The 72089-nt window shown below is 42.3% G+C and overlaps 2 protein-coding genes across 2 annotated transcripts; one reads left to right on the top strand and one right to left on the bottom strand.

Moving 5' to 3' along the window:
- Positions 1-3104: 3104 nt before the first annotated feature.
- Positions 3105-20530, top strand: PRSS54 (serine protease 54). Its single transcript, XM_060185447.1, is given in 7 exon segments — positions 3105-3143; positions 3145-3193; positions 5063-5234; positions 14525-14783; positions 15380-15511; positions 19538-20026; positions 20028-20530. Coding segments are annotated over 7 exon segments (1185 nt in total). The 5' UTR covers positions 3105-3107; the 3' UTR covers positions 20076-20530.
- CCDC113 (coiled-coil domain containing 113) lies at positions 20490-45145 on the bottom strand. Its single transcript, XM_007520125.3, has 9 exons — positions 44938-45145; positions 40940-41066; positions 38606-38758; positions 33814-33969; positions 33093-33173; positions 29911-30066; positions 26135-26242; positions 22135-22290; positions 20490-20600 (listed from the first exon to the last, which is right to left on the bottom strand). The coding sequence occupies exons 1-9, from the start codon at positions 45051-45053 to the stop codon at positions 20490-20492; spliced, it is 1164 nt and encodes a 387-aa protein (XP_007520187.1). The 5' UTR covers positions 45054-45145.
- Positions 45146-72089: the final 26944 nt, after the last annotated feature.

A 72089-nucleotide genomic window follows, 5' to 3' on the forward strand; every position in this document is an offset into this window, starting at 1 on the left:
CACACAGGAAGGCAAATTACTGTGGAGGAGGGAACAGGTTAGGGAAAAAAAAAAGTTATATTTAGAGTTCCACTACTGCTCAAATAGCAAAACAAATTTTGGAACTGTTGAATTCCAAATATAGAACAGATAAATACTAAATGAGAGTCCAGGGAGTGGAGTGTCTGGTAGTGCATATATGTTACCATGCACAAAGGTCCCCAGGTTCAAAACCTCAGCCCCTGACTGCAAGGGGGGAAGCTTCACAAGCCAGGAAGAAGTGCTGCAGGTGACTCTCTTCCTTTCTTCCTCTCTATCTCCCCCACCCCTCTAAGTTTCTTGCAGTTCTTGCTAACTAAAAGAAATTTTAAAAAATGGCTGCCAGAAACAATTGATTTGGCAGGCAGTCACTAAGCCCCAGCAATAACCTGGGAGCAATAAAACATAATAAAAAAATAATTAACTGAAGAAATAAAGGATGCAAGGATAAAGATGAGGACCAACAAGACACAGAAATAGTGGGGCTGGGTGGTGGTGCACCTGATTGATTACACATGTTAGAATGTGCAAGGACCCAGGTTCAAACTCCCCGGTCCCCATCTCCAGGAGGAAAGCTTTGCAAGTGGTGAAACAGTTCTGCAGGTGTCCCTCTGTCTCTCCCCCAATCATTCTCTTCCCTCTTGACTTCTAGCTGTCTCTATCCAGTAAATAAATATACTAAAAATGTAAAAAAGAATAAATTTTCTACAAATAAAAATATTTCCTTATTGCATACAAAAAAAAAAAAAACTTAGGAGGATAACTAAACAGCAAGTTAGAGACGAAGAAGAGATTAGCAAGCTGGATAGTGTATATATTATATATATATCACATATATATTTCAACAGATTACTATACACAGTCATCACCAAGAAAGCAGCATAAAGTGATAAAAATATAGAAGGCATAATAAGATATATGAAAGAATGAGAAATCTTCATGTCTCTTTGGAATCCCCAAAATTTGATAAGTTAATGGCTGACATCATTGCCAAATCTATAAGAAAGTGAAAATACACAAAGCCAGGAAGGAAGCATAAGTTATCATGACTTTTCTGGTCTGAGTCACCATGTTCTCACCTGTAAAGCTCAGATAATCCCTTCATTTCGGCAAAGTGACTATAAATGGTGAATGAGAAAAAATGTGAAAGTCAGCCTAACATTCTTAACACAATGTTGCCAGTGCTTTTCTTGAGTCCTGAGGTGTGCAAAAACCAAAGCCCGTTTTCGGTAGCTCTATGGCTTGGCAGAGTGTTCTGGTAGCTTCTGTTGGACCAGCAAGCAGAGAGGTTACAGAAAACTGGGCTGAGCCTCCAGGAAACCATAATGGGAATACAAGACTGCTGATGAGGGTTAGAAAAATCAAACCACTCTACTTGTGGGTTTCCTCAAACCAGCCTAACACACAGTGGGTTCCAGGAAGGCAGACAGACCATGACCACGCTGACAGGACTTCACAATCTAGTGAAATCTCTCAAGCAGCCCAAGGGGAGTCCAGACTGCTACAGCAGCCCTGCCAAGCTTAGGAAACAGGCGGCCTTTTCATCCTGACTCCTCCTAAGTCCCAAATCTAGACGTTTGCCTGGTGACACCATAGTAACCATGATGCCACAATGGAACATTCTTCCAAGGTGGCATAGGAATTCCTCTGTTGAGCTCTGCTGTGTAAGGTCAGAGCGAGTTCCTTTCTCCTTTGGCAGGAACAGTTCATGGAAGAACTCTGAGAACCATCCTGATGACAAGAAACACTCACTGTCATGAGTGGAACATGGTGACTGAGAATGGCACACAGGGGTTCCTTGGGCTACTGTGTGTGTGTCTGAGGCAAGAGTAGGCCTGGCTGTGTGGCTGATGGACTATGCATGGGCTGTGGGTCAGACACGTCTGGGCTGGGGTTCCAGCTTGTTCACTCGGCAGCTGTGTGACCTCAGCTGGCTTCTGGTTCTCTCTGAGTGTCAGTTTCTGAATCTGTACAAGGGAGATAATGAGAGTCTCTATCATGGGCTAGTGATCAGTTTAATTGAGTTAACTACCAGGGTTGTTAACTGTGTAACAGCACAAGTGGAAATAAACCCAAGCATTTTTTTTTCTTTTTCCTCCAGGGTTATTGCTGGGCTCAGTGCCTGCACCATGAATCCACTGCTCCTGAAGGCCATTTTTCCCCCTTTTTGTTGCCCTTATTGGTGTAGCCTCATTGTGGTTATTATTATTGCCATTGTTGATGCTGTTCGTTGTTGGATAGGACAGAGAGAAATGGAAAGAGGAGGGGAAGACAGAGGGGGGAAAGAAAGATAGACACCTGCAGACCTGCTTCACCGCCTGTAAAGCGACTCCCCTGCAGGTGGGGAGCCGGGGGCTCGAACAGGGATCCTTATGCTGGTCCCTGCGCTTTGTGCCACATGCGCTTAACCCACTGCGCCACTGCCCAACCCCCACATTTTTTTGTTTAAGGCAGCTGGGTAATATAGGAAAAGGGGCCAAACTGGAGGGAGAGGATTTATACCTAAAGCCCCACTTTTACTTTTTAATTAATTTATTACTGGTTAGAGATAGAACAATTGAGAGGGGAGAGAGAGAGAGACACCTGCAGCCCTGCTTCACCACTCACGAAGCTTTCTCTCTGCAGGTGGGGACCAGGGGCTTGAACTTGGGTCCTTGTGCATTGTAATGTGCACTCAACCAGGTGTGCCACCACCTAACCCCTAAGCCCCACTTTCTCTTCCAGCAGAATCTTATGGCTGCAGACTTAGGGCAAGGGTTGAATTTCACAAGCCCCACCACTCTAGGAAGCCTGAGACCCTGGCTGGATTGAGGAAAACTGACAAGCGGAGCAACCTCCTCTCCCTGGGCCGTCTCACCTCTCCCTACCTGAATACCGGTGCCGGGCAGCTGGTCCTTGCCTCTTTCCTGCACAGAACCAAGCAACAGGGATGTGACAGGTCTGTCCCCTATGTCTTGGAGCTTTTGTCAGTGGAAAGGGAGGTGGCTGCATCTCTGACACGAGAGAAGACGGGTGGAATTAATGATCAGTCTGACACTGCAGAAAAATATTAGCCCATGTGTTTGGATGCTCTGTTTCCACAGTTGCCCATGGTGTCTGCTGAGGCTCTCTTTGGGGATGGCAGAGATGAGAGGAATGCTCTTAATTCTGCTCTACGTCTCCCACTCTTCTGCCAGTGAGTGTTGCTTCTTTCTTCCGTACTGATCTTAGCTGGTTATCTGCTCCTGTAACATAGCAGGGGATTCATCCCCGAAAAGTCAGTGGTGCTGAATGTCCAAGGAAAGGCTCAGGGAAGAAGTTGCACAGTTGTGTGCTCTGGGCAGCATTGGCTGCTTGTGGCAAGAGGCAAAGTGCTGGGGTGGAGGTGTGGTGGCAGGAGACCTTGGCTTCAGCAGTCTGGTGTCAAGGCTCACCCTCTGGTGAGTGTAGTTAGGAAACAGACTCTTGTTTTCTCATGTGCAACAGAATGGCAAAGTCTGTCTCCAGGTTTTTAGATTTTATTTTATCATATTTATTTTAAACCAAGTATAAGGGATTGAATTTGGGATTTGGAGCCTCAGGCATAAAAATCTTTTTGCATAACTAGGCTATTCCCACCCACCCCCATATACACACACCCCACCTCTGGTTCTGTTGGAAATCTTGTACGAAGTGATTTAATGTCAGCAGCCTTCAAACTTTCTGGTTTCCAGGCCATGACTCCTTTACATTCTTAAAAAGTACTAAAGATACCAAATGAATGATTTGCTTATGGAGCTATACCTCCCCATACTTACTATGTTAGAAATTAAAACTAGGGGCCAGCACACTTGGCTGAACACACACTTTCCCATGCACAATGACTCAGGTTCAAGCCCCACCCCCCCAAGTCCTCACCTACAGAGGAGAAGCTTCATGAACAGTGAAGTAGTGCTGCCGATATCTCTCTGTCTTCCTATGTTCCCCTCCCATCAATTTCCCTGTGTCCTATAAAATTAAGTAGGGGAAAAAAAGAAATTAAAACTGGAAAACAGGGAATCGGGTGGTAGCGCAGTGGGTTAAGCGCACGTGGCACAAAGCGCAAGAACTGGTGTAAGGATCCCAGTTCAAACCCCCGGCTCCCCACTTGCAGGGGAGTCACTTCACAAGCGGTGAAGCAGGTCTGAAGGTGTCTGTCTTTCTCTCCCCCTCTCTGTCTCTTTCCCTCTCTACCTCCCCCTCCCCTCTCAATTTTTCTGTCTCTACCCAATAAAATGTGGTTCTCAAAAACAGTCTTGGAACTCTCAGGGCTCCAAAGTTAACTCTCAGGTTCACAAGGTTAAAACCTTTTAAAAATATATATTTATTTACTATTAGATAGAGACAGAAATTGAGAGGGGAGGGGAAGATAGAAAGACACCTGCAGCTCTACTTCAGCACTTGTGAAGCTTTCCCCTTGCAGGTGGGGACCAGAGAGAGACTTGAACCCCAGTGCTTGCACACTGTAGTGTGTGCACTTAACCAGGTGCACCACCGCCTGGCCCCTAAGGATAAAACTCTCTTCACAAAAAATGCTGAGATAGTGTTGCTGAGGCTAACTGACCTCGTCACTCTGGTGGCATGTGCTTTGTGCTTTTCCTGTGAACCTGAATATTCTTGAGTTTATGTTTCCCAGGTTTTTAAAAATTATTCATTTATTTTCCCTTTTGTTGCCATTGTTGTTTTTCATTGTCATTGTAGTTATTATTGTTGTTACTGATACCGTCATTGTTAGGACAGAGAGAAATGGAGAGGAGTGAGAGTGATTAGCTATGTGTTATGTATTAGCTATGTATTATGCTATGTTTCAGATTCAACGTTGCCATCAATGATCTCTCATAGAGAAAACACACACACACACGAATAATAAAGTGAAAGGGTGTGAAGAGGGTAAGGGAGAGTTAGTGACAACCAAAGATGGGGGAGACAAAAGGAGTGGGGGAATCGGCAGGAAAGGGGGTCCTGAAGTCATGAGTGTGGGTGGTGGTGATGGCCACAGACCACCAAATCTTTGCGTGGGCAGTGAGACTAAGCACCTCATCTGCAGGATGTGGCATCCAGAACACGGCCATTATGGAAACTTCCGAAGAGGGCCTGGTCAGAAGCAAGGAGTTCCCGTGGGTGGTGTCACTGCAGGATTCCCAGTACACCCACCTGGCTTTCGGCAGCATCCTCAGTGAGTTCTGGATCCTCAGCATCGCATCTGCCTTTCAGAACAGGCCAGTACCCCTGCCTCTGGGGCCCACACAGCACTTGGGATGAAGCGAGGGGTTGGGGGGTGGGAGGTTGCTTCCTATTCACCTTGGAAGTGGCTTAGGAGTGACAGGGTGACTTTTCATCTGCTCAGTGGGGCCTGTTCCAGTTTGTCTTAAGATCCTAAAATCACTAGTTGCTAAGGCTGGTGCCTTTCCTGTCTGGTGTCTTTGCTGGGAGGACTGCCAGCTGCACAGCTGCAAGGAGGGCGGATTGCTTCTCCAGTCTCTACAGCAGGGGTGGGGAATGTCTGGCCCACGGGCTGTGTATATATAGCTCACAAAATCATTTGGTCTGGCCCTATCAAGGCAACTATAGGCAGGATTTGAAATTCATTAAATCTAGGAGTTAGTTTTTTTTTTTCCATAGCAATATTAAATACTGTCTTTTATTTTTAACTATATTGCTCAGCTCTGGTTTATGGTAGTGCCTGGGATTGAATCTGGGACTTCAGAGTTTCAAGCATGAATGAATGTCTTTTGTCTTTTGCACAAGCAGTATGCTATTTCCCCTACTCTAAATGCTTTTTTTTTTTTTTTTGTCACCAGGGTCATCTCTGGGGCTTGGTGGCTGAACAACAAATCCATTGCTCCTGGAGGCCATTTTTTTCTTTTTTCTCCTATTTTTACTTTTTATTTAATTTTTTAAAATATTTATTTATTCCCTTTTGTTGCCCTTGCTGTTGTAGTTATTATTGTTGTTGTTGGATAGGACAGAGAGAAATGGAGAGAGGAGAGGAAGACAGAGAGGGGGAGAGAAAAAGAGACACCTGCAGACCTGCTTCACTGCTTGTGAAGCGACTCGGGGGCTCGAACCAGGATCCTTATGCCAGTCCTTGCACTCTGTGCCACCTGCGCTTAACCCACTGCGCTACTGCCGGCTCCCTATTTATTTAGTTTTTTATTAGATAGAACAGGGAGAAATCGAGAGCTGAGAAAAAGATAGAGAAAGAGAAACAGAAACATCTGCAGACATGCTTTACCACTTGTGAAGCTTCAGCTCTGCAGGGGGCTGAGGAGTGAGGGCTTGAACTCAGATCCTTGCTTATGGATGCACCATTACCTGTGGCCTCCCCAAATAATATTTTTCAAATTGATAAATTTGTTCAGTCTTTTGGTGGCTGAACACCATTTGTCTCTCTAAGATAAACTGATAATTTTGTATGGTCCAGGAATGATGTTATAAATATCCAAATGACCTTCGGTTATGAGAAAGATATCCACTTCCATTTTTACTACAATCACACTAACTTTTAATACTGTACATCCCATTCTTCATATTGTTAATAAAACTGACAGGAGCCCTTACCTTATAACACTTACCTTGGGGCTGGAAGATAGATGACCTGGTTGAGCACACACTTTATTGTGTGTGAGGCCCTGGGTTTGAGTTCCAACACTATATATAAGCACCATGGATGACATCACCATGGATGACATCAGAGTTCCATGGATGGTGAAGAGTTGCTGTGGTGTCTCTGCTCACTCTCTGTCTGAGAAACAAAGAATGAAAAGGTTCAGCAGAAGAGGCCACTCAGGGGTAGGGTGCATGCTCAAGGTTTGTTCTCTGCATAGCTTAAAGCTGACAAGGGGCCCAGTGGTGGCGTACCTAGTTGAGCACACACATTACCACGCTAAAGCACCTGAGTGCAAAACCCCAGTCTTGCAGGTGTCTTTATCCCTCTCTATTTTATCCTTCCCTCTCCATTTTTTAAAAACTTTTAGTTATTTTGTCTTTAGGGTTATTTTATTTATTTATTTATTCCTTTTTGTTGCCTTTGTTGTTTTATTGTTGTAGTCATTATTATTATTGATGTCATCATCATTGTTGGATAGGACAGAGAGAAATGGAGAGAGGAGGGGAAGACAGAGAGGGGGAGCGAAAGACAGACACCTGCAGACATGCTTCACTGCTTGTGAAGTGACTCCCCTGCAGGTGGGGAGCTGGGGGCTCGAACCGGGATCCTTACAGGGATCCTTGCACTTTGTACCACGTGTGCTTAACCCGCTGCCCTACCGCTGGACTCCAGTCTTTAGGGTTATTGCTGGGACTCGGTGCTTGCACTACAAATCCACTGCTCCTGGAGGCCATTTTTCCACCTTTTGTTGCCCTTGTTGTTTATCGTTGTTGCTGTTATTGTTATCATCGTTGTTGGATAGGACAGAGAGAAATGGAGAGAGGATGGGAAGACAGAGAGGGGGAGAGACAGACAGACACCTGCAGACCTGCTCCACCGCCTATAAAGTGACCCCCCACTGCAGGTGGGGAACCGGGGGCTCAAAACGGAATCCTTATGCAGGTCCTTGTGTTTCTCGCCACATGTGCTTAACCAAGTGCGCTACCACCCGCTCCCCCTTCTCCATCTCTCTCTAGTCAATAAATGTAAATATCAAAAAAGAGTAACAGATCATCTTAAGTTTTGCTTTTAACATTTTATTTTAATGAGAGATACAGAGAGACGGACACACAGAGAAAGACCAGAACACTGTTCAGCTTTGGTTTATGGTGATGCTAGGGATTGAACCTGGGACCTCAGAGCTTAGGGCATGAAAGTCTTTTCCATAACCATTATGCTGTCTCCCCAGTCCACCACTTTAAGTCTTTTTTAATATATATATTGTATTCATTTATTTTCCCTTTTGTTGCCCTTGTTTTTTTAATTTTGTTGTAGTTATTATTGTTGTTATTGATGTTGTCATTGTTAGATAGGACAGAGAGAAATGGAGAGAGGCGGAGAGACAGAGAGGAAGAGTGGAAGACAGACACCTGCAGACTTGCTTCACCGCTTGTGAAGCGACTCCCTTGCGGGTGGGGAGTCGGGGGCTCAAACCAGGATCCTTAGGCCAGTCCCTGCGCTTTGTTCCACGTGCACTTAACTCACTGTCCTACCTCCCGACTCCCCACTTTAAGTCTTAATCTGACTGCCACAAACATATATACATAAAGAAAAGTTTTGAAGGACTATTTAAATACATCAATAGTGTTTGTCTTTGGAAGCTCAGAACACAAATTTTCTGCCTCCTTTGAACTTCTCTGTAGTCTCCAAATTCTACATAGCAAATACATGCTTTATTTTAAACTAGAAAGGAAACATAAATATTGCTGTATGAATATATATGCATATATATGTACATACATATATTTTTAAACCTATTCTCTTGGGCCAATGATTACACTTTTGAAAATCAACATTAAGGAAATAGTTTCAACTACTAAAAAAATGTTATGCACAAAGTTGTCTCCATAGGTTGGTTATCTACATACAATACACTGGAAACATAATATCTGATCATCACACATAAGTCATAGTCACTCAGATAGTATGTAGTACATATTATATGTACTACTATATAGATAGTATGCATAACAGTAGTATCACTGTGTCATATTTAAGAATATGTATATTTACATACTATTTATGCTATATATATCTTCTAGTTATGGGGACCAGTTCATTATTACTATAATTGGCAACATAAATTATAGCGTGAACCTTGATGGAACATTGTATAGCTATAGTATTTTATTTTTAGTTATTCTCATAAAGATGATTTATTGGTGACTTTGGGATGTTATGGCATCTCTGTCAAAAGCATTGTTTAAAGGCGTCAATATAGGATGTAACTTTTAACTGAGCAGCTATCAAATTTTAAAGATTATTTATATTTTAATTGAACGTGCATGCATTTAAACAAAAATACATAGACATAAAATAATGTTTATGAGGAACCAAAGGATTAATAATGAAAAGCATCTCTTGTTGTTCAGTGTCTAGTATCCTTTTAAAAAATATTTTATGGGAGTCGTGCAGTAGTGCAGCGAGTTAAGCGCAAGGAACCAGCTCAAGGATCCCGCTTCGAGCTCCCACTCCCCACCTGCAGGGGAGTCGCTTCACAGGCAGTGAAGCAGGTCTGTAGGTGTCTATCTTTATCTCTCCCTCTCTGTCTTCCCCTTCTTGCTCCATTTCTTTCTGTCCTATCTAACATCAACAACATCAGTAACAATAACAATAACTACAACAACAATGAAAAACAAGGGCAGCAAAAGGGAAAATAAATAAATAAATATTTTAAAAATATGTTTTATTAATTAATGACAGGGATAGGAGGAGAGAGAGAAAGAACCAGACATCACTCTGGTACATGTGCTGCTAAGGATTGAATTTAGGACCTCACAGTTGAGAGTCCAATACTTTATTGAGCCACTCCCAGACCAGTCTAGTATCCTCCTCTTGAGTCATGTTCTGTCATCAGTTTTTTGCAGATTCTTACACACTCAGTATATTTATGAATAGCTAGATGATTATGAGCCAGTTTACATGGGTTCTGCTAATTTTTGACAAAATCTCCTTCCTTCCACTGTGTATTAATCTGTTAGGGATGCCATAACAAAATAGAATAGACAAAGTGACTTAGATAACAGAAATTTATTTCTTACCATTCTGGATGTTAGAAGTTCAAGATCAAGGTGTTGGTAGCACTGGTTTCTTCTGGGAACCATTACCTTCTCACTGTGTCCTCACCTGACCGTGTGTGTGTGTGTGTGTGTGTGTGTGTGTAAACACATACGAACTCATAATGCCTTTTCCCTTCTTATAAGGACTCCAGTCTGACTGAATTGGGGCCTCCCCATTATGTTCTCACTGAACCTTAATTACCTCTTTAAAGGTCCTATTTCTAATTCTAAAATACAGGCACAGTGGAGATTAGGTCTTTACCTACGGATTTTTGGAAACACACACACACACACAACCTAGTAAGCATACCATACCCAATATTCCACTAATTTTTCACTCCACTGTAAATGTTGTGAGGTCTTGTCTGTTATAGATACATATAGTTACTATATTCCTCTTACCAACTGCACAGTTATTCATGTTGGAAGTACTATGATTATGCAGTCCTCTAAAGATGGAAAAATGGATTCTTGTGGGGGAAGATAGCATATTGGTTATGCAAAAAGATTCTCGTGCCTGAGGCCCCATAGTCCTACGTTCAAATCCCCCACACTACCATAAACCACAGCTCAGCAGTAGTCTGAAAAGAGAGAGAGGGGAAGAACCAGCCAAACAAAAAACTTCTGTACTGTATACTTTTAAGAACCTTATTTCATGCATATATTTTTACTGCAGCATTAGTAGTCTATGGAGAGAATCTTGGTTAAATTTCATATTTTTGGGAGTCAGGCGGTAGCACAGCGGGTTGAGCGCATGTGGCGCAAAGCACAAGGACCGGCATAAGGATCCCAGTTCGAGCCCCCGGCTCCCCACCTGCAGGGGAGTCGCTTCGCAGTCGCTTCTCTCCCCCTCTCTGTCTTCCCTTCCTCTTTCCATTTCTCTCTGTTCTATCCAACAACGACGACAATAATAACAACAACAATAAAACAAGGGCAACAAGAGCAAAAAAATAAATATTAAAAAAATAATATTTTTCTTATAAAGATAAAGACACAGAGGCAAAGAGGCTGAGAAAGAGTGAGAGAGTGAAAGGAACCATAGCGTCAAAACTTCCTTCAATGTGGTGCGCCTCACACATAGCAAAGCAGCATATTATTCAAGTGAAACACTTTGCCATTCCCAGGTGAAATCCTGACAGGTTCTATGTTGTCTGTAGTTTGTACTATTGGTATTTCCTACCTACTCTGCAGTTTTGGTTTTGGTTTTGGTTTTTTGACTCAGAATTTTATTAAAGATAGAGGGGTTTTATTTCCTTTTTTTTTTTTTTTTTTTTTACCAGAACACTGCTTAGCTCTGGTTTATGATGGTGCAGGGAATTGAACCTGGGATTATGGATTCTCAGGCATGAGAGTCTGTCTGCATAACCATTATGCTACGTTCCTCTGCCCAAAGATAGAGTTTTTAAATATCTAGGCAGCAAGGTGTTTTTGTGTGTGTTCTTTTTCTCTATTAAGTTTTGAGTGATACTGTTAAGGTGGAATGTGCTGAAGTTGTCCATATGTGATCTATATGAATATCCACAGGTGTTGTTAAAATTTCGGAGGCTCTTGCTGGGCTGGCTAGCTTCACGGGCGGGTAACAGAGACGCGGAGACAACGGCTGGGCAGGGAAGCTGTATTTCTTTATTCAGGAACAATGATTCATAAACTAAGACAAACTAATCACCAAACAGAACTCTGCTGTCTCTTTGCGGTGGCACAAACACTCTCCCTTACTCTGGAACTCTGGAACCCAGGAACTCTGTCACTCTGGAACTCTGGCGGGTTTCCTAGGGGCGGGGCCAAGCGGGCCCGCGAAATTAACAGGACTGATCTAATTCTCTTGGCGGGGGAGAACTAGAACCCAATGTAAAGCATACAACACACAGGTAAATTTAAACGTTCATTCTTTAACCTTGGTGTACAATCCAATATATAAAGTGGGAAGAGGGAACCTATTTGATCTTCCTAGACTGACAGAGGCAGTAAAAAAAGGGGGGGGAGCAGTCGGGTGGTAGTGCAGCGGGTTAAGCACAGGTGGTGCAAAGCACAAGGATCCCGGTTCGAGCCCCAGCTCCGTACCTGCAGGGGAGTCCCTTCACAGGCAGTGAAGGAGATCTGCAGGTGTCTATCTTTCTCTCCCCCTCTCTGTCTTCCCCTCCTCTCTCCATTTCTCTCTGTCCTATCCAACAACAATGACATCAATAACAACAGCAATAATAACTACAACAATAAAAAAACAACAAGGGCAACATAAATTAAGTATAAAGAGAGAGAAAAAGAGAGAGAGAGAGAGAGAGAGAGATCAGAGCGCTACTCCAGCATATATAGTGCCAAGGATTCAGCCAGTGCTTTTCACATACAATTCTGCACTCTGCCCACTGAACCACTACTCCTACTGCTGACTGCCATTTTGACTTTAGTTTTACCACTGGATTATTGTCAGGCCTTACATTTTTATTCCAACCAATAACTTTAAAATGTTTTTCTTTTGTTTGTAGTAGTCTAGTAGTATAGTCTAATATTAGCCCATTTGCTAGGATTTTTCCATTCAATAGTAGAACTGACCAAAAGAACTCTATGGCCTTGATTTTGCATATTCAAAAATGTTTTTTTTATTTATAAAAAGGAAACATTGACAAAACCATAGGATAAGAGAGGTACAACTCCATACAAGTCCTACCATCAGAATTCCCTATCCCATCCCCTCCCCTGATAGCTTTTATATTTTTTGTCCCTCTGGGAGTATGGACCCAAAATGTTTTTTTTCTTTTTTAATTATCTTTATTCTTCTTCTTCTTCTAGCGTTTGCCCTTCTTCTGTAGCCAGTTAACAGCGTCAGGTTGAGCCTGATATAAAGTTTCGAGACCTCCTTTGAATTTATTTGGATAGACACAGCAAGAAGTTGAGAGGGAAGGGGGTGATAGAAAGGGAGAGAGACAGAGAGACACTTACAGCCCTGCTTCACCATTTGTGAAGCTTTCCCCTGCAGGTAGGGGCTGGGGGCTCAAACCTGGGTCCTTGTGCTCTGTAACATGTGCGCTCAACCAGTTGCGCCACCACCCGGCTCCCATATTCAGAAATGTTTAGTACACTAAAACATGAGTGATCATTTAAGTATAAAATTTTTGGATCACATACTTTTTCTTTTGAGCACTTACTAGACACTCCTCCCCACCCTCTGGCTTCTAGAATTAAATCTTGCTGTGGTGAAGGCAGAATCTAATTTGACAGGTGGACAACACATCCTAATTGGCCTGAATAAGAGGCCTGCTTTACACCCAGTATCCTTGTATCCTGCTTTTAATATCCCCCTTTTAAAAAATATTTATTTCCTTTCGTTGCCCTTGTTTTATTGTTGTAGTTATTGTTATTGTTGTTATTGATGTCGTTGTTGTAGGATAGGACAAGAGAGAAATGGAGAGAGGAGGGGAAGACAGAGAGGGCGAGAGAAAGACAGACACCTGCACACCTGCTTCACTACCCGTGAAGCGACTCCCCTGCAGGTGGGGGAGGGGGCTCGAACCGGGATCCTTATGCTGGTCCTTGCGCTTCATGTCACGTGCACTTAACCCATTGTGCTACTGCCAGACTCTCTAATATTCCCTTTTTAAGTCATAAGCCCCCTGGATCAGACAATAAATAGCCAAACTGAACAGAAAATTTTGTCTGGGTACCCAAAGATTCCTTCTTTGTCACTAAAGTCCAACATCATTACTAGGTGTGCTGGATGGTAGCCAATCCCTCCTCTAGACTCTACTTTGCTCTATCCTGCTAGGTGCCAAGAAGCTGATCTGTGTGGCTTATAATGATAAACTCTCTTAAGGAACCTTCTGGGTTCCAGCTGGCTTTGGACAAGAGAAACAATAGCAAGAGGCCAGAGTGAGATCAGGGTACCTATCCCCCTGAGGGTTACTGCAGTCTGGATGCCTCCTCCAGCCCAAAGACCACTCCCCACAGCTCTATCTGACCCTCCCACCCCTCACCTCAGTAGGAAGCTACAGACACCCATCAAACAGGATCACCTACATCCTTTGTAAAGAGCCCCTTTATTAAATTTCCCTCAGTTTATTTTGTATATGCCATCTGTTTCCTTCTGGGAGCTGACAAGAATAAATCTTAGTCTTGATCATTCTTTTTTTTTTTTTTTTTTTGCCTCCAGTTTGTCTCCCAGGGCCCTCTTAGTTTTAAGGTATTTGCACTTATTTGTTTTTCATTCATGTAGTGTCATGGATGATTCAAGGGAAAACATCCAACTGAACTCTATCATTAATGAAATCAGAATTTCTCTGTGGTGTATTTGCATACAATGTAGAAATATACTTGAAAATCATGGTTATATTCATTTTTTGCTATTGTTACAACTATGTGAAAAAAATATTCAGCAAGAATATGTCTTCAGATTAACAGAGTGGTAGGACAAATGACGTTAACATAGACTAGTCCCCCAAATTCTGTGTTCACAAAGGAAGACAGAAAAGATTTCAGGGTTCAGAAAAGGGTTCAAAGGGTTCAGAAAAGATTTCCTGGGGCTCAAAGGTGTAAGTATAAATTAGTCCAGGCAAGATGAGTTGGATGAATGTTGCAGGTTGAAAAAAGAGTAGATGTGGCATCAGTGAAATAGCTCACTTGGATAGTGTGCTCTTTTGTTACGTGCACAACTCAGGTTTGAGCCCAGCCCCCATCACATTGAAGGAAGCTTTGATGCTGGGGTCTCTTTCACGCACTCTGCCTCTCTGCCTCTCCTGTCAAAATCAAAGAAGAGCACATGTGAAAACAGGAAGTGTGATACTTGGTTTCTCGATTCCCTTGCTGTCTCCAGGAAAGACGCCATCGCTATAGTTGGGATAGCCAAGATGGATGCCAAAGTGGTTTCTCACGAAGAGTACCCCATCAACATTATCCTTCTCCATGAGGAATTTGAAAACCACACAATGAGCAATAATATAGCTCTCTTGAAGACTGACACTGCGATGCAGTTTGATGACCTGGTCCAGCCTATTTGTTTCCTCAACAAAAAGCTGCTTATGCAACAAGTCCTGCGAAATTGCTGGGTGGCAGGATGGAATCCCACATCTGCAGTTAATGATTTCCTACTCCTAGAGGAGGCTGTGTGTGTGCTAGCCGTGGGGATGGCTTGGGTGAACCCTTCTAGGGCTTACAGTAATACTTCAGCTTGCCTGAGGCTCTATAGGTGGACTGGAATTCTCACTTCATCAGTCAAGATTTCCAGTCCATATCTTTCCTGAGGCCATTCTTATAGTTGGCCATTTTTCTTCTAGTCCTTCTGCCAAAATTAGAAGTACACAGGTAGCAGACAGCCTGAGATTGGTGCAAGGTTAGGGTGGGACCAGGGAATACTGTTTCTTCAAGAAGTTGTTTGTCTCCTTTTCTAAGCCACGTTTCCTTTTATCCTTGGGACATAGAGAAACAAGGAAATGTATTCACCATGGGTATAGAGTAAGGGTACTTAGGTTCTCTGCTTATTTTCAGTTTTAAGTTCAAAGAAAGGCAGATCTTTCTGGAAAAAAAAATAGGCATAGGTTCTGATTTCTATGAGGAGAAAGGGTTTATCAGAACATTTCCTATTTACTTCCCTGCGGATATAAGCTGCAGTTGAGCTCACTTAGAATGTCTTCTTGTTAATAATTCTTGGCCTTTCTGTTGCATGGTCCAGACAGGAAATCACATGACGATGAGTATCCTAAGGAAAATCTCCGTGAAAGACGTAGACCTGTGTCCCTTACACAGAATCCAGAAATCAGGATGTGGCAATCACATACAGCAAGAAACTGATGCTGTCTGTTTGGTAAGAACACTATGCGGTAGAAGCTAATTGCTTAGTGCAAATAGTTACTTCAGGGGGAGCCTCGAGACTCCTCCCTTTGAGGGATGATGAACTCTAAGGGCAGGGACTGTCACTTAGGATTCATGGCAGTCTCTAGGGTGAATAGCATTTCACAGAAATGGGCTAAGTGGAAATAACCAGTCATCATTTTTTCAGTGTAATGATCAAGCACAGCTAGGTCAGTTTTCACTAGCTACAAATTTCCAAGCGTGAGTACAGGCACACATGCAACAAACTTTGAGCATATCTTCAGAGTGAAGTCACAGAATTCAAATCTTAGACTCTAATGCTATCGATTAAGGTTTTTTTTTTTTTAATTCCTGTAAGAAAAAAATCCTACATCTAGATAAAAGCAGTACCAGTGTGGATGTATAGAATGTGTAGAATTTATAAGCACCCAGTCATGTGCTGTTGTTAAAACTCTGATATCAAGTGGTGCAAAGATATGCCCCATTTCAAAGATTTTTTTTTAAGTGAACAATTATGGAAGACAACTTTTATTTTATTTTAATTTCTTTTGCCTCCAGGGTTATTGCTGGGGCTTGGTGCCTGCACTACAAATCCAATGATCCTGGAGGCCATTTTTCCTATTTTTGTTGCCTTTGTTGTTATTGTTATAGCTGTTGTTGGATAGAACAGAGAAGTTGAAAGAGGAGGGGAAAATGGAGGGGAGAAAGATAGACACCTGAAGACCTGCTTCACTGCTTGTGAAGTGACCCCTCTGCAGGTGGGGAGCCTGGGGCTTGAACTGAGATCCTTACACCAGTCCATGAGCTTTGTACCATGTGCACTTACACTTCTGCACTACCACTCGCCCCCCCCCCAAAGATTTTTTATAAGTGCATCTAACATGCAGTGGGTATAGTTAAGCTGCTTATTTATTTATTTATTTATTTAGTCACCAGAGTTATCACTGGTGCTTGGTGCCTGCATGACCAACCTACGCTCATGGTAGTTTTCTATTTTATTTTTTTTATTTTATAAGTGACTTAATATTGATTTACAAAATTATAAGCCAACAGGGATATAACTCTGTACCATCCCCACCACCAGAGTTCTCTATCCCCATTCCTTTAATTGGAAGCTATAGTAGTTATCCCAAGGTCATAGATATCGATTAACTATTATTTCTATCACTATCTGTCTATATTTATATTTATTTCTGGTGGCTTTTTTTTTACTCCCCCCCCACTTTCATTAGATAGGACAGAAATAAATTGGGGGTGGGGAGACAGAGGGAAGACATCTGCCACTCTACTTTACCACTCGTGAAGCTTCCTCCCTGCAGGTGGGGAGCAAGGGCTTGAACCCAGATCCTTGTGCATGGTGATATGTGTGCTTAACCGGGTGTATCACTGCCCAGCCCTGGTAAGCTATTTACACCTAAATGATTATACCCTTAAGTGCACACGTAAAAATTCAGATTGATTTTTAACCTGCATGCAATTCTTTTGTTAGATAACCAAACTGTGTTTGCAATCTATCTTTAAACAAAGACGTTGTGACTTTTGCCTCTTAAAAGTGTGTTTCCAGTGTCCAGAAGTCCTCAAAGTCACACTTTGCACATAAAGAATAAACTACCCAAGTTCATTACCTGCCTAAAAGGTCTTCAGAAATCCAACAAAAGCAAAGTCACTCTGAACTCATCCTGTTACTCCCTTATTTCCATCACAACTGTTAAGAATTTTTGTTGACTGTCAAAGTTGAGGCTCACATAATGAAACAGCTGCTCTATAATGATGCCATGGGGTATGTCCCCTCTCTCCAACCCCAACACCTGGTACATTTTGTCTATAGCTGTTGTTGTTTCAGTTCTTTCCACCCCAGGTCAGGGGAAGAAAAAAAAAATAGCATCTCTGAACCCAGGTGAATGACTTATAAAGCCATGTTGACTGGTTGGTGAGGACATCTACACTGATGACGGCATCTACCTAGATGGTAACGTCCACATTCATCAGACTGTCCTCGCATGTACTATTTTTCTTCCTCAAGCTATCAAATCAGTTAAGCTGGTAATGGGAGCTGTAGAGGTAGGGGAAACCATGCCACTCTTGGCCATAGAGCCTCTCTCTCCAGGTAGAGAAGAACAGTGTAGCTGAGAGTCTGTTCATCTGTCCTAGGATAACCAGTCAGAAGTCTAAAGTGAAATCTTTTCCCTCTACTGTGTGGCAGCATGAGACTGTCAAAAACTGAAAATAAAATTAAATTAAATTAAAATTTAAAATAAAAGCAGAGTTCTACACAACAACAGTCCCTCCAGCCATGTAATGAGAAGCAGAGTGAGGCCCTGAATGGCATCCTCAGGGATGTGGTCGTGGAAAGACCAGGGATCAGAGAAGCCCTATAGTGTACACCTCTCCACTGCCACACTGTCAGTCACTCCTGTCTTCTCCCCTTGGCCTGCATTTCTGCCATGGTATCTCTGGGAAAGGGGAAGTTTAGTGAAAAGATACATAATTCATGCAGAAATCCAAGAATGAGCAAACACCCAGGCTTGAGAGTGGGCAGGGTCTTGGGTAGTCACTCTTTTGCCTCTCTGCTTCTTGTTTGGATTGTTTCCTGTTGCAAATTGTAAACCACCACCACTCCTTTGTGCCTCAGCCAAAAAAAATGTGAACAATACGCAACTGTCTAGCTCTTCTAGTCAGAGATACCGAAGGTGACTGGCCAGTCTTTGGCTGACCACTCCCTCTTGGAACCAGGATGGCCGACCTTCCATGGATAGGGAAGAGTGGAGAGTGGAAGTGAATACTCCTCGAGGAGGAGGCAAGAGTGAGACATGGGTACGGTGAATTATACCTGGTGTAGCTATCTTGTCGCATTTACCACATTTCTTACCTTTCATCATAAAAGGGCCTTTTCTAGACACCAGGATAATAACAGTTAATTTTTTTAGAGGTGCCAGACACTGGGTTATGAACTCCACTTGTGTTACAGGCATTAACTGTATTCTCAATTTTGCTCAGTGAGAATTAGGTAATGAGGCTATCAGGCCAAGTGTGTTGAACTTCTGCCCACTCACCTGAAGTGCAATAAAGTCTGTGTGGCAGAATTCACAAGTCCCAGAGGACTGCTGGCACTATGGGGGCAGGGGGTGGTGAGCAGGTACACTAAGCGGCTATTACCAAGCATCAAAGTCAGGGCGTAGCCCAGCATGTGCTCCCCCTGGAAGTCTGTCTTGCTCCAGAAGGGCAGTGGCAGGGCAAGGCAGTCGTGTAAATAAAAAGAAAACAAAATAGAGAGAAGATGGAAATCTGTGAATATTCCAAGTCAGAAAAGAAACATCAACATTTGAGGAATGAAAAGCCAAAAGGGAGGAGAGAGGAGTTAGTCAAAGTGTAGGAAAGAGGAAAGGAAATGGATTGTGAACCATGGATTCGCAGGGAGGTACAGGCAAGTTGCATAAGTCTGTAAATTGGGTGGTAAAAGGAAAAATCATCTTTTTTAAAAAAAATTTTATTTATTTATTCCCTTTAGTTGGCCTTGTTGTTTTATTGTTGTAATTACTGATATCATTGTTGTTGGGTAGGACAGAGAGAAATGGAGTGAGGAGGGGAAGACAGAGAGGGGGAGAGAAAGATCGACACCTGCAGACCTGCCTCACCGCCTGTGAAGGGACTCCCCTGCAGGTGGGGAGCCGGGGGCGCAAACCGGGATCCTTCCACCGGTGCTTGCACTTTGCGCCACCTGCGCTTAACCCACTACGCTACCACCCGACTCCCAAAAAATCATTGTGTGTGTGTGTGTGTGTGTGTGGTGGGATAGAACCTAGGGCCTCATATATGTGAGACATATGCACTCTTCTAGGAAAAGTCATCTTGTTGGAAATTATGATGGTAGTGGCCCAGATCAGAAATACTATCCTATAATTTACCCCAGTTCCAATTGAGAACTAGTGCGTAACATTTCTAGAACAAAAGTAAACTGCATAGGGGCATTTTCAAAAAGTTTCTTCTAAAACCTGAAGTCTTCTGTTCTTTGTCATAGGGAGATGCAGGAAACCCAATGATGTGCCAGCTACCACAACTGAATCTGTGGATGCTGAAAGGAATTCTTACCCACGGTGGCCAGAAATGCCCCGGTATCTTTCTGTACGTCAGGGTGGAAGACTACAGCGAGTGGATCGTGTCTAAGACTAAGACATCCAACCCTCTCCTGTCTTCCTTCCACCACTGGGACAATCTGATTCCTCTCTCCAGCTACTCACCACAAGTCGCTGTGACACAGAAGAGAAATTCTGGGCTGAGCCAGGTTGGAAAGTTCCAAACAAACCTCCAAGGACAAAAAAGGGCCACCAAACACTTATGGCCAGCAAATGACTCTAGAATGAATCTAGACTTTAGGGAAAACAATGGAAAGGAATCAAGCAGGGCTTCTGAGGTGGCCATACAACCTATGTACTATGATTACTATGGTGGGGATGTTGGGGATGGCGGGTCTATGTCAGGTCAGAACAGCTTACATCAGCCCCCAGAAAATCATCTTATTTTTCTTTGTGCTTGTTTTCTTTTGCAGAGGTATCTAGTCTAGGAACTAACTCTCAGACTGAAGAGTAAGCTCAGAATGCTGAGTGCCAGCCACTCACCACGCTGTTTTTTTTTTCTTTTTTTGGTGTCTGTTTTTGATAGTTGTACACCTGGGCTGCTACGGACAGGCCCACAACACATACTGGGCTGGCTCTCCCTCCTGTCCCACTCCTGCATGTGGGAAGGCCACTTTCATTTGTGCTTGTGAACTAAATATGGGCTGGCAAGTGTCAAACCATTAGAGTACCCTGTGGTTCTTTCCGTGTTAATGGCTCTAGGGGCTAGACTTCACAAAACAATGTTCCCCTTGGGCAGATGTGGCCTGGGAGGTGACTGTCAGCCTGGCTGGAGAGTCAGAGACACTGGTCAACACAAAGAACAGTGAGAGAATCCCTTGACTAGGAAGGAGCTAATTACTTTAATAGATCATTTTTTGGTCTGCAGCCATGACCTCCCTCTGCCTCCAACTGCTCATTGGCTTTTTTCATTTTATTCCAAGCCTTGCGGTAGCCTTTTAAGGACATCTGCAAAAAGGAAAAACAGGGAGGGGGGGGAAGAAGGTCAGTTAAGAAAAGCTGATTTATGACCATTCAGAATGCGACTCACATCCAGCCCTGTGATGGTGTGAAGGACCCTGCTTGGGACACGTGCCCTTAAGGAGTATCACCTTCTGGAAGAGTCTTCACAGAACCTGTTTCTGTTCATTGGAATGACAAGTTGCAGGTTCCTGCTATTACTCTTTAATGCTTCTCAGCTGCAGAACTGATGGCCTGAATCTGGATCTCAACTTACTCCCTGCCACCAAATGATCATGGGGAAAGGCAGGAGAGGAGAAGGTACCTGGGAACTGGAGCTGTGGTCTGGATGGAAAAACACTGAGCTTCCGAACTACAGAATGATGCCCTGAATATGCAGCCTGGCCTCCGGCACCTTGTGCTTTCCTTTTTATTCGGATGCCAGCATACTGTCTTCTACGGCTCACAAGGGGTAAGGGTGCATATTGTCATACAAAAAGGCTGCGGGGTGAGTCAAAATTGAAAAGACCCATGGCAACTATGTAAATGCATGGAATCGGTTCTGAGTGATATTAAAAATCCATTATTCTCTCACTTTTATAACAACTGGCTTCTCCATGTTTAAGGTAGCAACCAATCACTAAGCTGTCAATGCTAGAGGGGGGATTCAGAAGCTTCCGTAATTCATGAAGGAAGGAAGCAAGGAAGGGAGGGAGGGAGGGTGGGAGGGAGGGAGGGAGGAAGGAAGGAAGGAAGGAAGGAAGGAAGGAAGGAAGGAAGGAAGGGGAGTCGGGTGGTAGCGCAGCAGGTTAAATGCAGGTGGCGCAAAGCACAAGGACCGGCCTAACGATCCCGGTTTGAGCCCCCAGCTACTCATCTGCAGGGGGGTTGCTTCACAGGCGGTGAGGCAGGTCTGCAGGTGTCTATCTTTCTCTCCCCTTCTCTGTTCTTCTCCTCCTCTCTCCATTTCTCTCTGTCCTATTTAACAATAATGACATCAATAAAAACAATCATAACTACAACAATAAAACAAAGGCAACAGAAGGGAATAAATAAATATTAAAAAAAAAAAGAAAGAAAGAAAGGTGGAGGTCAGGCGGTAGCGCAGCGGGTTAAGCACACATGGCGCAAAGCACAAGGACCAGCACAGGGATCCCAGTTCAAGCCCCCCAGCTCCCCACCTGCAGGGGGGTCGCTCTGCAAGAGGTGAAGGAGGTCTGTAGGTGCCTTTGTTTCTCTCCCCCTCTCTGTCTTACCCTCCTCTCTCGATTTTTCTCTGTCCTATCCAACAATAACAACAAGGGCAACACAATGGAAAAAGATGGTGTCCAGGAGTAGTGGATTTGTAGCGCAGGCACCAAGCCCCAGCAATAACCCTGGAGGCAAAAAAAAAAAAATCATCCTTCATTTTGGTCTAAGAGTTGTCAACTTCTGAGATTTTTCACAGGCATACCTAAATATCTATGCTCTTAGTTAAAACAAAACAAAACAAAAACCCTGAACAAAAACACGAAGGGTATAAATGACTCCCTAGGTGACTGACCTCTGCAATCTCCACTTTCCTTTCCCACATCTTGATGGTCTTTTCTAGGTCCCCATTTAAGATCTTCTCCTGGACATACATCATCACCGGAGGCGCTCGGAACTCTGCCAGTTGTTTTCGGAGTTTCCTGTTTGAGTCCTCTGCTTTGGCCCGGTCCTGGGTTAAGAATAACCAGTTTAATCCCAGGGTTTCTTAGAGGTTCTGGCTGACCTGGTCTTACTGGCCCTGGCATTTCTCCCCAGTTTCAGTGTACTTCTAAAAATAATGTTGAGATTTTCAAAAGAGTGGGGGGTAGTGGTGGAGAGAAATCACAAGATCCCAATTTCTTAGATGAAATCATGAGGTTTTCAGCCAGTTCAGAAACACTAAATGTAGTCAAAAACCATCTTTCATCTTCCGTCTTTGCTTCCTCCCTTCTTTTAATAAGACAATGTTTTACTTACTTTGATCTCTTAAGTTGGGAGAGGGGGTAAATTATGTATTTAAGCACACAATTTGCTCAGTCTTAATTCACATTTTTGTCCTTTTTTTGGGGGGGTAAGATGTCCAACAAAGTTTCCTATTTGTGTGTGTGTGTGTGTGTGTGTGTGTAACCTTTACACTGTCCATCTCCAGATCTTTCTCATCTTCCCAAACTGAAACTCCACACAACAAAACACTTGACTCTTCACACCTTCTCTTTGAAGCCCTGGTAATCACCATTCTGTTTTCTACCTCTGTGCTTTAGATGCTCTAGATATTTTATATGAGTGGAATCATAAAATATTTGTCCTTTTGTGACTGACTTATTTCATGAAGCATAATGTCCTCAAGTACCAAAATTGCAGAGCATGATAACATTCCATTTATAGACATACTTCTGGACATAACATAAACACTTTCTTATCCATCTGTCAGTGAACACATAGTTGCCTATACCTTTAGGTTATTGTGAGAAATGATACCACAAAAAATGTGGGTATACAAACACATATTTAAGATCATGTTCTCCATTAATTTTAGGTGTATAACTAGAAGTAGAATTGCTGGACCAGGTGGTTAGTCAATATTTTATTATTTTTATTTTTTTGATTAGCGACAGCCAGAAATTGAGAGGAAGGGGGAGATAGGGAGAGAAAGAGACAGAGAAATACCTGCAGCTCAGCTTCACCATTCGTGAAGCTTTCCCCCTGCGGGTGGGGACCAGGGGCTTGAACCCGGGTTCTTGCACACTGTGATGTGTGCACTTAACCAGGTGCACCACTGCCTGGCTCCATTATTCAAAATTTTTGAGAAATCTCTGTGCTTTCAGTTTTTAAAAATGTTATACAGTAGAATTAACTAGCCCCTTTAATGAGTTTAATCTTTTAATTTTGAATTAGCACTGTCCTTTAATTTTTTAAAAAGATTTTGTTTGTTTATTCATGAAGAAGATATGAGGAGAGAGAGAACGAACCAGAGATCACTCTGGTACATGTGCTGCCAGGGATTGAACGCAGAGCCTCATGCTTGAGAGGCCAATGTTTTATCCGCTGTGCCACCTCCCAAATCACTGTCCTTTAATTTAAAAAAAAAAGTACTATCTTTATTAGATAGAGACAGCAAGAAATTAAGAAGGGGAAGATAGAGAGGAAGAGAGACAGAGAGACACCTGCAGCCCTGCTTCACCACTTGTGAAACTTTCCCCCTGCAGGTAGGGACCTGGGGCTCCAATGTGGGTCCTTGTGCATTGCCACCACTCAGCCCCTGTCCTTTAACTTTTTTTTAAAGAATACTTTAAGTAGGCAATCTAATTCAAATGACAAAAAAAAAAAAAAAAAAAAAGTTCCCATCCTGTCCTCTAGTCACATAGTTCTCTTTCCAGGACAATATACTATCCTTTGGTCTTGTGTATCTTTTTAGATATCTCTATATATTAAAAAAAAAAAAAGTCATTTCCTCTTTTGACCTAAACAATGACATATTCTAGTGTTTTTAAATTTTAGATTTTTCCCAAACTCTTATCAAAAAACACACACACAATTCACCCACTCTTTTCAACAGTTGCCTGATTTTCTTTGTGTATATCCACCATGATTAACATGTCCTCAAAAACAGCTACTTAGTTTTTCAATTTCTGGCAATCACAACAAACAGTGTTATGATTGTTAATCTCCTGGATGTCATATTGTAAATATCAAATTCAGTCAGTATGCTACACTAATAAAAGTGATGTTCTTTGTTAATGCAATGGTTCTCACTCACTATGCAGCTGCTTTGTGCCCAGAAGACATCTGGCAGCTCCTAGAGAAACTTTTTTTTTCTGTTTTGTTTTTTTAATTTATTCATTTAAAAAAGGAGACATTAACAAAACCACAGGACAGGAGGGGTACAATTCCACACAATTCCTACCACTAGAACTCCGTATCCCACTCCTTCCCCTGATAGCTTTCCTGTTCTTTAACCCTCTGGGAATATGGACCCAAGGTCATTGTGGGATGCAGAAGGTGGAAGGTCTGGCTTCTGTAATTGCTTCCCCGCTGAGCATGGGCGTTGACTGGTCGATCCATACTCCCAGCCTGCCTCCTAGAGAAACTTTTGCCACAAACTAGGAAGCACAACTGACATCCAGGTGGAGGCTAGGAATGCAAATGACCACCCCACAAAGTACAGGGTAGTTCCCACAACAAAGAATAAGATTCCTGTTCCGAATGAGGTAAAAGACTTCCATGTGTTTCTTGATACTTTCTAGTGTTCTGTAAAGTAAATCTTCTACCCAGGTTTCTCTATTTTTTTGTTAGGTTTTAATTATTTTGTACAAATTATTAGTGGTCTAAGAAATTTAGCACTTTGTGATAGTCATTGCCATTTCCAGTTACCTTGTCTTTTGGGTTTTGCTTATGAAGGTTTTTGCTATACAAAAAACTACTGATTTTTAATATAACTGACTTCACAGATGTCATGGTTTCTGGGTTTTACTGATGTCATGGTTTCAGTTGTATTTTTAAAATCCTCCTCATTCAAAGATTGCAAAAAAAAAAAATTCCCAATACTTATTTTAGGAGATATATATATTTTTTCTTTTGTCATCAGGGTTATTGCTGCAGCTTGTTACCTACATAGCTCCACCATTTCTGATAGCCAGCTTTTCTCTCATCTCCTTTCCTTTCTTTTTTCTTGGAAAGAAGATGAGAGATATAAAGAGAGAGAGAGAGGAAGAGAGGTAGGAAGAGACACCTACAGTACTGCTCCACCACTTGTGAAGATACTTGATAAAGGGGAAGCTTGATGAGTAGTGGAATGGTACTGTGGTTTTTCTCATTCTCTTTCTGCCTCAGTCTCCCCTTCTGTCTGCCATATTATGATGAAGAGAAGGGGGAGGAGAAGGTGAAAGGGACTTATACCCAGGTCCTTGTGCTGGTCCCTGTGCATAGTACTATGTGTGCTTAAGTGGATGCACCACTGCCTGGCCCCTAAGGAAATATTATTCAGCCAGAGAAAGTAACAAAGTACTGATATGTGCTATCACATAAGTCTTGAAAATCAAAGTTCAATCTTCAGCAAGTCAGTAATGAAGGACTACATATTATACAATCTCTTTTATAGAAAATGTCCAGAACAGGCAATTATTTAGAAATAGAAAGTAGATTAATAGTCTCATAGGGCTGGAGGGTGGGAGTGAAGTCAGATGGGGGATGGAGAAATATTTTTAATGGATTCAGGGCTTCTGGTCTGAGGAGATAAAAAAAAAATTGTTCTTCAATTTTGTGCTGATGGTAACGCAATTCTGTGAATGCTATTAATCATTAAAATATATACTTCAAGTGGGCAAATTATATGATATGTGAATTACATCCCAATAGAGCTGTTAAAAATACCAACAAGAAAACTACAATGTACTAAGTAAGCATCAAATGCTAGGCTGTTAAAATTAATTTCATGTTTTACTTGTGATCTGATAAAAATTAACCCAAACAAAAAAGGACCACGAAATTACTGTGCAGAGAAAGCATGAACTTTTGCATGTTTCATCCTCTCCTACCTCTTCCACTTGCTGGGTTTCACTTTCAAGTTTTTCGAGTAATTCATTTCTCAGCAGGATTTCCTTTTCCAAATTGACAGACAACTCCATTGCTCGCTGTAGTTTGCTCTGAAAATATAAGAACAAGTCTGGAGCAAAGGACTGCTCAAAACTATAGAAAGGACAGATAGCTCTTTATTAAGCAAAAGGAAAACAGGACTTCCCGGAACTTGGGCCTGCCCTTCTCGCAGATGACTACCTAGATTTTCAGAATCCTGGGTGTTAGTAGTCAGGGAGGAGAGGACCTTGGGAGGCTCATCTCCATCTGCAGAGCGGTTACACATACTGAGCACTTAGTTCTATCCTGTGGCATACTAAGAGAAAATCTGAGAAAGCTGCAGGATCTCTGGCAGGTTCTGTTGTAGAGCTGTTATGAGGCTCAGGGGAGCACAGTGCCTGACGGAGCAAACAGTCACAATTACTACCTGATGTGTATGCACAAGAAGGAATGCCCCAGACCCCCAGGAGAAGACATTCTATATGGAAGACTCTCCACTTTACAGTGGAAGGGACTGACTATTGTGGAAATGAAGTCTAAGGTCAAAGAAGCCAGGGGGAGCCAGAATACAAACGCAGGCAGCCACATGGACTTCACTGCTGTCTACAATGCCTAGTCGGGATCAGCCTGCTGGTGCTAGAGAAATGCTACAGCAGCTGCCCTGCAGCTCCTTGTCGTATCATTCACTGCTGTCTACACTACTGCCCCTGGATCTCTGGCTTTGAGATTTGTTCTCTTTAGATCACTGTCTCTAGATGGGAAGCTGGAAGGATGGAGGAAATAGAATATGCTCTTCTTGGCTGAGGTCTGGCCAAGGAACAGAAACCATTATTTTTGGGGGGTGGCTCACTCAGCAAATCCTGGGAACCTACCCACTCTGTACTAGGCACTGTAGAAACAAGATATGCCCTCCCACCAAGAGCCTAAATGGAGGCGCAAGAAGAAACGGAAAACTGCAAAGGTGCCAAGCACCAAATGGTTGAGGCCTCCCCAGGGGAAGAGATCTGAAACTATTTCTAGGAAAGAGGGAAGAATATTCCAAGCTAAGAAAAGGCCTTAAGGATCCCTCCCTTTGCCCACTACTGGCCACTTCCATCAGGAATGTCCTAATTAGCTCTTTTGTGGGTCTCTCCAGGGCCTTAACCTCACTATAAACTAGCAATAGTACGGAGTGTCCCACTCTGTGAAGGGAGGCTGGGTCAGCCTACTCTGCTACTCAAGGTCCTGAAATGAGTGCAGTCTAGAATGTTCCCAGCTGTGACCAGAGACTATGAGTTCAGATTGACAGGGACTCAGACGTTATATAGATGCCCATGCTAATTATTAATATACATGGGCCTCAGGTCAGATTGATGTGGTAAACAGTTAATTGCATTTATATATTTCTTCAAGTTGGGGAGCCACTCTCTGCCCTAACCCAGCTCTCCAGTTCCATTCTCCACTCTGACACCATCCTTCCAGATAATATTTCTACTCTATTTTCATATCATCTGTTAAGCTAAAACAAAGATTACTAAAGTCTTGGGCTCCCTAAGAATATATACCTAAAATAGACACCCTAGCAGCTTCTTTCTACCTTAGGGTCCCTATTCTCATTAGCTCTCGTCCTACTCTTTGGTCTCTGGGTCTCTGTTTATTAAAATTTGGGGGAGTCAGGCAGTAGTGCAGTGGGTTAAGCATATGTGGCGTGAAGCACAAGGACTGGTAGAAGGACCCCAGTTCAAGCCCCCGGCTCTCCACCTGCAGGGGAGTTGCTTCACAGGCGGTGAAACAGGCCTGCAGGTGTCTTTCTCTCCCCCCTCTGTCTTCCCCTCCTCTCTCCATTTCTCTCTGTTTTATCCAACAACAACAGTAATAACTACAACAATAGTAAAACAATAAGGGCAGCAAAAGGGAAAGTAAATAATAAAAAAAATGTTTTTGTCCTGCTTTATATCTTACTGCCTTTTAGCCACCAAGCTGCAGATGCTACTATGATCCCATCCCATCCTCAACCTCCCTGGATAGATGACCTGGAACCTCACCTCTCCAGAGCCCTGCCCTGCTAGGGAAAGATAGAAACAGGCTGGCGGGGGGGTGGGGGAGAGGAGTCAGGCAGTAGCACAGTAGGTTAAGCACAGGTGGTACAAAGCGCAAGGACCAGTGTAAGGATCCCAGTTCAAGCCCCTGGATGGCCATCTGCAGGGGAGTTGATTCACAAGTGGTGAAGCAGGTCTGTAGGTGTCTATCTTTCTCTCCCCTCTCTGTCCTATCCAACAACAATGACAACAATAAAACAACAAGGGCAACAAAAGGGAATAAATAAATAAATAAATAAATAAATAAATAGAAACGGGCTTGGGGTATGGACCAGCTGGCCTACATTCATAACCAGCAGACAATTACAAAAGTAAGAACTCCTTCCTTCTGCTCCCCACCCCCCAATTTTTTTGTCTTTACTCCCCAAGAGGGAGAAATGTTAGGGGAAGATGACCAGAGGGCTCTGAACCCCAGGTCCACTGGGACCTGGGAATTTTGTGACCAGGAACCTTCGTTTTTGTCTCTCTGCACTTTATGTAGGAGGAAGGATGGGTTAGGTGGGACACACACTAAGAGTCCCACCCAACTCTATTACAACCTTGTTGGTTGAATCTGGCAGTTACTGTACCTTTTGAGGCCTTAGGTTTCCCTTTGTAAAAGAAAAATATATCAACATAAGCCTAGTCTAGATATTAAAATTCATATTCTCATTTTTTCTCTTTATTTTTGCCACCAGAGCTTCTCTGGGGATTCCTGTGTATATGATTTCACTATTCCCAGCACTTTTCTTTCTCTTTTCTTTTCTTTTCTTTTCTTTTCTTTTCTTTCTTTTCTTTTTCTTAGCTAGAGGGTTAGAGATAGTGAGGGAGAGGCAGAGAGAGGAGAAACCACAGTAATGCTCCACCATTTGTGAAGCTTCTCCTTGTGTGGGACTTGATCCTGGCCAGGGGCTTGAACCCAGATCCTTGTGCATGACAAAGTGTGAGCTCTGCAGATGAGCTATTACCCCAACCCCCATCAAATTCACAGTCTTAAATGTTACTGTGTGTGTGGTGGGGGAAGCCCATCTAGGGGTCAAATGGAGGCACACACATGCGCAAGGACCTGGGTTCAGAAAGTCCACCCTCACAGTGGCACAACATAACAGATATAGTACTTTCAAGCATGAGGTCCAATCCTGTATCGCATATTCCAGAGAGATGCTCTGGCTCCCTCTCCATTAGTAAGTAAATAAATCTCTAAAAAAGGGGGGGGGGCAGAAAATAGTTCACCTAGACAGTGGAGTTCCTTTGCTATGCTTGTAACCCAAGTTAAGCCTGGGCCACACTGCATTGGAGGAAGCTTCAGTGTTGTAGCATGCCTGCCTCTCTCTCTCTCTCTCTCTCTCCCTCTCTAGCTGAAAAAGTCAGCTTAGAGCAGTGAAGCTACAATATTAATTAATCAATTAATTAGGAAATCATGAGGCCAGAGAGATAGCACAGAGGTAATGTATCAAGTAGATTTGAATTCTTGAGATTCAAGCGGTTGAAGGCTCAATTCTTTGTACCATCATGGTGTGTCTGTCTATATGTCTCTCTACTCTATATTAATAAAATAAGTAAGATCAGACAGGAAAGTGAAGGACACCTATAGTCCCATGTGAAATTGCAGTGGCGCACAGGACCCTGACAGAAGCTGGAAAGGTGGGTACAGGAAAGGGGCTGGGTATTGGGGGTCTTACTTTGTATGTGCTGAGGATCTGCAGGGTGTTTCCAGATGCCAGTTTTAGATGAATCAGCTCTTGATTCCTCGATTCAATTGTCTCTAAAAACTGAGCATTCTCAATCTTCAGCTGCTGAAAATCGACATCATGGAGGGCCTCACCCACCTCTTCCTTCTACAGATCAGGAAAAGTGAAAGAAATTATGTGAGTGGCAGCTTCGGGTGGGCTCACAACTCTTAGTGAGACTGTGGTAGACAGTCATCATTCAAGTCTTTCAGCCAACAGGAATTGCTTGATGTCAGGCATGGAGCTAAGCTGGAAAAAAGAATCTGAGGAAGTAAGTTACACCCTGACCCCATGGAGCTCACACTTAACAGGGTTTACAAACAGGTCACAGTGTAGTGCAGTAGGAATAGGCGCCCTCAGCCAGGCTAAGGGAGAATAGTACCACAACCCAAAAAAAAAGCTGTGAGGGATAGATAAGGTCACTTAAAAGTCATTCTGTTTATTAAAGGTTTATTTTATGAAAGGGGGAGAGACACCTGAGCACCTCTGCAGCATATACCGTGCCAGGGTCCCAACCTGGGTCTCTCAAATACTACATGGCTGCTCCACTTACTGAGTCACCTGCCACTTAACTTCTTTACATATGTAAAACTCCACATAAGCAGCTCATAAATTCCCCTCCTTTGATCAAAAGGTGTTTCTGCACTATGAGTGTCTATTAGCGTGCTCAGTCCCCTCCTGACCCTGATTCCACTCTACCTGTCCGACCAGGTCAATGGTGGGACAGTCTGCGGTTAAGTAAAATAGCCAAAGTTAGGGACTGCCCCCCTCTTGCTTCCTCTACTCCTGCTGCCACACTTCCTGAGAGTCATCTTCTCCTCATACCCCACTCCCCATGGCCCACCCCTCAGCTCCAACCCTCCCAGTCTGTCTTCCACACCGAGGGCAAGTCCTCCCTCTAATGCCCACTGCACGCATGGAGCTGTGTTCCTTGTTGCTTTTGCCCCTACGAAGCAGTTCCAAATCCCCATGTTTTCTCATCATCCCACTTCCTGATGGTCCGCGAGCTGAGAGGTCAGGGTCTCTGCCAGCTGGAGCTTGATGCCTATATGAATCTATATCATTCCAGGTGGCCATTTTTCTTCTTCTTCTTCCTTTTATTTTGACAGGACAGAGAGAACTGAAAGGGAAAGGGGAGAGGCGCCTGCAGCACTGCTTCACTGCACATGAAGCTTCTCCCTACAGATGGGACCTGGGGTTTTGAGCCCAGGTCCTTGCACACAGTAATATGTGAACTCTATGGTCATAGCCAGGTCCCCAGTATCATTCCTGTGTAGCAACAGATTTTAGCTAACAATCATTCAGCTACTTCCCATCTCATACAAACTCCCTCTTCCAGATAAGCGAGCCTGCACAACTCAGAGTAGCAGGATATATAGCAGCCTATCTCTATCTCCAGCAACTTCCCTGGTGGATTTCTCTCTTAAAACTGAACTCAAAACTTCTTTGTTGCCATCTCTAGCCCCTGCCCTCACCCTGCCCTCTCCCATGCTGTGACTTCTTTCTTCCTCGCCATGGCTCAAACACTTGGAGACAGAGCTGCTGTCCTGCTAGGCCCTCTCTCCTTGAGGCCCCTCCTTCCCAGGTACCTAATAAATTTCCTTCTCCATTTGCTCACCAGGTCTTTCTCCTGTGTGGACCCTAGTGTACTGCTTCTTGCCAGTGTGGAGCTCTCACTGAGGGGCAGTGCTCCAGGTTAGGCTACTCACAACAGAATGACCTGAGACCACCCCTTTCTCGGTGGGACACTGTAGTTCTAAGTGAAGCCTAGGCCATAGCCTTGCCTCCCAACTGGACTGACTTTTCCAGCTATACTACAGCAAAGCCATCAGTAGCTGTGCAGATGTAGGGGGTGGGGGGTAGGGGGTTGGAGGGTGGGGAAGAGGGTCAAAGTGGAGGATCTTACATTTTCCCTAATCACTTCCTGTTGTTAAAGCTGTCCCAGCTCGTTGAGTATTTCTGTATCTCACGGGGTCAATTCCCAGAAGTGCTATCCCCCCATCCAACTTGTTGTGCCACTGTCAGCAGCTTCCTCTGATGTGCAGGCCATCAGTGCCCATAGCTTACTGGGCTTGGCAGGGTGGAGTCACACAATCACATCAGAGAGGCCCTGTGCCTTACTGCCTTTAATCAGAAGCAGTTCAGGTTAGCCAAAGACTCCCCAAAGCAATCTGTATGCCGCTCAGGCCACAGTCCCCCAAAGACCAAGCAAGTATGTCAAGAGGGTTATTTATTTAGAGAATGACAGAGACAGACACATTCCCCAAAAGAGCCAGCAAGTATGTCAAGAGATTTGTTTACTGATTTATTGACTTAATGAGAGAGAGAGGCCAGAGTATGGCTCTGGTATAAGCAGTGTTAGAGACCAAACTAAGGCCTCGTGCAAGCAAGTACGCTACTCTACCTGCTGAGTCACCTTCCTGGCTGCACGAGGTCAATTAAATTGAATCCAATTCCACCTAGTTAGCCGGTAGAGTAGTGGCAATGTATTTCCTATTGCCTACAGAAGCAAATTACCACAGATTCAGCAACTTAAAACAAAACAACCTTATTACCTCATGATCTTTAGGTCAGAACTCTGAAATGGGTCTTTGGGCTGAAATCAAGGTGTTAGTGGGGCTGTATTCCTCATTGAAGCTCTAGAGGAGAATCTATTTGTCATTTGTAGAAGCCACCTGCTTTCTTTGGTTTTTGGCCCCTTCCTCTGTGTTAACAGTACATTAGTCTGACCTTTGCTTTCACTATCAAATTTCCTCAGCCTCCTGCCTCACTCTTACGATTACTCTGGATTCACTCAGATATATATCGAGGATAATCTCCCCACTCAAAATCCTTGACTTAATCACTTCTACAAAATACTTTTGCCATGTGTGGTAATGTATACACACACACACACACACTCACACACACACACACACACACATATATATATATATATATATGGTAACATATATACATATATGTTACATGAATACACACACAAACACACACACACACACACACATATATATATATATATTATATGATCCAGGAATTAAGACATGGGCATTACTGAGAGGACATTGTACCTACCACAGTACCTTCAGTAGGAAAGAATGAATCAAAGAGAGAAAGACAGAGAGAGAACTACATACCTGCCTCAGCTGTGAAAGCATTTTTTTCCTCTGAACTTTGAGAGAAACATTTTTCAAACGTAATTTGTCCTTCATATTATCCTAAAAATGAAAGCATATTTTACATTCATTTCTCTTCCTTCTGTGGGTTTGAAAAAGGTAGTAGGTCTGGGGATACAGACCAAGCTCTTAAGTCCTAATATTCAGCTGGTGTTGTTATGCTATTTCACTCACGACCAAGAAGCAGGGGAAACTGGGTCTGCTCCAGGAAATTTTCTACTAATGTTAAATTTGAGATAATTGCAGCACATATTTTGAATTCATCCATCTTCGATTCTCTTGGCTGTTTTACTACTTATAACACATTAGGGTTAGTAATCCTAACCCTCTCTCTAATACTGAGAGCCTCAAAGGCTCAAAAAACAACAACTCTGTAGGCAAGGAAGCATTCATTTTTCATCTGAGATTTATCTGTCCTACTCCAAATGTACCAGATTTTGAAACAAACAGCAATAATGAAAGAAGTAGATTTGAGACACTAAGAACATTCATTCTGCTTGGCTGATTTGAATCTTGACCAACTTGCATTGTAAAGCAGACAGTTCAGGGAAATGAGAAATTTCCATCACTTAGCAACATTAATAGTAGAGCAAATGGAATGAGGCTAGGGCTACAGGGCTCATTTTTATATCATCATATGATCTAGTCTCCCTCTCTCAGCTTTGACCACCTGCCAACTCACCCTTCGACGGTTCATATCTTCAATATACTTCAGCACTTTCTGAGTGGCCAAAATACTCCCTTTTTTCTTGGATATGGTTTTTAGAATGTCTTTTTCAAACTCATGCACTGCTCTCTTAACTTCAATCCATCGAATTTCAGCTTCTTCAATGATAGCCTGGAGGAGTCAACACAAAGAGAAAATGGTGTTTCCAAAAATGTTCAGACACTAATTCAAAAGGATATATGCACTTTATGTTCATAGCTGCAGTACTCACAATAGCTAGAGTATAGAACCAACCTAAATGCCCATTAACAGGTGACTAGAAAAAATGTATGTGATGCATCATACTTAGTCATCAAAAAAGGATGGCAAGGGCCCAGTGGTGGCTCACCAGGTTAAGCGCACATAGTACAAAGCACAAGGATTCATGTAAGAACCGAGTTTGAGCCCCCACAGAGGGGTCCTGCAGAGGGGTCCACTTCATGAGTGGTGAAGAAGGTCTGCAGGTGTCTATCTTTCTCTCTCCTCTGTGTCCCCCTCCCTTCTCAATTTTTCTCTGTTCTATAGAATGAAAAGGAAAAAAAAAAAAAGTGGCTGCCAGGGAAGGTGGATTTGTAGTGCTAGCACTGAAATCCCCATGACTAGAAGCAAAAAAAAAAAAAAGACGGCACTGTGTAGCTCTGAACAAAATGGACAGAACTGGAGGTGAATGTATTAAGTGAAATAAGTCGAGAAGTAAAAGACAAAAAAAAAAAAAAAAAAGAAGAAGTAAAAGACAACTACATGGTGGTTCATTCTTATCTGGTCAACAGATAAATAAAACAGTAACATGCACTCTACCAGGTGTACTACTGCCTGGTCCCCAGATAACTAAGACAGACTAACGTGTAAAAAATGATAATAGTAAGGGGCCAGGTGGTGGCACACCTGGTTGAGTGCACATGTTACATTGCTCAAGGACCCAGGTTCAAGCCCCCAGTCCCCACCTGCAGGGGGAAAGGCTTCATAAGTGGTGAAGCAGGACTTCAGGTGTCTCTCTGCCTCTCTCCCTCTCTATCTCACCCTCCCCTCTCAATTTCTGGCTGTCTCTATGCAACAAATAAAGAAAAAAAAAGAAAAGAAAAAAATGATAATAGTAGACAGGCTCTTAGACTCTGTTAAAACTATCAGTTATAGAGGGAAGGAAGGGGGAGGAGGTATAGTGGATAAGTGGAAGGCTTCATTTGTTGTAATGACATTGAAACCTTGGGGGTAGATATGGTGAGTTAAACATGTGTGTATGTATGTATGTAATTATACTTCCAGCATCTAAACCCATGTTAAATACACTCCCAGCATATAAACCCATATTAAATCAAATTTAAAAGGGAACAGGGTGGGCGGGGGTAGATAGCATAATGGTTATGCAAAGAGACTGTCATGCCTGAGGCTCTGAAGTCCCAGGTTCAATCCCGTGCATCACCATAAGCCAGAGTTCATCAGTGCTCTGGTAAAAAAAAAAGGGGGGTGAGGGGCAGGATGAGAGATAGCTTAATGAGTAGGACAAATGCCTTGCCTTTAGTGCAGCCCAAGTCTGAGCCCCAGCACCACAGGACAGTACCACAATATCCAGGGAAGCTCTACTGCTGTGAGCTCTAGTGCACTCCCTCTCTCTGTCTATCTCAATGAAAAAATTGGCCTAAGATCACAGAAATAGTACATGCACAAGGCCCTCATTCCTAAAAACTTATTTTAAAAAAGGAGACATTTAAAAAATTATCTTTATTTACTTATTGGATAGAGACAGCCAGAAATTGAAAGAGAAAGGGGGTAATAGAGAGTGAGAGAGACAAGAGAGACACCTACAGCACTGCCTTACCATTCGTGAAGCTTTCTTCCTGCAGGTGGGGACCAGGGGCTTGAAACTGGGCCCTTGCACATTGTAACATCCAATAAATAAAGATAATAAAAAAACAAACAAAAACAATGACATAGAGAGGTTGGGGGGAGGGTGTAAAGAGACCCTGCACTGCCGCTGGGAATGGAAATTGGTCCAACCCCTGTGGAGAGCAGTCTGGAGAACTCTCAGGTGTCCAACAACAAATGAGTGGCTGAGAAAGTTGTAATCTCAGTTATTAAAAATGGTGATTTCACTTTCTTCACCTCATCTTGGATGCACTGTGAAAGAATCATGCTACGTGAGATAAGTAAGAAAGAGAAGGATGTGGTCCGGGAGGTGGCCCAGTGATAAAACCTTTGGTCTCTCAAAGCATGAGGTCCAGAATTTGATCCCCAGCAGCACATGTGCCAGAGTGATGTCTGGTTCTTTCTCTCTCCTCCTATCCTTCTCATTAATAAATAAATAAAATATTAAAAAAAAAAAAAAAGAAAGAGAAGGGTGAATATGGGATGTTTCACTCACAGATAGAAGCTAAAAATACTACCATGGCACTAACCTACCTTCCCTGGGCAAATGATCTCATGAACCCCACCTCCCTAGAGCCCTACCCTACTAGGGAAACGTAGACACAGGCTGGGGGTATGGACCAACCTGTCAATGCCCATGTCCAGTGGACAAGCCATTACAGAAGCCAGACCTCTGGCTTTCTGCACCCTATAGAGAACTTTGGTCCATATTCCCAGAGGGATAAAGAATAGGGAAGCTTCCAATGGAGGGGGAACTGTATGAATTGTGCCCCTCTTATCCCACAGTCTTGTTGACCATTATTAAATCACTAGTAGTAATAATAATAATAAAGAAGTTGAAAAATAAGAAAACACAAAGTAAACCTTGGACTGGGCTTGGTGTATTGCACCAAAGTAAAAGACTCTGGGGTGGGGGGGGGCTCAGGTCCTGGAACATGATGGTATAGAAGGACCTAGAGGAGGTTAAATTGTTATGTGGAAAACCAAGAAATGTTACACTTTTTAAAATGTTATATTTTACTGTTGACTATAAACCATTAATCCCCAATAAAGAAAAAAAAAACACGTTTCCCCATAGATGGAATATTACTCACCCATACTGAAATATATCAAAACATTAACTTTAGTCACATTTGGAAAGATCAATTAGTAGGGAGAAAAAGAAATACATATACCTTTGTCAAATGACAAAAAATGTTATAAATGAACACATGTATTGGCACAGAAAGACATTATTACAAATATAATTTATAAAATAATAAAGAAATTCATAAATGTATAGAAAATACTTAAACTTTACAAGGAGTTAAATGCAAAAGTCAAAAGCAATTCCCTCTAGGTGGTAAGACTGAAGGTTTTCTAATGTTCTTCACTGAATTTACCAATATGTTTAATTTTGCTACGACAATCATAGATAGCCTTTAAATAAGAAAGCACTCATGTTATTTTAAAGACTAAGGTAAGAAAGTAGCTGTAGCTATAAAGCAAATAGCTATCTGTAGTTACAGAGCAAAGTTCGGTAATTATCACTGGGCACCAGTAAGTAACAGCAGTGCTGAGGACTGAACCAAGTGCTGAGGACTGAACCTGTTAATGGGCATTTATGGAAGGCATGTGTTCTACCACTGAGCCACCTCCCAGGCCTGGCCCTTTTTTCAAAATATCAAAAATAAATGCCTAGAGTCAGGAGATCGCTCACCCAATAGAGCACACAAAGAGGCCCTGGGTTTGAGCCCTGGGACCAAGAACATCATGAGTAGCACCAGGATAGCTCCATAGATGGTGGAATAGTGTTTTCATGTCTTTCACTCTTGGTCCCTCTATTTCTCTCCCTCTCTCTCTAACTGGAAAAAAAATAACATGGAAAAATAAAAACAACAGCCAAGGAATCACACATGTATGAGAGAGAGAGAAAGAGAGATCATAAGTATGTATTTTTCAGACAACATGGCTCTTAGACAGCATGGCTCTTAAATGCAAGCCAACAACTTCAATCCCATCAGCAACTGAATTATCAGTGATACTTTTTGCTTGGAGGGAGACTGTGAATCTCCAATATGACGTACAGCATGGATGTTTACAGTAAGGAAAGACTGTAAACTCACTGACTGAAACCAATTCACTGAAATCTCAGAGGCCTTGCATGATTAAGAAAGTAATATAAAATTGTGTTGACTTTTATGATAATATATATATGTATGTATATATATATATATTTTTTTTTTTACAGAATCTTAGATATTCAAGATAATAGCTCAGCAGACTATTCTGCTGGGATGGTAGATATGGGGGAAATTAAAGTGGCCATATGTTGAGGACTATTGCACCTGAGTGTTGAGCACATAGAAGTCCACTGTACCAGCTTCACTATACGTGTATATTTTTGAAATTCTCTGTCTAAAATATGTTGTCTTCTCCACCAAATGCTCAATGCTTTTAAGATGTTGGTCTCTCAATTTGTTTTCTCTTGCTTGTGGCTTCTCTCTCTCTCTCCCTCCCCTCTCTCTCCCCACCCTCCTTGACAGATACAAAGAGAAGTAGAAGGAGGGAGGCAAGGAGAGGGAGAGGGAGAGGGAGATAGAGAGAGAGGGAGAGGGAATTGCTGCACTGTTTCATGAAGCCTTCCCCTGGAAGTGGGGTTGCTGTACATAGTGATGCACTCTACCAGATGCACCAGACTGGCCCCAACTGTGTTCCTTTCATAGTACCAACAATTGTACGAACACAGGATAGGTACTTCTTGATGAGGTGAAACAAGAAGCCCAGCTAGCGTGTGGCCTTCAGAAAGAAAAGAAAGAAAGAGTGGGAGGGAGGGAGGGAGAGAGGGAGAGAGAGAGGAAGGAAGGAAGGAAGGAAGGGAGGGAGGGAGGAAGGAAGGAAGGAAGGAAAGAAGGAGCATATCTACCTCATGGTGCTGTAGGTCTCGTTCAGCATTTGCCCTTAAGTGTCGTAGTTCATCCTTTGTGTCTTCTAGTTCCTTTTGCATAAGCTCACATTTTTGGTCAACACTGAGGCCAGTACGTTCTCCACGGGATTTGGATTTACGCCTGGCTCGAAACTATAAAACAGGTAAAATAAGGTCATAGTCAAGTAGGAGTTGGTAATAAAGCAGCAAAAGGTAAGCATCTCCCCCCCCCCCGCCCCCGCCAGCACTGCTCAGCTCTGGTTTATGGGGGTGCTAGGATTGAACCTAGGCCACTGGGAGCCTCAGACATAAGAGTTTGTTTGTATAACCACTATGCTACTACCCTTGCTCTAAAGGTAAACTCAGACTTGCTAGAAATTACTTTGAATAGCTGCCACACCTATGGACAACTTTTGGTAAGAAGGACTAAACATGAAGCAGAGAAAGAAGAATCTCTTCAACAAACGGTGTTGGGAAAATTGGGTTGAAACATATAGAAAAATGAAACTGGGTTTGAGCTTCCGGCTCCCCATCGGGGGGGGGGTGTCGATTTGCAAGTGGTAAAGCAGGTCTGCAGGTGTCTAACTGTCTCTCCCCTCTCTGTCTTCTCCTCTCTGAATTTCTCTCTGTCCTATCCAACAACAATAACAAGGGCAATAATAACAATAAATACAAGGGCAACAAAATGGGAAAAAATGTCCTTCAGGAGCAGTGGATTTGTAGTGTAGACACTGAGTCCCAGAGATAGCCCTGGAGGAGAAAAAAAAAAAAAGAGGGAGAGAGAGAGAAAGAGAAACCCTGGAAGTGAAGAAAGTAGAACACATTTTATTTGCTCAAAGAGGCCACACCAAGACAGACAGATAAATACCAGTCACAGCTAAAAAGGACACAGGGAAAACAAAGACTTCTTATTTTTGAGAACTTAAGCAAAAGAAATGTATTGTCTCATAATTCTGGAAATCAGTGTGTCCTCAGGATGACTCCCTCTGAAAGCCCTAGGGAAGGATCTGTTGTTAAAATTTCGGAGGCTCTTGCTGGCCGGGCTGGCTTCACGGCGGGTAACAGAGACACGGAGACAACGGCTGGGCAGGGAAGCTGTATTTCTTTATTCAGGAACAACGATTCACAAACTAAGACAAACTAATCACCAAACAGAACTCTGCTGTCTCTTTGCGGCGGCACAAACACTCTCTCTTACTCTTGAACTCAGGAACTCTCCAACTCTGGAACTCTGGAACTCTCGTACTGGGGAACCCTCTGAAACTCTTCCACTGTGGAACTCTCTCTTACTCTGTAACTCTCAAACTCTCGAACTCAGGAACCCTCTGTCGGGGTTCTTTTGGGGCGGGGCCAAGCGGCCCGCAAAATTAACAGGACTGATCCAATTCTCTTGGCGGGGGAGGGCTAGAACAAACCAATGTAAAGCATACGACAAGGATCCACTCTAAACTTCTTTTCTAGGGGGCTGCAGAGGCCCACTGGGTTAAAAACACATAGTTCAAAGCACAAGGATCTTGGTTTAAGCCCCCTGCTCCCCACCTGCAGGGGTCGTAGGGTGAAGTGGATCTGCAGGTGGGGTTGTAGGGGTAAAGTAGGTCTGCAGAAGTCTCTCTCCCTCTGTATCTCCCCTCCCCCTCTCAATTTCTCTGTCCTACCCAATAAAATGAAAAAAAAAAAAAAAGGACCTCCAGGAGCAGTGAATATTTATTTATTTATTCCCTTTTGTTGTCCTGTTTTTACTATTGTAGTTATTATTGTTGTTGTTATTGATGTTATCGTTGTTGGATAGGACAGAGTAATGGAGAGAGATGGGGAAGACAGACGGGGGAGAGAAAGACAGACACCTGCAGACCTGCTTCACAGCCTGTGAAGTGACTCCCCTGCAGATGGGGAGATGGGGGCACGAACCAGGATCCTTACTCCTGTCCTTGCACTTTGTGCCACCTGCGCTTAAGCTGGTAGGCTACCACCCAGCTCCCATAGAGCAGTGGATTTGTAACCAGCACCGAGTCCCAGTGATAACTTTAGAGGTAAAAATAAATAAACAAATAAACTTCTTTTACAGCTTCAGGGGGTTTCAGACATTCCTTGACATACAGGCTGCCATATTCTGTTTCTTTTTAACAACAACAAAAAATTTTATTAGTGATTTAATAATGGCTTACAAGATTAAAAGGTCACAGAGGAATTGTTCTACACCGGACACATCACCACAGTTCTGTGCCCTATCCTCCCTCCCCTTACGCAGCAATAACCACTATAGTTCTCACAATCAGAGACTGCTTGGCTATGAAAAAAAAAAAACAACTTTTTTTTTTACTCTCCTTTACATACCTGTGCAAATTCTGATCCTACTTTCTTTATCTCTGATAAACGTGCATGTCGTTGATCACTGGGCTCCAGTTTATTGTAATACTTCTCAAACATCTCTGTTTCAGTTTTGAGAGCAGAGTTTCCATAGCTACAAAAGAGAGGCTACTTGGGTAAGTAGTACTAATTGGAGTGTAACATCCAAATAACCAGTATTTAATAGTTATAAGATATGTACCACTTTCTGTAAGATATTTTGGTGTACTGTTTTTCTCTTCTGCAAAATGGCAACAATAACAGCCCCTGTCTTCTTTAGTTATTGTAAGGCATGCAAAATCTTTAGTACTATGTTCACTTAACCCAGTGTGCCACTGCCCAGACCCTGCAAAATCTTTAGTACAGTGTCTGGTAAGCAGTAAGTACTCCTTTAAGTATATTTATTTACTTATTTTAATTTTTTAATATTTATATTCCTTTTTGTTGCCCTTGTTTAATATTGTTGTAGTTACTGTTGTTACTGATTTCGTTGTTGTTGGATAAGACAGAAATGGAGAGAGGAGGGGAAGACAGAGAGGGGTAGAGAAAGATAGACACCTACAGACCTGCTCCACTGCTTGTGAAGTGACTCCCCTGCAGGTGGGGAGCTGGGGGCTAGAACCTGGATCCTTAAGCCAGTCCTTGCGCTTTGTGCCATGTGCGTTTAACCCGCTGCGCCACTGCCTGACTCCTTATTTATTTATTTTTAACCAGAGTACTGCTCAGCTATGGCTTAAGGTAATGCTAGTGACTGAAGCTGGGACTTTGGAGCTCTGGCATTAAAGTTATTTCCCTGCTTTCTCTCTCTGACCGATTTCATATTTTTAAAAAATAAATACATCTAATTAATCACAAAATTCAAAGTGTTAGAATTAAATTTCAAATTGTCACAGAAATGAAGTTACAAATTTCATCTTCAGGTATCTTCTCATTTGTGAAGTTTTTTTTCTAAATTACTATACTCTTTTTTTTAATATTTTATTTTATTTATTTATTCCCTTTTGTTGCCCTTGTTGTTTTATTGTTGTAGTTATTATTGTTGTTGTCGTCGTCGTTGGATAGGACAGAGAGAAACGGAGAGAGGAGGGGAATATAGAGAGGGGGAGAGAAAGATAGACACCTGCAGACCTGCTTCACTGCCTGTGAAGCGACTCCCCTGCAGGTGGGGAGCCGGGGTTCGAACCGGGATCCTTATGCCGGTCCTTGTGTACTCTTTGTTTATATCATGATTTCCTAGGCTAGGAAATAACTCAGTTGAATAGTGTGCAGCTTTGCTATGTGTGGGACTCAGGTTCAAGCCCAGAACCCAATGCACTGAAGGAAGCTTCAGCGTTGTGGTCTCTTTTACTCACTCTTTCTTTTCTTCTTTTTTTAAATATTTATTTATTTATTTATTTATTTTAAAGATTTTATTTATTTATTTATGAGAACGATAGGAGAGAGAGAAAGAACCAGACATCATTCTGGTACATGTGCTGCCGGGGATTGAACTCAGGACCTCATGGTTGAGAATCCAATACTTTATCCATTGTGCCACCTCCCAGACCACTTAAATATTTATTTATCTATTCTCTTTTGTTGCCCTTGTTTTTTTATTGTTGTAGTTATTATTGTTGTTGTTGATGTCATCGTTGTTGGATAGAGAAGTGGAGAGAGGTGGGGAAGACAAAGAGGGGGAGAGAATGATAGACACCTACAGACCTGCTTCACCACCTGTGAAGCGACTCCCTTTTTAAAATATATTTATTTATTTTCCCTTTTGTTACCCTTGTTTTTCATTGTTGTTGTAGTTATTGTTGTTGTCGTCGTTATTGGATAGGACAGAGAGAAATGGAGAGAGGAAGGGAAGACAGAGATGGGGAGAGAAAGATAGACACTTGCAGATCTGCTTCACCGCCTGTGAAGTGACTCCCCTGCAGGTGGGGAGCCGGGGGCTCCAACCAGGATCCTTCCGGTGGTCCTTGTGCTTTGTGCCATGTGCGCTTAACCTGTTGCGCTACTGCCCGACTCCTTTTTTTTTTTTTTTTAATGAGAAAAAAGAATATTCTTCTGACATAGGCAGTGCTGAAATAGAATCTGAGGCTTCAAGCTAGGGAGATAGCATAGTGGCTATTCTAAAAGACTGCACCACCATAAGCCGGAGCTGAACAATGTGGGGGGTGGGGGGAGAAGAGGAAAAAGAAAGAGGAGTTGAAAGGAAGAGAGAGAGGAGATGGGAGGCAGAGGAGGTGGCGGAAGGAGGCAGAGAGAGGATGAGAGAGTGAGGAGAAGGGAAGTGAAAGGTGGAGGATCATCATCATCCGAGGCTTCACAAACATCCAGCACACTTCAGATGTTTCCTTTAGTTTATATTTCTCATTTTTACAAATTTATTTATTACCAGAGCACTGCTCAGCTCTGCTGATGGTGGTGTAGGGGACTGAGCCTGAAACTTTCGAATTTCAGGCATGTGAGTCTGTTTTTATAACCATTATGCTGTCTCCCTCACCCACTTCTCGTGTTCTAAATGTTTCTAGCATCCTATAAAGTACCCACTGAAGACAAAGTGGGGGGAAGGCTTTGTTAGGTAGCTTCTTCAACTAGAAATGATAAACTTAACAAGGATATGCCTTTTCAACATAAATGCGTGTTACACATGTGTGTGAGAGAACAGCCTTGATATTGTTACATATTATGGAGTCAAGTCCTGTTTGGCTGAATTTTAAGATTAGTAGGAAAGTCTAAGAATCAGTTTCTTTCTTCCTTTTTTAGGATATGTTATGTGCCCACGTGAAGGAGTCTTACCCAAGTCTAAAAGTCAATACATAAGTGTTCTTAGAAAAGTAACTTATCATCTGAGTTATTGTTTCCTCACTTAATTCCTAGGATGTCATTATTTAAGGTCATATATGTGACTAGTTGGCACATAGTAAGTGCTCCAAAAATGATGGGTAGTAGTAACAGCAAATCACTTCTGACCTAAACTGTTTAAAGACATATATAAAGTAATCTCTAGTAGCCTAAGATGGCACAATGGACAAAGTGTTGGACTTTCAAGCAGAGGTGCTAAGTTCCAGCCCCAACACTACACTGCATGTGCCAGAGTGATGTTCTGATTCTCTTCTTTCCTCCTCCTTCTCTCTCATTAATAAATAAATAAATATTTTTAAAAAGATTTTATTGATTGACAAATGATAGGAGAGAAAGAACCAGACATCACTCTGGTACATGTGCTGCCAGGGCTTGAATTTAGTACCTCATGCTTGAGAGTCCAATGCATTATCCAGTGAGCTACCTCCTGGACCACAATAAATAAATAAATCTTAAAAAGAGAGATAGCAATACCTATTCAGTTATCAGAGTCAGGAATCTTCTGTGTAGGGCCAATCAATTGTACAAAGAAAAAAAAACAAACCCAACTGCATATATGGAATCTTGATACCCAATTTATTTGTCCTAAGTGTGTGTGTGTGTGTGTGTGTGTGTATTTATATTCTTTTTTTTTTTTTTTTTTTTTTAACCAGAGCACTGATCAGCTCTGGCACATGGTGGTACAGAAGATTGAACCTGGGACTTTGGAACCTCAGGCATGAGAGTCTCTTTGCATAACCATGATGCTATCTACCCCTAAGCTGCCCTAAGTATATACAAAGCAGACTACATATAGGGGCCGGGTAGGTGGCTTTGCAGTTGAGGCTGTGCACTAGAGAGGCTGCGCGTGAGGCCGTGTCTGTCTGTCCGTCCACCCGCACCGCAAATTGCTGTTAAAATCACCCTTCAGCACCAGCAATGGGCCAGTCATTGCTTGCTATCCGCCTCCATGCTTAGCCCCTGGTTCGGGGATAAGCTGCCTCACGTGAAAAATAACTCGACAGCATCCTTCCGGTCAGGGTCAAGGACTCTGACCCCAGAATCTCCGCACCGGGAGGGGGTGACGGCCTCCGGGCCAGGGGAGCAGAGATTGAGCAGAGATTAGCGTAGCCGCCCCCGAAACCGCGGGCAGGTACCTGAGCTCCTCCACTAGCCCGCAGAGTTGGATAACAGGCAGCTCATTCTCGTCCCCACTCTGTAACTCTGCGGCAGCGCCATCAGATTCCTCCTCATTCAGTATCTTGTCACTCATCGCTGCGGCCAAGCGACCCCCGGCTCAGCCGCAGGTGGCCCCGAGCGCCAGCAGCCTGTTACAGGGTCGCGTCACTCGCACTGCGACGGGATTTGCGTTGCCGGGACGACGAGAGACGCGACGCGTAGCGATGTGCGGGTAGGGCGGGGCTTCCGGAGAGCCCCGCCCCATCCGTCCCGAGGGTCTCTGCGATGGCAGAGGGGGACTTCTTCCGTTTCCTCAGCAGTTGTTGTGGCTGCTGTTGTTACTGGAGTACTGCTCTGCTCTGGTTTATGGTGGTACTGGAGATTGAACTTGAAAGCTCTATGTCTCAGCCTTGAAATCTTTTCTTTTTGCATCTCTATGGTGCTCTCACCATCCCACACAGTTATTCCTTTTTTTTAATTCTTTATTGGGGAATTAATGTTTTATGTTCAACAGTAAATACAATAGTTTGTACATGCATAACATTCCTCAGTTTCCCATATAACAATACAACCCCCACTAGGTCCTCTGTCATCCTTCTTGGACCTGTATGCTCCCCTACCCCCCAACCCCACCCCAGATTCTTTTACTTTGGTGCGATACGCCAAGTTAATTTCAGGTTCTACTTGTGTTTTTTTTTTTTTTTTCTGATCTTGTTTTTCAACTTCTGCCTGAGAGTGAGATCATCCCATATTCATCCTTCTGTTTCTGACTTATTTCACTTAACATGAATTTTTCAAGGTCCGTCCAAGATCGGCTGAAAACAGTGAAGTCAACATTTTTCACAGCTGAGTAGTATTCCATTGTGTATATATACCACAACTTGCTCAGCCACTCATCTGCTGTTGGACACCTGGGTTGCTTCCAGGTTTTTGCTATTACAAATTGTGCTGCCAAGAACATATGTGTACACAGATCTTTTTGGATGGATGTGTTGGGTTCCTTAGGATATATCCCCAAGAAAGTAATTGCAGAATCATAGGGTAGGTCCATTTCTAGCCTTCAAGAGTTCTCCAGACTGTTCTCCACAGAAGTCGGACCAATTGACATTCCCACCAGCAGTGCAGGAGGGTTCCTTTGACCCCACACCCTCTCCAGCATTTGCTGCTGTTACCTTTTCTGATGTATGACATTCTCACAGGAGTGAAGTGATATCTCATTGTTGTCTTGATTTGCATTTCTCTGACAATCAGAGACTTGGAGCATTTTTTCATGTGTTTCTCGGCCTTTTGAATCTCTTCTGTGGTGAATGTTCTGTACATGTCCTCCCCCCATTTTTCGATGGGGTTATTTGTTGTTTTGTTGTTGAGTTTGGCAAGCTCTTTATATATGTTGGTTATTAAACTCTTGTCTGATGTATGGCATGTAAAGATCTTCTCCCATTCTGTGAGGGGATCTCTTGGTTTGGGTAGTGGTTTCTTTTGCTGTGAAGCAGCTTTTTAATTTGATGTAGTCCCATAAGCTTATACTTGCCTTAGTCTTCTTTGTAATTGGATTTGTTTCATTGAAGATGTCTTTAAAATTTGTTTCATTGAAGATGTCTTTTGTAAATGAGTTCTGCCAATATTTTCCTCTAAGTATCTGATCGTTTGTGGTCTAACATCCAAGTCCTTGAATCACTTGGAATTTACTTTTGTATTTGGTGAAATACAGTGGTTCAGTTTCATTCTTCTACATGTTTCAACCCATTGTTTCCAACACCATTTGTTGAAGAGCCACACAATTATTCTTAAAATAAAAGTAGTAGCAGCTATTGTTTGCTCAGAACTTACTAGACCCTTGACATTGTGTTACACATACTTTACGGAATATCTGCAATGACATTGTAATAATAATATCAAGGAAGGGGATTGGATATAAAGCTCTGGGGGTGGGAATTGTGTGGAAATGTACTCCTCTTATAGTCTTGTCAGTATTTCCATTTTATAAGTAAAAATTTAAAAAGATAGTGAGGAGAGCATTCATTTAGAGAAAGAAGAGTGGTTTCAGGAGAATGGAGTCCTTGCACATGGTTAACACGTGTGCTCAACCAGCTGCACCACCACCGGCCCCTCTCTCTCCCTCTAGTGTCCCTTTCCTCTCAATTTCTGGCTGTCTCTATCCAATAAATAAAGATAATTTTAAAAATAAATAATAGTGGTCCAGGAGGTGGCATAGTGGCTAAAGCACTAGGCTCTCAAGCATGAGGTCCTGAGTTCAATCCCCAGCAGCACATGTACCAGAGTGATACCTGGTTCTCTCTCCCCCCCTCTCCTGTCTTTCTCATTAATAAATAAATAAAATCCTTTAAAAAATAAATAACAATGTCTACTATTCTGTTATACCAATGAGGAAACGGAGACAGAGAAAGCTGTTTTTTTCAATTACCTTTATTGGATAGAGACAGTCAGAAATTGAGAGAGGATGTGGAGATAGGGAGAGACAGAGAGACACCTGCAGCCCAGTTTCACCATGTGTGAAGCTTTCTCTCTGCAGGTGGGGACTGGGGTCTCAAACCTGGGTCCTTGTGCACTGTAAGAAGTGCACTCAACCAGGTGCTCCACCAACTGGTCCTCATAAAGCTGTTTTCATGTGCTATATTATCTCACAGAATCTAATCTGTTCACTACCTGCCGCTTCACACAGACTGAATGCAGTTTCTCCCTGACACCAAGATCCTGAGCTCCTGGAAGAAAAGAGAAGAAAAAAACAAAACAAAACAAAACAAAAAAGCAAACAAAAACACTTAACTGATTATTAAATGGTCACAAACTCAAGAGACATCTTAACTATGTACTAAACATCTGTGTCCTGAGTGTCTTGGGGGATTATGAAACAGACCATTCTGGACCTCAAGGAGCTTTCACTTAAATAAAGGAAACAGTCTCTATACCAACTGTTGAGGATTCATTGTGCAGGCAGTCAGCCCCAGCTGGTGTTGGGGGGTGGAGTACTAGAAGTATGTCATTACAGGGGGGTGAGTTCTCAACATTAGATTTTGGACTACCTAGCCATGTATTTCAAAGATAACGATTTCAAATAAACGCATTGTTAGCTATATGACTAAGCTATTAGCAAAACAGTTAGAATAAACTCCCCCATGGTGTTCCTCTTTTAGAAAGTCCTGTGTAACCTAGATAAATGACCATTTGCACATTTGTATGGTCCTTCTTCCCCCTTCCTGCGCCCTAATTCCAGCTCTTATGGTTTAAGTTCACCAATAAACAGTGAATCCCAGAAACAGTAGGTATCTCACCCTGGGGTCCTAGGAAAAACAGAACCCCCAGTCTTTCCTCCCTTGCTTCCTCTCTCCCAGTGATCTTGCTATGTAATCTCAGGCTCTAGAACTTGTAACTAATAAGTCTTTCTTTTTTAATTTTTTTTTTTAAGGAAAAACAAGGAGAGAGGGGCCAGGCAGCAGCGCACATGGTTAAGCACATACATTACAGTGCATAAGGACCCAGCTTCAGGCCCATGGTCCCCACCTGTAAGGAGAAAGCTTCATGAGTGGTGAAACAGGGCAGCAGGTGTCTCTCTGTCTCTTCCCTTCTCTATCTCCCCCATTCCCTCTCAATTTCTCTCTGTTTCTATCCAATAGCAAATAAATAAATATTTAATAATTTGCCTCTTTTTTTGTCTCCAGTATTATCACTGGAGCTGGATGCCACACTATGAATCCATTGGTCCTGTGGCCATTTTTTCTGGGGTTTTTTGGATAGGACAGAGAGAAATTGAGAAGGGAGGGGGAGATAGAAAGAGAGAGAGAGAGAGACAGAGAAACACCTACAGACCTGCTTCACTATTTGTGAAGTGACCCCCCAAAATTGCTTTTTAAAAAAATGAAAGAAATGAACAAGAGAGAGAACCAGCGTATATGCTGGCACATGTAATGTTGGGGATTGAATTTAGGACATCTTGCTTGAGAATTCTGTTCCTTAGCCACTGTCACACCTCCTAGGCCATGTAAGTAATAAATCTCGTCATAAAGTTCCCTAACAACTTCTCACTGAAATGTATCCTATAATCATAATAAAAACCACAAGGACTGGCCCAGCTACAACATTGGCCCCTGTGGTATGTGTGTGTATGTGGGAGGGGGTGTGTGACATGTGTTCATGAGACTCACTACAGCAAATAATCATTCCTTACCAAGAACATCACTCTTAAGTTGGAACAACACAGCAATCATAAATGTAGAAAATGAAGAGGAGTGTTAACTGAACTATTGTGGTCAAAGTCAGAATGACAGTAGGAGGAACCCAAAATAGCTCTCCAAGAGAATCAGAAACTCTGGGACACATGCTGAGTGCAGAAGCAGAAACCTTAAGTCAATCCTGCCACATGGGGCTTCTTCAATTGCTTCTCTCCTCTGACTCCATCCTGAAAATCTAGAGCAGCAGAGCAGAGGAGAGCAAAGGAGTAGGAAAGAAAGGTGGGGAAAAGAGACTGAGGCAGATTTGAGCTGTGTATCTTAGCTGATCCTTAATATCCCATACCCCTGAGAAAAGCCCTGGAAAAGTCAATATAAGGAAGGGAAAAACATAGTTCCAGGATTTATTTATTTATTTGTTATTTTTGCCTCCAGGATTATTGTGCTTTTTAATTGATTTATTTATTTAAAAAAGGAGACATTAACAAAACCGTAGGATAGGAGGGGTACAACTCCACACAATTCCCACCATCAGATCTCTGTATCCCATCCCCTCCCTGATAGCTTTCCCATTCTTTATCCCTCTGGGAGTATGGACCCAAGGTCATTGTGGGATGTAGAAGGTGGAAGGTCTGGCTTCTGTAATTGCTTCCCCGCTGAACATGGGTGTTGACTGGTCTATCCATACTCCCAGTCTGCCTCTCTCTTTCCCTAGTAGGGTGGGTCTCTGGGGAAGCAGAGCTCTAGGACACATTGGTGGGGTCGTCTGTCCAGGGAAGTCTGGTTGGCATTATGCTGGCATCTGGAACCTGGTGACTGAAAAGAGAGTTAACATACAAAGCCAAACAAATTGTTGAACAATTATGGACCTAAAGGCTGGAATAGCACAGATGAAGTGTTGGGGGGTACTCACTGCAGACTATTGTGTACTTTTGCTTTCAGGTATATATTTTGCCCTAGTTTATGGATACGTGTGAAATATGCTCTATCTCATGAGACTTGGTCTATATCTAGGTTTTGGGACTTTGTTAGGAAGTGAACTGCCTGGAATAGAATTAGAGAATACTATGAAAGGAAAGGTCTCACCCGAGTAATGAAGCTGAAGGGTTGTCATTCTACATGTGAAGTCTCTGGACACAGTCTGAAGTGAAGCATGCTGAAGTGGCACTCACTTCGTTGATCACAGGTTGGGATCCGCGGATGCAATATTATTTGGTATGAATTGAGAGAAGCATGCAGGAAAGTGGGCCCCACCCTAAGGTCCCAGGATTGGGGGAAATATAGGCTCTATAATGGAAATGTGAGGTTCCTGCTGTCTTAGGGTTCAAGAAGACAATAGACAGTTATTGTTATCATCACATTATTTGGTAATTGGGTTAACTTTGAAAAATCCCTTTGTTAGGATTTGCTGTATAATACCCAACATCTTGTATATAGCTGTGCCACTGGTTGCTTCTGTTCTCACCTCCAGGGTTATTGTTGGGGCTCGGTGCCTGCACTACAAATCCACTGCTCTTGGAGGCCATTTTTTCCCTATTTTTGTTGCCTTTGTTGTACTTATTGTTATTGCTGTCATTGCTGTTTGTTGTTGTTGGATAGGACAGAGAGAAATCAAGAGAGGAGGGGAAGACAGAGAGGGAGAGAGAATGATAGACACTTGCAGACTTGCTTAATTGCCTGTGTAGCAACCCTCCTGCAGGTGGAGAGTTGAGGACTCGAACCAGGATCCTTACACTGGTCCGTGTGCTTTGCGCCATGTGCACTTAACCTGCTGCACTACTGCCTGGCCCCCTATTTATTTTTGAACATAGCATTGCTCAGCTCTAGTTTATGGTGGTGTGGGAAATTGGACCTGGGACTCTGAAGCCTCAGGCATGGCAGTGTTTTTGTGTAGCCATTATGCTATCTCTTCTGCCTCCTAGTTCCAGGATTAAAGCTAGAGTAGAGTCAAGCACAAGAGATCAAGGTTGATGAATACTCAGAGAAGGAATGAATTAGTAAGAGAGGAACATTTCAAATGTCTGCATGCGAAAAAAAATAACAGCCAACGTTTGAGCACTTTGTATCCCAACTTTTTGAGGTAGGTACTATTATTATTCTCATTTTTATAAATGAGGAAACTAAAGCCAGAAGGACAGTATGAATTACCCAAGGTCAGGCTGCAGGTGGTACTCAGAACTGGAGCCCCAACTCCTGTACCTTTCATTATTGCTCAGTCCTTCCCATCCAAAGCTGTGATAACAGATCATAGAAGAATTCACTGAGAGAACATACCAAGCTCTGGAACACTGTTTTTATAGATGAAAGGCATGGCTCTGAAAATGTGTGTTTCTGAAATGCAGGGTGCTATAAGTACAGACTTGGGCATTTTGTATCCTTTCTTTATGATCTCATCTTTAGAAGTGGGAACAGAGGGGGGCCAAGTGGTGGCAAACCCAGTTGAGCACACATGTTACCATGCTCAAGGACCTGGGTTCAAGTCCCCAGATGCAACTTTCAGGGCGAGAAGTGTCACAAGTGGTGGTGCAGTGCTACAGGTGTCTCTCTTTCTCTATCCCTCTTTCTCATCACTGCATCTCAGTTTCTCTCTATCTCTGTCAAATAAATGAGTAAAAAATAAAGTAGGAAAAAAATAAGAAAAGTATCTGAGGAAATTGTAAGGGCCAGGCAGGCACCTGGTTGAGCACACATGTTACCAGGTGCAAGAACCCAGGTTCAGTCTCCCGGTTCCCACCTGAAGGGGGAAAGCTTTTTGAGTGGTGAAAGAGTGCTGTATGTCCCTCCCGCCACCTTTCTCCCTTCTCAATTTCTCTCTGTCCTACTAAAGAAAGAAAGGGGAAAAAAATTAAAGGAGAAACTGGCAACCAGGAGGGGTAGATCCATCATAGACATTAAGCCCCAGTGGCAATTAAAAAATATATATAGTTTAAGGGAGTCAGGTGGTAGCACAGTGGGTTAAGTGCACATGGTGCAAAGCGCAAGGACCCGCACTTGGACCCGCATATGGATCCCAGTTCAAGCCCCTGGCTCCCCACCTGCAGGGGAGTCACTTCACAAGTGGTGAATCAGGTCTAGAGGTGTCTATCTTTCTCTCCCCCATCTTTCTTTCCATTTCTTTCTGTCCTAACAACGACGACATCAATGACAACAATAATAACTACAACACTAAAACAACAAGGGCAACAAAAGGGAATAAATAAATATTTTAAAAAGATCAGTTTAAAATTATAGTTTAAAATGTCCTACATTTGATGGAAACAATAAATTTATAGATCTGAGAAGCTCAGTGACCCTAAGGAATAAGAAGGTAGAAATACTATATGAAAACAAATCATTGTGCAACAGCTTATATAATCAATGGTAAACAGGGAAAAAAAAAACTCAAAATCAGGCAAAGAGCCAGAAAATAGTTCACTTGGATAAAATGTCTGCTTTGCCATGTGTGCAGTCCAGGCTTGAGATTGACCGCCTTCCCTGACTGCACAGAAGGAAGCTTTGTTGCTGTGGTGTCTTTGCTACTTTCTCTATCTCTGTTTCTTTCTTTCAATCTGACAAAGCAGTGAACCCTAGTGATGGTAAAAAAAAAAAAAAAAAAAAGTAAATAAAATGACATGTTTTTCATTGAAGGGGATGGGATATGGAACTCTGTTATGTGGAATTGTACCCCTCTTATCCTATGGTCTTGTCAATCATTATTAAATCAATTTTAACAAGTAAAAAAAAAGACACATTATAAACAAAAAAAAGCAAAGATAACAATGAAAGCAGATTTTCTATGGTAGAGTAAGCTATAGAATTCAAGTTACTAAAGTGCTGAAAAAATTTATCAAACTATAATTCTTTATACAGCAAAAAATATTTCTTAAAAAGGAAGGTAAAGTGGTCCAGGAGGTGGCGCAATGGATAAAGCATCGGACTCTCAAGCATGAGGTCCTAAATTCAATCCCCGGCAGCACATGTACCAGTGATGTCTGGTGCTTTCTCTCTCTCCTCCTATCTTTCTCATTAATAAATAAATAAAATCTTTTTTAAAAAGGAATGTAAAGTAGTTTTTCAGATATAAAAAAGCTGACAACTCATCCTCAAGAAAGCTTTATTGTATAAGATATATAAAAGTGTGTCCTTTGGAGGTCCAGCAGTAGTGCACTGGGTTAAGCGCACATAGTGCAAAGTTCAAGGACCAGCAGAAGGATACCAATTTGAGCCCCTGGCTCCCCACCTGCAGGGGGGTCTCTTCAAAGCAGTGAAGCAGGTCTGCAGGTGTCTATCTTTCTCTCATCCTCTCTGTCTTCCCCTCCTCTCTCAATTTCTCTCTGTCCTATCCAACAAGTACAGAAACAACAACAAAGAAAAACAAGATGGTTTCAGGAGCAGTGGATTCATTGAGCCCCAGTGACAATCCTGAAGGCAAAATAATAATAATAATAATAATAATAATAGAAAAAAGATGTGTCCTTTAAGCAAATAGATGGAGCCAAATTTGTATCTAAACACACAACACCAAAAAAAAAAAAAAAAAAAAAACTAAAGAGCATTGGAAATAGCAATTGAATATATGTATTTTGTATTATTCAAATTGCTTCAAAAAATGATTTACTCTTTATAACATAAAATGATAACAGGGCCAGAGGGTGGCACATTCAGTAGATGCACACATGTTACACTGCACAATGACCCTGGTTCATGCCCTGGTCCTCACCTGCAGGGGGCAGTTTCATAAGCAGTGAAGCAGCACTGCAGAGTCTCTCTTTCTCTCCTCCCTTCTCCTCCCTCTCAATTTCTCTCTATCTCTATTCCAAATAAACAATGAGATATTAAAACAAATAAAAAAAGGAAAAATGATAATATGCTATAAAATTTCTAAAGTATGTTACAGTAAGAGGTATAGCAATGACAATGAGAAAACTAAAATAGGAGATTAAAAAAGTGTGCTCTTTTCAATGATGACCCTTTTGGTCAATACCAGGCCACCCCATGATCTGGGGCCCCAGTCAGAGAATCCTGGGATTCCCACACAGATATGATAGGCCTAGACCTCTAGTAGATCCCTCTCTCCGCCATCACTGGTCATCTCCACCAGTAACAGCATCAAAAACCCTCTTTTGTGGGCCTCTACAGGACCTTACCCTCTCTGTAGAATAATATTAATAGAAACTGCCCCACTCTCTGAAGGGATGCTGAATCAACATACTCTGCCACTTGAGGAAGACTGGTCCTGAAATGAGTGAAGCCTAGATTGTTCCTAGCTATGACCACAGAATGCAAGTTCAGACTGGCAGGGATGCAGAGGTTTCACAGGCAACTGTGCTAAGTATGGATAGACATGTGCTCTAGGTCAGATCGTTGGAGTTTACAGTTAATGGTATTTATATGCTTTTCCTATATTCAGGAGCTACCCTCTGCCTTGATCAAACTTTCTAGTCCTATTTCCAACTCTGACTCCATCTTCCCAGACAATGCTTTCAGCCCACCTGCAAGTTAGCTATCAGGCTCAGGCAAAAATCACTAAGTCATGGGCCCCTTAAAATAGACTTCCTAGATTCTTCCAACATGAAGACCTCAAATCTCATCTGCTATATTCTTACCTTTAGGTTCCTAATTATTAAACAATTTGTTCTGCTTTATATCTTAATTCTTTCAGTCACCAAGTTGCAGATGCTATATGATGCCAACCTGAATTCCTTGGGCAGATGACCTCACCAATGAGTCCTGGAACACCACCTCCCCAGAGTCCTACCCCACTAGGGAAAGATAGAAACAGTATGGGGTTATAGACTGGCTTGTCAACACCCATGTCCAGCAGAGAAGCAATTAAAGAAGCCAGACCTTTCACCTTCTGCACCCCATAATGATCCTGGGTCCATACTCCCAGAATGATAAAGAATAAAAAAGCCTTCAATTAAGAGGTTGGGCTGCAGAACTCTGGTGGTGGGAATTATGTGGAACTGTACCTCTCTTATCCCACAATCTTGTCAATCATTATTTTTATATATTTTTTACTTTTATTTATTTATTTTTAATATTTAATGTTTACTTATTTATTCCCTTTTGTTGCCCTTGTTGTTTTATTGTTGTAGTTATTATTGATGTCGTTGTTGTTGGATAGGACAGAGAGAAATGTAGAGAGGAGGGGAAGACAGAGAGGGGGAGAGAAAGATAGACACCTGCAGACCTTTTCACCACTTGTGAAGCAACTCCCCTGCAGGTGGGGAGCCCGGGCTCTAACCAGGATCCTTAAGCCTGTCCTTGCACTTTGCGCCACGTGCGCTTAACCCACCGCGCTACCGCCTGACTCCCACATTTTATTTATTTATTAATGAGAAAGATAGGAGGAGAGAGAGAAAGAACCAGACATCACTCTGGTACATGTGCTGCCGGGGATTGAACTCAGGACCTCACGCTTGACAGTCAAGCGCCTTATCCATTGCACCACCTCCCGGACCACTTGTCAATCAGTGGTTACTGAAATGACACAACAATGAGTGATCCTATACATGTCCATCTAACCCCTGAAATTTATGAGTTATCTTATATGATAAAAAAAGGAATCTATACCATTTTTTAAAAGTTATTTTATTTATTTATTAATGAGAAATATAGGGAGAGAGAGAGAACAAGACATTACTCTTGGTACATGTGTTGCCAGGGACCAAACTTGAGACCTCATGCTTGAGAGTTCAACACTTAATCCACTGCACCACTACCTGGACCACATCTTTACCCTTTTATGAGGGTTTTGAGGTGAGGTGAATGTACAGGACTACCTAGATCAGGGATGGGGAAAGTCTGGTCTGTGGGTAGTATATGGCCTGCAAAATTATTTGGTCTGGCCTTGCCAAGGCCACTGGGGCTATTAAATGCTAATTTTGAAGTTGTTAATTTTATATGACCTGCAAATGCTATTATAACTTCCAGATGGCCCTTGGCAGAAAAAAAAAATGCCCCACCCCTGATCTAGATGGACCGTAAGTGCAGTTACAAATAACCTTTGTGGGGGGGAGGGGTAAATTAATATTTACTTGATATTTCTTAGTGTTTTTCAGTTTTTTTTAATTATCAGTTTATTGGGTTGTTAATGGTTGATAATACAGTTGCTGACAGATGGATACAATTTCTTATCTTCCCGTGATAGCTGTCTGCAAAATACTCTTACCCCCAATTTAGATATATCCTGCTAGACTTTCATTCAGACTAGATGGAGGGATAAAAGCCTTCCCAGACAAGCAAGAGTTAAAGGACACAAGTATCACCAAGCCTGCCCATGAAAGAGGTTCTTTTCTTTTCCTACCTACCTATCTATCTATCTATCTATCTATCTATCTATCTATCTAGTTATTTATTTATAAAAAGGAAACACTGACAAAGCCATAGGATAAGAGGGGTACAACTCCACACAATTGCCACCACCAGAACTACATATCCCATCCCCTCCCTTGATAGTTTTCCTATTCTTTATCCCTCTGGGAGTATGGACCCAAGGTCATTGTGGGATGCAGAAGGTGGAAGGTCTGGCTTCTGTAATTGCTTTCCCGCTGAACATGGGTGTTGACAGGTCAAGCCATACTCCCAATCTGCCTCTCTCTTTCCCTCATGGGGTGGGGTTCTAGGGAATCGAAGCTCCAGGACACATTGGTGGGGTTGTCTATTCAGGGAAGTCTGGTTGGCATCATGCTAGCATATGGAACCTGGTGGCTGAAAAGAGAGTTAACATATAAAGCCAAACAAATTGTTGACTAATCATGAACCTAAAGGCTGGAGTAGTGCAGATGAAGAGTTGGGGGGGTTCTCCATTTAGTAGATAGCTAGTAGGCATATTTTAGTTATATCCCAAAGGGCCTGTGGCTATACTAGTTTTTTTTTTTCCCCCTGAGCCTGAAATCTGACATGCAGGTGTATCTAAGTCATTGTCTGGAGATATGATGTCATGGCTGGAAAAAAGACCAGAAAGCTGGATCAGGGAAGAGAGTAGCTCCCTAATATGGGAAAGGTGAATAAATATTCTTGACTGTAAACCCCATCGATTGTGAACCCAATTGATTTGATGTGATCTGGGGGCCATATTCAGCTTAGGAGTCTATGTGATCTCTGCATCCCTCTAGATCTGAGATCACATTCTGTGGTCATTGGTGGGAACGTTCCAAGCTGCCCCAATATTAGGACCCATCTTCCTCAGGTGTAACATAGAATATGTCGTCCAGCCTCCCTTCGGAGGATGAAACATTCTCTTCCGTTGTTGATCCAAGTTGAAGGCAAGGTCCTATGAGGGGCTACAAGGGGGTCTTTTTTGTTGTTCCTGATAGAGATGACTGGTAACAATGGAGAAAGGGATTTATTCGAGGTCTAAACCCATCATATCTGTCTGGCAATCTTAGGACTCCCCGAATAAGGGCCCAGCTGATGGGGTGACCTAATAGTGACTAAAGAGTCATCGTTAAAGTATGCCGGTCTCTTGCCCTTATTCAGCTTTTGCAGTCCTTGCTTTGATAAGGATAGCTTGGGAGTGAGTGAGGGAGGTATAATAGGAAATAGGTGAGGAGGGTATCTAAGTCTAAGTAGACACTATTTCATTATGAACTTCATACTGACTCACTGTAGACTATTGTGTATTTTTGCTTTCAGGTATATATTTTGCCCTAATTTATGGATACATATGAACATATGGCCTATCTCATGGGACCTGTTTTATATCTAGGTTTTGGGACTTTGTTAGGAAGTGAACCACCTGGAATGGAATTAGAGAATCCTATGAAAGGAAAGGTCTTTTTGATACCAAAAGCAGACAGGGACACAACCAAAAAAGAAAACTACAGACCAATATCTCTGATGAACATAGATGCGAAAATATTGAACAAAATTCTAGCCAACTGGATACAGCAGTATATCAAAAAGATTGTTCATCATGACCAAGTGGGGTTTATCCCAGGCATGCAAGGTTGGTTTAATATACGTAAATCAATCAATGTGATCCACCACATCAACAAAAGCAAGACCAAAAACCACATGGTCATATCAATAGATGCAGAGAAAGCCTTTGACAAAATACAACATCCCTTTATGATCAAAACACTACAAAAAATAGGAATAGATGGAAAATTCCTGAAGATAGTGGAGTCTATATATAGCAAACCTACAGCCAACATCATACTCAATGGTGAAAAACTGGAAGCATTTCCCCTCAGATCAGGTACTAGACAGGGCTGCCCACTATCACCATTACTATTCAACATAGTGTTGGAAGTTCTTGCCATAGCAATCAGGCAGGAGCAAGGAATTAAAGGGATACAGATTGGAAGAGAAGAAGTCAAACTCTCCTTATTTGCAGATGACATGATAGTATACATGGAAAAACCTAAGGAATCTAGCAAGAAGCTTTTGGAAATCATCAGGCAATACAGTAAGGTGTCAGGCTATAAAATTAACATTCAGAAGTCAGTGGCATTCCTCTATGCAAACACTAAGTTAGAAGAAATTGAAATCCAGAAATCAGTTCCTTTTTCTATGGCAACAAAAACAATAAAGTATCTAGGAATAAACCTAACCAAAGAAGTGAAAGACTTGTATACTGAAAATTATGAGTCACTACTCATTGAAAAAGACACAAAGAAGTGGAAAGATATTCCATGCTCATGGGTTGGAAGAATTAACATCATCAAAATGAATATATTACCCAGAGCCATCTACAAATTTAATGCTATCCCCATCAAGATCCCAAGCACATTTTTTAGGAGAATAGAACAAATGCTACAAATGTTTATCTGGAACCAGAAAAGACCTAGAATTGCCAAAACAATCTTGAGAAAAAAGAACAGAACCGGAGGCATCACACTGCCAGATCTCAAACTATATTATAGGGCCATTGTCATCAAAACTGCTTGGTACTGGAACATGAACAGACACACTGACCAGTGGAATAGAATTGAGAGCCCAGAAATGAGGCCCCACACCTATGGACATCTAATCTTTGACAAAGGGGCCCAGACTATTATATGGGGGAAGCAGAGTCTCTTCAACAAATGGTGTTGGAAACAATGGGTTGAAACATGCAGAAGAATGAAGCTGAATCACTATATTTCACCAAATACAAAAGTAAATTCCAAGTGGATCAAGGACTTGGATGTTAGACCAGAAACTATCAGATACTTAGAGGAAAATATTGGAAGAACTTTTTTCCGCATAAATTTTAAAGGCATTTTCAATGAAACGAATCCAATTACAAGGAAGACTAAGGCAAGTATAAACCTATGGGACTACATCAAATTAAAAAGCTTCTTCACAGCAAAAGAAACCACTACCCAAATCAAGAGACCCCTCACAGAATGGGAGAAGATCTTTACATGCCATACATCAGATAAGAGTTTAATAACCAACATATATAAAGAGCTTACCAGACTCAACAACAAGACAACAAATAACCCCATCCAAAAATGGGGGGAGGAATTGGACAGAATATTCACCACAGAAGAGATCCAAAAGGCCGAGAAACACATGAAAAAATGCTCCAAGTCTCTGATTGTCAGAGAAATGCCAATCAAGACAACAATGAGATATCACTTCACTCCTGTGAGAATGTCACACATCAGAAAAGGTAACAGCAGCAAATGCTGGAGAGGGTGTGGGGTCAAAGGAACCCTCCTGCACTGCTGGTGGGAATGTCAATTGGTCCAACCTCTGTGGAGAACAGTCTGGAGAACTCTCAGAAGGCTAGAAATGGACCTACCCTATGACCCTGCAATTCCCCTCCTGGGGATATATCCTAAGGAACCCAACACATCCATCCAAAAAGATCTGTGTACACATATGTTCTTGGCAGCACAATTTGTAATAGCCAAAACCTGGAAGCAACCCAGGTGTCCAACAACAGATGAGTGGCTGAGCAAGTTGTGGTATATATACACAATGGAATACTACTCAGCTGTAAAAAATGGTGACTTCACCGTTTTCAGCCGATCTTGGATGGACCTTGAAAAAATCATGTTGAGTGAAATAAGTCAGAAAGTGAAGGATGAATATGGGATGATCTCACTCTCAGGCCGAAGTTGAAAAACAAGATTAGAAAAGAAAACACAAGTGGAACCTGAAATGGAATTGGAGTATTACACCAAAGTAAAAGACTCTGGGGTGGGTGGGTGGGTGGGGAGAATACAGGTCCATGAAAAATGATGAATGAAATAGTGGGGGTTGTATTGCTAATTGGGAATCTGGGGAATGTTATGCATGTAAAAAAAAAAAAAAAAAGAAGAAGTAGAAACGCAAAGCAGAAATTGACTGAGTTTGGAGTATGGCACCAAAGTAAGAAAGCAGAAGTATACTAGAGTTTGCAGTGAGTACCTCCCTAATACTTCCTCTCCACTTTTCCAAGCTTTGGGTCCATGATTGCTCAACAATCTGTTTGGCTTTGTATGTTAACTCTCTTTTCAGTCACCAGGTTCCAGGTGTCATCAGGATGCCGGCCAGACTTCCCTGGATTGAAGACACCACCAATGTGTCCTGGAGCTCAGCTTCCCCAGAGACCCATCCTACTAGGGAAAGAGAGAGGCAGACTGGGAGTATGGACCGACCAGTCAACGCCCATGTTCAGCGAGGAAGCAATTACAGAAGCCAGACCTTCTACCTTCTGCAACCCTCAATGACCCTGGGTCCATGCTCCCAGAGGGATAGAGAATGGGAAAGCTATCGGGGGAGGGGGTGGGATATGGAGATTGGGTGGTGGGAATTGTGTGGAGTTGTACCCCTCCTACCCTATGGTTTTGTTAATTAATCCTTTCTTTAATAAAAAAATTTTAAAAAATTCAAAAAAAAAATAAATAAAAAAAAAATAAAGAAAGGAAAGGTCTCACCCGAGTAATGAGGCTGAAGGGTTGACATTGCATGCCTGACATCTCTGGACACAGTCTGAAGTGAAGTATACCGAGGTGGTACTCGTTGCATTGATTAGGTTGGGATCAGCAGAAGCGATATCATTTGGTATGAATTGAGAGAAGCATGCAGGAAAGTGAGCCCCACTATAGGGGTTCCAGGACAGGGGGAAATATAGGCTCTATAGAGGAAGTGGGAGGTTCCTGATGTCCTAGGGTTTAAGGAGGCAATAGATAGTTATTGCTATAGTCACATTATTTGGCAATTGGGTTAACTTTGAAAAATCCCTTTGTTAGGATTTGCTGTATCATACACAACATCACCATAATTTATGTCCTTTGACATTATTTGTATATGGCTGTGCAACTGGCTGCTTCTGTACTCCCTGGTTCAAGCTTTTAAGAGAGTCGATAGATCAAAGACTCAGCCTATGGTCTTTGCATTAAAAAGTTTGAGACATCCAATCAATTTTTCCTCTCTCATATTAATTGAATAGTTATTTATATGACTACAAATTAATATGAGTGTACATAAACACCATTCCCACCACCAGAAAACTGTGTCTCATCCTCCCCCCCACCCCTATTCCCCCTGCACCTTGAAGCCAAACATCCACCCTCACCCTCAACCCAGGGTTTTTACTTTGGTGCCCTACTCCAAATTCAGTCAAATCCTGCTTTGAGTTTCCCTCTCTGTTCTTCTTTCTCAGCTTCTGTCTATGAGCAGGATCATCCCATACTCATCTTTATCTTTCTGACTTAGCTCACGTAACATGATTTCTTCTAGCTCCATCCAAGATGGGTCAGAGAAGGTGGATTCATTGTTCTTAATAGCTGCATAGTATTTCATTGTGTATATATACCACAGATTTCTCAGCCACTCATCCAATGTTGGGTAACTGGGTTGTTTCCAGGTTTTAGCTATTACGAATTGTGCTGCTATGAACATAGGTGTACACATATCTTTTTTGGTTGGGTGTTATGGAGTCCTTGGGGTATATCCCTAGGAGAGGAATCACTGGATCATATGGAAGGTTTATGTCTAGCCTTGTGAGAGTTCTCCAGACTGCTCTCCACAGAGGTTGGACCAATTTACATTCCCACCTGCAGTGCAGAAGGGTTCCTCTGTCCCCACAGCCTCTCCAGCATTTGTTGCTGCTGTCCTTTTTGATGTATGCCATTCTCACAGGGGTGAGGTGGTATCTCAGTGTTGTCTTTATTTTCATATATCTGACAATCAGTGAGCTGGAGCAATTTTTCATGTGTTTGTTAGCCTTTTGGATCTCTTCTCATGTTATCTTCTTACTCTCCCTCCTTCACTTCTCTTCTCTTCTCTTTCTCCTTCATTTTTTCCTTTTACTATTTATTTATATAAAAGAGAAAACTCTAGGGGCTGAGTGGTGGCACACCTGGCTGAGCACACACAATACAGTGCACAAGGACCTGGGTTCAAGCCCTAGGTCTCCACCTGCAGGGATGAGGTATTATGAGTGGTTAAACAGTACTGTAACTCTCTCTCTCTCTCTCTCTCTCTCTCTCTCTCACCTCCCTCCCTTCCCTCTCAGTATCTCTCTGACCCTATACAAAATAAATATTATACATATTTTTTCCATCAGGATTATCACTGGGGCTCGGTGCCAGCACTATAAATCACTGCTCCAAGCAGCCATTGTGGAGAGAGTAATTGAGGGTGAGGGAGATAGAGAGGGAGAGATAAAGACACCTGCAGACCTACTTCGACAATCATGGAGCATCCCTCTTGCAGGTAGGGAGCGTGGTCTCAAACCCAGGTCCTTGCATTGTGGTAATATGTGCACTTAACCAAGTGCACCACTGCCCTGGTCCCTAAATACTATATTTTAAAAGGTCTGTCTACACAACTAAAATAAAAAGAAATGTATTGCATTACAAGAGAAAAAAGCCTTAGAGCCCACTCAGCTCTGGCACATGGTGGTGTCTGGTATTGAGTCTGGGGCCACAGACTTGCAAGTCCTGTGCTCCAGCACTAAACTATCTCTCTGACCCAGCGCTTATTATTTATAAAGTAGAATGTTTTGGGTGGATATGACCATATCCATTTATAAATCAAAATGTAAAGTGTTGCAAAAATGCCAGGCAGGGGACGTGTTCAGTGCTGTCCAACACAGAACTAGTGCTCAATAAATAGCAATCAAAACAATTGCAGAGACAGGAAGACAGAGAAAGAGAGATACCACAGTACTGAACTTCTTTTATGTAGTGGAGGTCAGGCTTGAACCTGGGCTGTGTGCAAGGCAGAGCAGGCATGATTCCAGGTGTGTCAAATTGTCTCTCCCTCTCTGAGTCCCTGTCTCTTTTTCCTGAACAAAAATCAGCCTAGAATGATGAAGCCCAGCTGTGACAAAAACAAAACAATGTCTTCAGAAATTACCAGATGTCCCCAAGGAAAGGTAAAAATAGTGTTCTCTGACACTCATAAAGAACTTCTGTTTCCACAGTGCAGATATGATGAGAGAATGTGGTGGTGGGGAAGCATCTGGTTTTGAATTCCAGCCCCACCCCAGAATATGTACATAATCTTGTAAACTTACTCAACTTCTCTGTGCCTCTGTGTTCTCCTGAGTAAAATGGGGGTTGGGTCATTATCTGCATCTCCCAGAGAATACAGGGGACGTGCTCAGTGCTGTCTAGCACGTAAACAATTGCTGTCCTAAGTGCTGCTATTAAGCAATATGAATATTGCCTAATTGGCAATAAATTGATTAAGAAACAACAATGACAATTATCATTGTTGTTACTTAAAGCCTGCAAACTGAGTCAGAGTGTCGTGTATAAATCTGCTATGGATTGCTACAAAACTGGCTCCTTCTAGACTGAGGAGGTGCTGGGTGCCCACTTGGGAGTCATGCTTTCCAAACTGTTGCTGTTTCTTACTCCACCCCATCTGAGTTTGTAATACACCTATGAGATGCATAGGGCAGCAACTTAATATGTGTCACCCTTACTTTACAGAGGTAGAAATTAAGGGACAAAAGCAATGAATGTGTTCAAGTTAAGCAGCAAATGGTCAAGTTAGGAAACTTAGATCATTAAAATACTCTGCTCCTGACTCCCTTACCTACAAGGCACTCACTGCTCTGTCTTTCCTTCCTGCCTTCCTTTCTTCCTTCCATCTGGGTCTTGCAATACCACTGAGCAGCCTCCCCAGTCCAGATTTCCTTCCTTCCTCTTTCTCCTTCGCTTCCTTCTCCTCCACCACCTTTTTCTCCTCCTCCTCTTTCTTCTTCTTCTTCTTCTTCTTCTTCTTCTTCTTCTTCTTCTTCTTCTTTCTTCTTCTTCTTCTTCCGTCTTCTTCTTCTTCTTCTTCTTCTTCTTCTTCTTCTTCTTCTTCTCCTTCTTCTCCTTGTCCTTCTCTTTCTCCTCCTCCTCCTCCTCCTCCTCCTCCTCCTCCTCCTCCTCCTCCTTCTGCAGGTGGGGAGCCGGGGGCTCAAACCGGGATCCTTATGCTGGTCCTTGCGCTTTGTGCCACCTGTGCTTAACCCGCTGCGTTATAGCCTGACTCCCTGTAAATACATTTTAAAAAATTTACTATCTTTATTTATTTATTAGAGACAAAGAGAAATTGAGAGGAAGGGGGAGATAGGGAGAAAGACAGAGACACCTGCAGCCCTGCAGAGGATACAGTAAAGCTTTCCCCTTGCAGGTGGGAACTGGGTGCTCAAACCAGGGTCCTTGCACATTGTAACATGTGCACTCAACTAGATGCACCACCACCCAGCCCCTACATTTTTTTCTTTTTTTGTTTGTTTTAATTATTTTATTTATTTATCCTTCTCTTTCTCCTTCTCCTCCTTCTCCATCTCCTTCTTTTTCTCCTTCTCCTTCTCCTTCATTTTTATTTTTTATTTTGCAAGCATGAGAGAAAGGAGATGGATAGAGAGACAGATACAGAGAAAAGAGAATCAAAATCACCTCTCCAGCATCTGTGGAGCTCTCTTGGCTCTGTCTATAATGTTCCATGTAGTGCCAAGACTTGAACACAAAACTTGCACATAGTAAAGCCAGCACTCTACTAGGAACAAAGCCACACTCTAAGAAAAGCAATCAATGTTGCCTTTTAGATTTCTCCAAGACACTTGCAGAGAAGACTTCTTTGTCTAGTGGGCAGAGAGGTTTTTGAACTTTCCATTTCCTTTTTCTTTCTTTATGTAGGACAGAGAAACTGAGAGCAAAGAGGCACAGAGAGGAAGAAAGAGAGACATCTGAAGACCTGCTTGTGAAGAGTCCCCTCTGCAGGAGGGGAAACTAAACTTTTTTTTTTATTATTATTATTCCCTAGCACTGTTCAGCTCAGGCTTATGATGGTATGGGGGACTGAACCTGGGACCCCAGAGCCTCAGGCATGAGAATCTGTTTGCCTATCATTATGCTATCTCCCCCACCCTGGACTCTTTAATCTGGTGGATTCCTAGTTCACTTATTTGGCAGAATCTTGCAGGAAAGAGACTGTTTCTCACTCACTTCAGCTGAACACATCTTAGTGAAGGGATTATTTACACTTAGGAACAGATTGAAGGGAACTGGGGGCCAGGTGGTGGTGCACCTGGTTGAGTGCACATATTACAGATTGAAGGGAGCCAGCAAAGATATTGAGGCACCCTGAGATGATCAGTATTCTGTAGATTATGAAGGGAAAGTGGAGGGAGGGTGAAACCCAAATCCAGTGAGGGTTGGCACTATGAAAGAAGGGATGATAGATAGGAGTGGTGATAGGTGAGGGACTATGGCACCCCAGAACTATAGTGCCAGGGAGGCCTGCCCTGGAAACTCTCACTTCTAGCCCTCCAAATCAGCCATTAAGGGAGTCTGGGAAATGGAGTCCACAGGAATCAGGCTCACTAGACATTGAAGATAATGGGGGTAGGGAGTCCCATTATCACCAAGACAGGGAGTGGTGATTAGAAAGGGTCAAAGAGGGCCTCAGCAAGCAGCATAAAATTTCTTTTTTCTTTCTCTCTTTAATTTTTTTCTTTTTCTTTTCTTTTTTTTTTTTTTTGCCGGAGCACTGCTCAGCTCTAACATATGGTAGTGCTGGGGACTGAACCTGGGACCCCTGAGTTTTAAGCTTTTTTTTTTAATTTATTTTTAAAATTTTCCCTTTTTATTGCCCTTGTTATTGTCACTGTTGTTGTTTTTGTTATTGTTGTTACTGTCATTGTTGTTGGATAGGACAGAAAGTAATCGAGAGAGGAGGGGAAGACAGAGGGGGGAGAGAAAGATAGACACCTGCAGACCTGCTTCACCGCCTGTGGGTGGGGAGCCAGAGGCTTGAACCAGGATCCTTATGTCGGTCCTTGCGCTTCTGAGTTTTAGGCTTTAAAGGTTGTTTGCAAACTTGGATAATGTGCTGTTTTTCCATGTGTTCAACCTAGGTTTGATTCTGGCCCCCACTGTATGGAAGGGAGTGCTGCGATCTCTTTAGTGTTATGTTCTCTTTCATTTTCTCTCTGTGTCTTTGTTTCTATTTCTATATGAAAAAAAAAAAAGGAAGGAAGGAAGGAAAGTCATGCCGGAGCCCTGGCAATGACAAATAAATAGGTTTTGCTGGTCTGTTTTGCTTCACCACTATGCTGTCTCCCTCCCTTACTGTCAAGGTTTCTTCCTCAAAAAAAAGAAGAAGAAGAAGAAGAAGAAGAAGAAGAAGAAGAAGAAGAAGAAGAAGAAGAAGAAGAAGAAGAAGAAGAAGAAGAAGAAGAAGAAGGAGAAGAAGAAGAGGAAGAAGAAGAAGAAATGAGGTAAATACCTTCTTCATGGGTGACTGGGAAGAGTCACTAATGTAAAGAAGACATGCAGAGAAGAGGTGACAGGAGATGCTGCTCTTGATCTGGCGCTGACACACTGCTACAGTCTTTACTTTCATTGGGGAGGAGCATAACCAGACAATTTAGGATGCAAACTTGGCTAGTTCTGAGACCAGTGACAAGAGTACAACACATATTGTGTGGGAGTCGGGCGGAAGCGCAGCGGGTTAAGCGCAGGTGGCCAAGGACCAGCGTAAGGATCCCAGTTCGAGCCCCTGGATCCCCACCTGCAGGGAAGTTGCTTCACAGGCAGTGAAGCAGGTCTGCAGGTGTCTATCTCTCCCCCTCTCTGTCTTCCCCTCCTCTCTCCATTTCGCTATGTCTTATTCAACAATGACGACATCAATAACAACAATAATAATAACTACAGCAATAAAACAACAAGGGCAACAAAAGGGAATAGATAAATAAATAAACATTAAAAAAATACATATTGTGTTCAGGCTTCCTGCCTGCCTCAGAAGAATTTACAATATTTGGCCTATCATCACATGTTATGCTGTGGCTTGAACTCAGGACCTCTTTGTTTAAGGTCTAAAATTTTACCTTCTGCACCACCTCCCAGGTTACCATATATATTAAGGCAGAACTTAAAGATCTCTGATTCAAGACCTTTCTAATATAGGCATTTTAATACCTTACTTTTCCATCTACATACTACTTTGGCTGCATGCTATAAATTTCAATATGCTAGATTTCATTTCTTTTGGCCAATTTAAGCTACTTTCCAATTCCCTTGTGATTTATTTATTTTTTTGATGCAGTGGTGATGTTATTTCATTTCCAAGTATGAAGGGATTTTCCATCTTTTTGTTATTCATTATTACTCTACTTCCATTGTGGTGAGAGTACATGCCTGAATACTTTTAAATTTATTGATGTCTGTGTTTTATGAATGTGATCTCCTTTGTAAGTATTTTGAGTATATCGAAAGCAGTGTGAATGCTGCTGTTTTCATATATGTGGCAGATGGTCAAGTTGGTTGATAACGCTATCCAAATAGTTTCCTTACTGATTTAACTTTTGCTCTATTTATTCTACTAATTATTGAGAGATTGCTATTGATAGCTCTGAAGTTCTTCATTATGGATTTTTCTTTTGTCTATTTTTGTAGTTCTACTAATTCTTTGCTTCATGTATTTTGAAAGCATGTTCTTAGATGCATAAATGTCTAGTAGTGTTTTGTCCTTCCTCCTTACTAATACAATTCTTAACTACAATGAATTGATCCTTCTATCATAAATAACATTTTTGTTCTAAAAATCTGCTGTCTAGTATTAACATATCTACTCCCAATTTTTCATGTTACCTTCCCCCCCCCTCCTTTCTAGTGTGTGTTATGTGGATGCCTTTTCTTGGTGTCCATGTTGAACTCAATCCCTTCTTCTCACTTTCAGGGACCCTGTCTAGATCTGATGCTCAGAGCCTTTGACCTACCTCATCTGTTAGCAGAAGTTACATCGGGCATCGCCAGACACCTTTTAATGCCTTGTAAAATCAGAAAGCATCTAAAAACTGATTGGTCTCAGCCAGCATTAGGCAGAAGCAGGAAACCTCATGGAAGAACCTGAGCTGGTGTCTAACTAGTCAGTCACTTTGAACATCAGACCAGGGACCACACTCAGAATGTCTCCTGCACCCTGAGGATTGGAGAAGAGTACAGGGGTTAAGAGGATGAGTTCTGGAACCCATCACCTGAGTTCAGATCTGTTTACTTGTATGAGTTGGAACAAGGTACCTCACCTTACACTCATTCCACGCTGGATAGAGGGAGGTAGAGAGGGAGAGGGAGAGAAGATGCACCATGAGACCACATCTGTAAGAGCTCAGCTCAATAGCAGTTGACACCCAGACAGGATGCAGACCTTTGAGCCTGCTTTTTTTTTTCTCATTTTTGGCCATGAACCCAGGGCCCAGCCTCCTCCTCTCACCAGTTTCCAGGGGAGTTCTCTAGGCTGAAATGGGAAAAACAGGAAGAAGGGAAATAGCATAGTTCTTTCATTTATTAACTATTTTTTTAACTTAACTCTGTTTTGAAAGTATAATATATAGGACTGAGGACATAGCATAATGGTTGTGCAAATAGACTTTCATACCTAAGGCTCTGAAGTCCCAGGTTCAATCCCCATCATCATCATAAGCTGAAGCTGAACAGTGTTCTGTTTATAAATTAGTAATAATAAAATAAAGGATAGTAAATAAGATGACATAGGCTGGGAAGATAACACAACAGACTTTCATGCCCAGAGGTCCCAGATTCAATCCGTACTATCACCATATGCCTGAACTGAGCAGTGCTCTGGTTAAAAAGAAAGAAAGAAAATTTGGTGGTAGGAATGATGTGCAGACAGCTATCATGGAGACATGAAAAATTGTACACAGTTGTCAATAACTGTCCTCCAAACCATTATTCCCCCGGTAAAATGATTTGGAAAAAAATAAAGATAATTAATATGAGTAATATTAAAAAAGAAAAATCTAATTTCACATAATTTGAATGATTTCTGTAAAATTATTGATTCAATAAATAAGAATTTTTATTTTGTTTATGGTAATTTTTGTTGTATGTCCTAACATATTTTCTCTATGTTGTTTTCGTATAACTATAATTTTTTTTTTTTTTTTTGCCACCAGGATTGTTGCTGGGGCTTGGTGCCTGAACAATGAATCCATCGTTCCTGGCAGTCATTCTTCTAATTATTTTTTTTTCTTTTGTAGAAACACAGAGAAATAGAGAGGGGAGGAGGAGAGGGACCAGGCAGTGGCACACCTGGTTGAGCACTCACATTACAGTGTATATGGACCCGGACTTGAGCCTCTCGCCTCTGGACTTGAGCCCCTCGCCCCTACCTGCAGGGGGAAATCTTCATGAGTGGTGAAACAGGGCTTCAGGTATCTCTCTGTCTCTCTCCTTCTCTATCTCTCCCGTCCCCTCACTTTCTGGCTGTCTCTAGCCAATAAATAAAACAAAAATATACATTTTTTTTGCCTCCAGGGTTATCTCTGGGGCTCGGTTTCCCTTGTTTATTGTTGTTGTTGTAATTGTTGCCATTGCTGTCATTGTTGGATAGGACAGAGAGAAATGGAAAGAGGAGGGGAAGACAGAGAGGGGGGAGAGAAAGACAGATACCTGTAGATCTGCTTCACCACTTGTGAGGCAACCCCCTGCAGGTGGGGAGCCGGAGCCGGGGACTCGAACCAGGATCCTTACACCAGTCCTTACGTTTTGCACTATGTGCGCTTAACCCTCTGTGCTACTGCCTGGCCCCCAACAAAAACATTTTAAATAAAGAGAGGGGAGGGAGAGAAAGAGGGAGAGAGAAAGAGAGGCATCTGCAACACTACTTCCACACTCATGAAGCTTTCCCCCTGCAGGCGGGAATGCTGGGGGCTTGAACCCAGGCCATTGTGCATAGTAATGTATGTGCTTTACTGGGTATACCACTGCCAGACCCCCTGTAACTTATTCTGTTTATGATGTTTTGCTTCCTGCTTTTTGAATTATATATTTTGTCATGAAAACATTAATATACCAAAAAAATAAAATGTACATATATTATAAATGCATAGTTTGACAGCATTTTAAAAAGTCTGTCACCAGCAGCTGGAGAGCTGGTTCATCAGGTGTCCACACATGCATAAGGCTCTGGGTTCAATTCCTGTCAGTGCTCAGACAGTGCTCTAGTCTCTCTCCTTCCTCTCTCTCCTACATATTAAAGAAGTAAATAAATCTTTAAGTTAAAAAACTTGATAATACTGTGTAACCAGCACATAGCTTAAGAAATGAAATGTTGTGGTCCGGGAGGTGGCACAGTGATAAAGCTTTGGACTCTCAAACATGAGGTCCCAAGTTCTATCCTTGGCAGCACATGTGTCAGAGTGATGTCTGGTTCTTTCTCTCTCCTCCTATCTTTCTCATAAATAAATAAAATCTTAAGAAAAAAGAAAAGAAGGGAGTCGGGCGGTAGCGCAGCTGGTTAAGAGCACTTGGCGCAAAGTGCAAGGACCGGTGTAAGGATCCTGGTTTGAGCCCCCGACTCCCTACCTGCAGGAGAGTCGCTTCACAGGCAGTGAAGCAGGTCTACAGGTGTCTATCTTTCTCTCCCCCTCTGTCTTCCCCTCCTCTCTCCATTTCTCTCTGTCCTATCCAACAAGGACAACATCAACAACAATAATAACTACAACAACAATAAAAACAATAAGGGCAATAAAAAGAAAATAAATAAATATTTTAAAAAATTTAAAAACCCAACACACTCATCCAAAAAGATCTGTGTACACATATGTTCTTGGCAGCACAATTTGTAATAGCCCAAACCTGGAAGCACCCCAGGTGTCCAACAACAGATGAGTGGCTGAGCAAGCTGTGGTCTATATATATACAATGGAATACTGCTCAGCTATAAAAAATGGTGACTTCACCATTTTCAGCTGATCTTGGATGGACCTTGAAAAATTCATGTTGAGTGAAATAAGTCAGAAACAGAAGGATGGAGGGAAGAAATAAAAGAGGCTTTTACACCACTGAGCTCCAACTCAGGGACTGAAAAAACTGTTAACATATATAAAATGGTTAAAACAACAAGAAAAAATATTGGAGACTCGAACCAGGACAAGAGTCCAGCTAAAAGTCCTCCAGAGGGTGAAGCACAAAATAACGAGTTCAACATCCAAACATTAGCTAAGGAAATAATAACAGGAGTGAGTAAAGAATTTGAAAAAATTGTAATCAGAAATGCAGGAACAACAAATGAGAAAATGGAAGAAAATTCTAATTATCTCATGGTTATTAGAGAGCTGAAAGCTGAAATCGCTGAGCTAAGAAGGCAACTAGCTGAACAAGCTAAAACAGTATCAGAGCAAGGCAACAAAATAGATGAACTCCAGAAAGCAGTAGAGGGCAGAGAGAATAGAATCTATGAGGCTGAAAACAGAATTAGCAAGATTGAGAATGAATTAGAAACAACTAAAAAAGAAGTAAGAGATGCTGAAAACAACAACAGAGTCCTATGGGATGACTTCAAAAGAAACAATATACGCATTATTGGCTTACCAGAGGAAGAAAGAGAAGGAGAGGAAGAAAGCATTCTCCAGGCCATAATAGCTGAAAATTTCTCTAGTCTAGACAACACCAAAGACATAAAGATTCAAGAAGCCCAGAGGGTCCCAAACAGAATTAACCCAGACCTAAAGACACCAAGACATGTCATAGAAAGGAATAAGGATAAAGAAAGGATCCTCAAGGCTG

The sequence above is a fragment of the Erinaceus europaeus genome, chromosome 2, assembly GCF_950295315.1.
Source record: "Erinaceus europaeus chromosome 2, mEriEur2.1, whole genome shotgun sequence".
NCBI classification, from domain to species: Eukaryota; Metazoa; Chordata; class Mammalia; order Eulipotyphla; family Erinaceidae; genus Erinaceus; species Erinaceus europaeus.

Bases quoted from the DNA above. Each gene is read 5' to 3' on its own strand.
- CCDC113 (XM_007520125.3), bottom strand. From the start codon at position 45,053: ATGAGTGACAAGATACTGAATGAGGAGGAATCTGATGGCGCTGCCGCA. The intron at 22,291-26,134 runs GTAGGAGAGGAT...TTCTTAACCCAG, and splicing joins AAACCCAGCAAGTGGAAGAG to GACCGGGCCAAAGCAGAGGA. The intron at 20,601-22,134 runs GTCAGTCACCTA...TCCTTTTTGCAG, and splicing joins GGAAAGTGGAGATTGCAGAG to ATGTCCTTAAAAGGCTACCG.